The sequence below is a fragment of the Mesocricetus auratus genome, unplaced genomic scaffold (genome assembly GCF_017639785.1).
Source record: "Mesocricetus auratus isolate SY011 unplaced genomic scaffold, BCM_Maur_2.0 Super-Scaffold_100010, whole genome shotgun sequence".
Taxonomy (NCBI): domain Eukaryota; kingdom Metazoa; phylum Chordata; class Mammalia; order Rodentia; family Cricetidae; genus Mesocricetus; species Mesocricetus auratus.
Genome location: NW_024429194.1, coordinates 67191609 through 67263697, shown reverse-complemented (window position 1 = coordinate 67263697; position 72089 = coordinate 67191609). Strand labels below are relative to the sequence as shown.

General features: G+C 43.4%; 4 protein-coding genes across 4 annotated transcripts in view; 3 read left to right on the top strand and 1 right to left on the bottom strand.

Annotated features, from left to right (window-relative positions):
- Positions 1-3627: 3627 nt before the first annotated feature.
- On the bottom strand, positions 3628-4545 carry LOC101832693 (olfactory receptor 8S1-like). Its single transcript, XM_005066908.1, has one exon. The coding sequence runs from the start codon at positions 4543-4545 to the stop codon at positions 3628-3630; it is 918 nt and encodes a 305-aa protein (XP_005066965.1).
- A 17504-nt stretch (positions 4546-22049) lies between these two features.
- Positions 22050-40055, top strand: CUNH12orf54 (chromosome unknown C12orf54 homolog). The gene is made up of 9 exons (XM_040752795.1): positions 22050-22155; positions 22709-22792; positions 25981-26011; positions 26414-26452; positions 31803-31835; positions 34275-34299; positions 36501-36552; positions 37960-38134; positions 39885-40055. Exons 2-8 carry the CDS (start codon positions 22770-22772, stop codon positions 37997-37999), a joined length of 243 nt encoding a protein of 80 aa, XP_040608729.1. The 5' UTR covers positions 22050-22155; positions 22709-22769; the 3' UTR covers positions 38000-38134; positions 39885-40055.
- A 14091-nt stretch (positions 40056-54146) lies between these two features.
- On the top strand, positions 54147-55382 carry LOC101833987 (olfactory receptor 8S1-like). The gene has a single exon (XM_005067178.2). The coding sequence runs from the start codon at positions 54147-54149 to the stop codon at positions 55071-55073; it is 927 nt and encodes a 308-aa protein (XP_005067235.1). The 3' UTR covers positions 55074-55382.
- A 15964-nt stretch (positions 55383-71346) lies between these two features.
- Positions 71347-72089, top strand: part of LOC121142656 (olfactory receptor 8S1-like) — a 1099-nt gene continuing 356 nt past the window's right edge. The window contains exon 1 of the mRNA XM_040752794.1: positions 71347-72089. This exon is cut by the window's right edge and continues 356 nt beyond it. Within this exon, the coding sequence (XP_040608728.1) occupies positions 71347-72089 (743 nt within the window).

The following is a 72089-nucleotide window of genomic DNA, read 5'->3' as shown; positions in this document are numbered from 1 at the left end:
TTCCTGGGATGTGATGGCAGAAGGAAGGAACTGGCGAGACAGCTCAGCCAGTGAAGGCTCTTGCTAGCATGCCCAACAACTGGAGTTTGGTCCCAGGAGACCCATGTGGTAGAAAGAAAGAAGGAACTCTTGCAAGTGGTCCTCTGCCGTCTGTGCAAGCACACACATATCAAATAAGGAAATGGATGTAAGGATCTAAAGAGAGAGGGGGGGAGGGAGAGGGAGGGAGGGAAGGGAGGGAGGGAGGGAAAGGAGGAAGGGAGGGAGGAAGGGAGGCAGGGAGGGAGGGAGGGAAAAGAGGGAGGGAGGGAAGGAAAGGAGGGAGGGAGGGAGGGAAAGGAGGGAGGGAGGGAGGGAAAGGAGGGAGGAAGGGAGGGAGGGAGGGAAGGAGGGAAAGGAGGGAGGGAGGGAAGGAGGGAGGGGGGAGGGAAAGGAGGGAGGGAGGCAGGGAGGGAGGGAGGGAGGGAGGCAGGGAGGGAGGGAGGGAGGGAGGGAGGGGGGAGGGAGGGAGGGAGGGAGGGAGGGAGGAAGCTATTGGGAAGAAGAATGGGAGCATGGAAGCAAGGGGTGGCGGGAGCAGTGATGGGGAACAATTAAGAACAAACTGCAATGAAATGCAACGATGAAACACGTTACTACGTGTGCTAATTGAAGAACAATTAACAGGAAAATAAATGACACTTTTGATACTCTATGGAGGGCAAATGCAACAACGGAACAACAGAGCTCACGCCATATAATTTATTGTTCATAAGTAAAGAACTCATATGATCATTTCAATGAATTTATTTTATTGAGCACATACTTCATGTGTGTCTCCTCTACACAGCATGCAAAAAAGACAAATAGTCCTTGATCTCAGTAGAAGCAGAAAACATTTGATAAAGTCTCCTCCCAGTTCTTAACAAACTGATTAAAAAAGAATTCTCCTGACAAGGTGTTCATCCAAAAATAAAGCAAAGCCATTATCTATGATGCTACAGCATGAGCAACTTTCTAATCAGTCTCAAGTGCAAGAAAACAATTCTAAAGGTCTAGCCATTAGATTAATTTAAAAATGAGATGTTAAAAACTTACATAAAAATTCTTCCCCTTCAAGACAAAATAATTAAATGTACTTTAAAAATTCAATATTATTTATAAGTAAGACACAAGAACTAGGAATACCGTTCAACAACAGATATAAAAAAGAATATGCAAAATACCACAGCAGATTATATTCTGGAAATAATCAAGTGGTAAGTCTACTTGACACTTGCAGCAGCAGCCAACAGAGACCATGTGTGTTCCACTTAGGGCAAATGCATATGCCCTGGGGACAGCCCAGCCATGGCTGCAGTGTTACTGAGCTCATGACCTGAAACGGGGCTGACCAGGGAGACACTGACATTTGTACATCGGACATATTCATGTAGTCATGATTTGGAAGGGGTACGTGTGCTAAGAACAAATAGACTCTCAGCTTCTTGACCCATAACATCCACACTTACAATATATTTACTGGACAATAGAAAGGTAAGACGTTTTTAAATTTCATCTACGTCTGCTGCGTTTACAGCATTTCCCACCTCTCCTCCCTCCAGCTCCTCTCACATCCACCCTCTCAAACTCATGGCCTCTTTTCCTTTAAATATTATTGTCACACAAATGAATATGTAAATGCAACCTGCTCGGCTCCTTCAGTGGTGTGTGACTTGTGTGTATGCTTTTATGACTGACCACTTGGTATCAGGTAACCCTGAGGAGGGCTCATCCCTGGAGAAGACCGAGTCTCCCTTCTCTTGGCAGTCATTAATTAGCTCTTTGTTTACCATTCCAGTATTCTTTAATGGTGGTAAAGATACAAGAGAATGTCCTGGGGGATGTTTTGTAGTATTCTCTCTCTCTCTCTCTCTCTCTCTCTCTCTCTCTCTCTCTCTCTCTCTCTCTCTCTCTCTCTCCTCCTTCTTCTCTTTCTCCCTTTCCCTCTCCTCTCTCTCCTCTGTCTCTCTCTCCCCCTGTCTCTCCCTTTCCCTCTCCCTCTCTCTTACTCATTCCCTCCCTTTCTCTCCTCCCTCTCCTCTCCCTCTCTTCCTCTCACTTTCTCTCTTCTCCTCTTCCCCTTCCTCTCCCTGTCCTCTCTCTCTCTCCTCTCCCTCCCCTCTCTCTCCCTCTTCCTCTCTCTCTCCCTCCCTCTCTATCCCTCCCTTCCTCTCCTTCTCCTTTTCCCATATCTTCCTCTCCCTCCCTTCTCCTTTTGTGTTTGTGTATATGTGTTCTTTTCTTTTGTTCTGTTGGAACTTATGTTCTTTGCTGGCGAGGGATACAACATGAACAGAAAGGGGACAATTGACAGCTTGTAAATAAGTCAAAACAAAAAAAAAGCAATTTAACAATTTCAGAAAGAAATAATCTTTGACCACAATAATTTAATCTACATTCCTCTCAAAACTCTTACAGTTAATCCTACAATTACCTTTCACAATCTAAGGCATCTTTCCTGACATTCTGTCACTCTCTTCTGGGTATGTGCATCAGATTCTGTCTATTGCCTACTGAGTCATTGATAATATCACAGTGTGACTCTTCGACACCATGAAGGTTGAATGACAGAGCTGCTTGTCTAGCAATGTGAATAATTTCTTATCATCAGTCCCCTCATGGATAGGGTTGTTTGACCACTGGGCGACTAATCTAAAGCAGGCATGTTAACTGTAGTCTATGCACGTGGCTGGGTCCAATAAGCATCTTCAGATATCCCAACTGTCCTAGGATGTCTATGTGTATATGTCTATTGTGGCACCCAGGTATCTTTTAGATTCTTTTTTTTGAAAATGAAAAAGAAATCTAATCCCCAGTTAAAATCATAGAAAACAGTGGTAAACATTATGATTATAATCCATTAATTGAGTCCAAGATTGCAGGAGGGTCCTTTATCAATATGATAATGAAAACAGGCTTGGTCTAAGTCCATTTGGCTCAAAATTCCAAACCCATCACTTACCTCTCTGATACAGTTTTCTTTAGAGTAGGGATAGCTTAACTATTTACTCAGTTCATTAGTTGTGATGGTTTAAATGGGCTGGTGTATGCGAATGGTTTAGCATGAGACATAATGTGAGATTCATGCTTGTGTATCTGACCTTTAAAGAACAAAGTCTTGGGTAACTCCAGTGATCTGACAGCAGGGGCTCTTGCACATGCTGGCTGCTGGTAAAAGACAGATCTTAGAATCTCTCCTCGGGAGTTTCAAATTCCTCAGAGAGTCAATGATCTTCCATTGGCCCTGTGTTCTTTTCTCTACTGCATACCGGACCAAAGGAGTGAATACCAGGCGGAGTTGGGAAGGACTTTGAGATACCACGATGAACAAGTAGAGTTTAGTTTCTGGAAGAATGATGAAGACAGGCTGAGAAGAAAACCAGACTGTGTATAATGACTAGATGCCGTAGTTCACAAGTTTGTCTTATCCTTGTGGCCAAACTGGTATCATCCCAAGAAAGTAACTGTCCACCTGTTGAAGCGCCTTTAAGAAAAGAGGCAAGGATCTGTAGAAAGGCAGCTCTCCAAGCACGCTCAGCATCCCGGCACTGTTTCCCAGAGTTCTACCCACTTCCCCGTCATTCTGGGTTTTAGTCCGTTGATACACTAAAAATATTTTCTTAGCGTTCTTCTCACAGCCGCCTTCACCTCCTTGTTCTTCAGGCTGTAGATGAGGGGGTTCAGCATGGGGGTGATGATACTGTACTGCAAAGAGAAGATCAGCTCTTGAATGGATCCTGAATTTGGCATGAGATAGCGGAGTAACCCTGAACCATAGAAGAAGCTCACTGCGGTGAGGTGGGAAGAACAGGTAGAAAAGGCCTTGCTTCTCCCGGAGGCGGAGCTTATGCCCAGGATGGTGAGCAAGATGCGGATGTATGAGAAGAGTATGAAGAGGAAGTTCCCGAAGAAGTGGACGAAGCTGGAGCAGAGGAGGGTGGTGAAGCTTGCAGACACATCAGAGCAAGACAAAGGGTAGAGAGAGGGCAGCTCGCAGATGAAGTGGTGGATGTTCTGCGCCTCACAGAAATCTAAACTCAGAGCAACAAGGATATTGATGAGGGCATCCAGAAAAGCCAAACCCCAGGAGCCCCACACCAGCCCTACACACAGCTGTCTGTGCATCACTTGACCGTAGAGCAGAGGAGAACTGATGGCCACGTAGCGATCATAGGCCATCACTGCCAAGAGGCAGGACTCGGTGCCTCCAGTGGCGAACACGAAGAAGACCTGAGCCAGGCAGCCCTCCACGGAGATGCTCTTCTTCTCAGACAGGAGGTTCTCCAAGAGCTTAGGCACCGTGACAGACGAGTGGCAGAGGTCCAGGAAGGACAGTTGTCCCAGGAAGAAGTACATGGGAGTGTGAAGGTGGGAATCAGTCTTGACTACCAGCAGCAGCAGCAGATTCCCCATGAGGGTCAGAAGGTAAATCGCCAGGAAGAGCACAAAGAGCAGAGCCTGAATCTGGGCGTCACCAGACAGCCCGAGAAGGATGAACTCCAGCACGGTGCTATGGTTCCTCATTGCCCTCAACAGTACTTTTGAAACGTGAGAAATACATTGGTGGTACCTCTTCTTATGCCTAACAAACATGGACGTGTCTGTCCCTCTTTCTCAGTCAGTTTCACCGTACTTAAAAATCAGTGCTAAAAAAAAAAATCAAGTGATTAACTTGCTTAGGCCGCTGGCGTGGAGCCTCGACATCTCTAGAGATATCACCTTAAGGATGGGAAAGCTTCTCCCTCAGACACGAAGGCCAGAGTGAAAATCTTACAAGGACATTTTTCAGGTGGGACTACTTGAAAATTGTGCCCCGTCTGGAACCAGATGTGAGGGTTAGAGCTTTGTGAAATTAACAAGATTAAAGTAATCCCTTTTCTTTAACCTGGCTCTGCAATTTCACTACTCTCGGGACTTCACTTATCCCAAGGCCCGCTTTTCAGAGGAAACAAATCAGACTGTTGCCACTGTACACTTGGCGGTTGTCACAATTAGAGTCTGAGTGACTCTTTTCCCCAAAGGACCTGCCTGGATCAACCTTTTTCAGAAGGGGACACACAAAAGTATCTAGCTTTGTAAATGGCTCAAAGTTGCTCAAAAGGTATTATCTCTAAGTAAAAAAAAATGTATTGCTGAGTGAATGGGCATATGGATGACTCCGGGGAGAACAGCCTGCAGACAGCTCTGGTCTGGGTAGGGACCTACAAGGGATTTTGCACAAAGGTAATGGACAAAAGTCTGTCAACTGGAAATTTTTGTACATGTTCTGAGCTGCCACAAACCTCAGAGCTACAATGAACAGGCACACGGATAGTTCCATGTATGGCTACTTACTGCACCTCGTATGTTTGGAGTTCCGTATGAATCATAGGTTTCCCTAAGTCTACCACCAACATCCTCATCTGCCTCACCCCTGGTACATGCATGACTTTCTCCTACTAGCCTCCCTGAACCTGCAGATCTCAATCACTGCGTATGTGAAGAGGGAAGCTAAAACCTAGCTACTCTGGAAGGGTTTGCTGATTTTATGCTGGTGCTAAAAACAGAGAGGTGCTGAAGAGTTGCCCAGCTTTCTTCCCTCACCCCCAACTCATATTTAATTTTCTTTAAAGGAGCAAGAGAAATTATCCTGAGGAACAAACCAAAGCTTCTTACATAACAGAAGTGATTTTCTGTACCAGAGAGGAATCAAACTGTGGATAAAAGGGCTAGGAAGCAGGGAAAGTACCTGGTCAGAAAAAAACAGCAGCAGAGAAAAACATCAGGGGGAGGAGAAAGGGGTCAGAGGAGAAAGCGTTACCGTGCTCCATCTCCTCCCTGTGAAGATGTCTTCCATTTTCCTAAGGAGTTTGGCATGTCTCTGAATGCCAGAGAAAAGCATAAGGGACTCTGTAGAACCATCCCATCCCAGGGACTGACATTGCCATTTCTATTCAAGATCTTTCCTGCATGAAGACATGAGCTCAGCCCTCAGATAAGCCTTTCTGAACTTTGACAGCATGAATGGCCCCTTTGTAGGTTTAACTACAAAGAAAAGGAAAACCCTAAAATGTCAAGCTGCTAGTGAGTGCCACAGCAAAGTTTCCAGGCTCCCTCCAGCACAGTCACACAATCATCTCTCTCTGGCTACTAATATACTGATAAGAGTGCCATCCTAATGAGGCGGCTCAGGTCTAGCCACTAAGAAGAGCCACTGTGCTAAGGTGGCCAATGAGACAGACAAGCAATGACCTGAAGCCCAGGGGGACAGCCTGGTCTCCTGGTTGCTAGAAAGTGCCTCCTGAGGCGATTTGTACTGTTTGGCTAAAATGGTTACTAAGTGATTACCCTGGGAATTCTCACTGAGGTTAAGCAATTCACAGCTTATTTTAAACCATGTTCCTAATGCTATATATAATTAATACTATATATAATACATGTAAATAATACTGTACTAATACTATATAATACATGTAAATATTATATAACATAATTATTATGTAGCTGGTGATAATTTGCATTTATCAGTATACTCACTTTTTTACTCAACTCATCTGCATCCAGAATTGAAAAGCTCAGTAGCTAAACAAAGATTATAGCGGATGACACTGACACCAACTCCACACAGCTGGAGGTTCTAAGGAACCAGGAGTTGGGCATGAGGGGAACAACTCTCCCCACCCCATAAGCATCTCTCTTCTTGAAAAAGCCTCTTCAAGGTTCTGTTTCATGAAAGACTTCTTATGATGTTCACCTCCATGATTTAAGTCTCTATATGAGTCTGTTCTTGCAGTTTTTTACCATTTTAATCATCCATATTTATGGGTTATCATGCAGTAATCTTATGTGATTACATGTGTGCATGATGTGTAATGATCAATGGACACAAACTCCTAATGAATAATTTAGACCAGGTTGCACTATGTAGCCCTGGCTGAACTGGGACTCAGAGATTCATCTGCCTCTGCCTTCCAAGTACTGTGTGCCACCATGCCTGTCCTAATGGGTAACTTTAAAAAATATATTTCAAAGGTATCATCCTATTATTTCCTTGATTGACTGACATTTCTCTTAAGAAGTCAGTTTGGTAGTTTAATGTCACTTTCTCTGGAGTTAATTCTCCTGTTATATTCTCTCACTACTTTTTAAAATGTTTTCTGACTTGACTTCCAATACTGCATTCTATGGGATCAAATATGGGCACTTTCACTCATTGTAAACCTGCTGTGTTTGCTTCAGATTATTTGTCAAAACTGAGACATTTTGAGCTGGAAGGTTTCTTTATACCATTCCTAACCTCCCTCTCTATATCCACAATACTAAAGTCAAGATGCAGTTTCTGCAGCCAGTAGGGCAATGCCCACCCAAGAGATGGCTACGCCTTAATCTCTGAAACCTACAAACATGCAGGAAAAGGACCTACTATGGGAAAGGAACTTTGCAAATGGCATTAAGGCTACAGGTTGAGGAGGGGGAACAGCAGCTGCATATGGGCTCTGGCCAGCTGAGGGCAGCCAGAATTTGAAGTCAGTGGATTTGAAGCTATGGGGATCACGGGTTGTTAGTCAGATTGAGCACTCCTATCCCTGTCCTCCCTCTGGCTCCTGCCTCTGAGGCGTGAGGTGAGGCTGATCTCTGTGTCCTGAACCACTGCTGCTCTGAGAAACTGGATGGCACCTATAACAGTGGCCATGTAGGAATCAAGCTTCAAGATGCTATGAAGGCACCAATAGGATTTCTCCTATGTGGTGACTTCATCCGGATGCTTAAATAGGTTTTATTTCTAAAGATAATGAATGGCTGTGGGTAAACACTGACCCAGACCCAGATCTATTGAGTATTTTAGACATGTTTACATAGAGAAATGGGTTCGGACAAAGGTCACTCCTTTTTCTTCCTCAGTGAGTGCTTGCCTTCAGTCAGAAAGGTACTCACCAAGAAAAGTATCAACGAGGGTTTTGATGTTATAGAAAAGGAGACAACAGATGTAACTCAAAAAAAAATTGAGGGGTGGACAGAACACATGTACCAAAAGTACACATTGTGAAACGTGAGCTGATAAGAACTCCATTTTCTCTACAATACCGCTTCTGGTAATGAATTAACTTCTACATCAGACTGAGAACTTTAGAGAGTTCCCTTTGTATGTTTTGTGGCATTGTAAAGACTTTTCCCATGTGGCTTGTCACCGCAGACCTCGAAGGGCTGCTCCCTAACAGGCCCAAACATGGGAAACCTGGCACCCTCGGGTTCTGTCCACCTTCCTTTCCCTCTCCCTTGCTAAAACCATTAGATTACATTCCTAAAGCTAGCCCCCAAGGCCTGTTCCCTCATGTGTCCACTGACTCATTCCTGAGACTAAACACCAAGGCCCGGCAATCAAAGTTCACTGTCTACATTGACTGCCTGTCCAATCAGAACTTATCAACCCTTCATAGCACAGACTCCCCTTTCTCTCATTGTAAACCACTTCTGCAGAGACACTGCCTGCTGCCTTTGCCTGATCCAGAGCAGCCCCCCCCGCTTGTCCCTCTAAGGTAATAAACTTCCTTTGTGGTGAGAACTTGTGTCTGGATGACTTCTGTACCAATCCCCCCAGGAGGTGCCCCCTACTGATCTTGTGAGGATTTCTCACAATAATGCTGGAGTAACATTTTTGCACACTGTGTCTCCATCCTTCCTCACCTGCCTAAGGTGCCTTCTGATTGGTTTAATAAAGAGCTGAACAGCCAACAGCTAGGCAGGAGAGGATAGGCAGAGCTTCTGGGGGGAGAGATGGGGACTCTGGGAAAGGGGCACAGGAGATTTGCAGCCAGACACGGAGGAAGGTCAGACATGCATTCCTGAGGAGAGCTGATGAGCCACGTGGGAGAGTGGAAGAATGCAGATTAATGTGAATGGGTTAATTTAACTTTTAAGAACTAGTTTGGAACAAGCCTAAGCCGAGGCCAAGCTTTCATAATTAGTAAAAGTCTCTGTGTCATTACCAGAGAGTTGGCGATATAAAGAAAGGACAGTTATACAATAACGCCTAAAGACAGAATTCTCTGGAAGCAGTTAGCACTGTGTATTAGTTCCTTTTCTGTTGCTGTGGTCAGCACCAATGCCAAAAGGAATTTATAGATGGAAGAGTTTGTCTGGGCTTGTGGTTCCTGCAAGTTAAGAGTCTGTCGTGGCATGGAAGCATGGCAGCAGGTAGAAACTGAGAGTTCATATCTCAACCATGAATGTGAAGCAGAGAAAATTGAACTAGAATTAGCATAAGGCATTTACCGTCAAACCTTGTCCCAGTGGTTGTGAGTTGTATTGCCCGTGATTGAAATAAATCTCCAATTTATGCCATTTTAAGTCTACCAGGTGGTGCTCTAGGGGTGAGGGAAGAAATCTTGAAGTGGAAAGAAGAGAAAGCTGTGGCAGGCGGGACGCCCTGCTGGCACTCCTGTAGAGTCACTTTAGCAGTAGGCATCACTGTTCATGACATGATTATTGGCCTTCTTAGGAGTGGGCATAAAACTCATAGTTAATATGAAGGAAAGGATGTTTCAAAAGAGATACGTTCTGCAACTGTAGTAGTAATCTGTAACCCCCAGTAGTAGCTGCAGTGCCTGCAGGCATTGTGTCCTTATTCTGTTAGCTTATGTTTATGACATTGTTCCAATTTCTCTCTGCTCAAGGGGAGACTGTGGAGGTTTAGCTAGCAATGAGAAGAGTCACAACTAAATTTGATAATGAAAATGATATTGTATTTATCATAATGTTGCCATGATAAAACACCATGACCCAGTCGGGTGGTGGTGACACACACCTTTAACCCCAGCACTTAGGAGACAGAGGCAGGCAGATCTCTGTGATTTCAAGGCCAGCCTGGTCTACAGAGCGAGTTCCAGGACGGGCTCCAAAACTACACAGAGAAACCCTGTCTCAAACAACAACAACAAAACCCACCATGACCCAAAGCAACTTATTGGAAGAGTTTACTTTGACTTGTGGTTCCCGAGGGATGAGGGCTCATCCTGGTGGGGGAAGAATGACAGCAAATGGGCTTGCAGCTGTAGCAAGGATCTCAGACTGCACATCTTTAAACATACTCTCCAAGCAGAGAGCAGCTAAACAGGAAGTGGACTGAGGCTTTTGCTCTCAGTGATGCACTTCCTCCAGCAAGACTGAGCTTCTTAAACCTCCCCAAACAGCACCACCGACTGGGAACCAAGTGTCCAGATGCCTGAGATTATGGGAGGCATCTCATTCAAACCACCGTAGATAGAAATGTTGTGAAACGGATACAGCAGTAGACAAATCAGCAGCAGCAGCAGCAGAACAAAGCACGCCTTGGCACAGGAGAGGATAGGAAAGGGAAGTGCTGGTGTCTGGGTGTTTCATACACGTACATGAATATACATGTTCTGGGGTGCACAGAAACTAAGTGATTTGTCCAAAGTATCATAACAAGGAATGTACAGGCAATGAAAAATCGGGTTTATACTCAAATTTATTCATATGTAAAGTATTTTTGCATGGTAGCTGCTTCACACACACATTATACGTGGGAAAGACAGGTGCTGTGTCATATATCTGTATCTATAGACTTACATCTATATGCCAACCCATACACGTACACATGCAACTATCTGCAGCTAATCTGGGGGAAGCTATTTTATGCCTGGACTGAATTCTTCTTTTGATTTGGGTAAGCTAAACTTAAATGCTGTGAGGTCAGGGAATTCCTGTCTCTGTTGAAAAGTAAAACAGGGCTCTCTGAGCTATAGTAATCAAAATCAGTGTAGCCTCATTCAGATCATATCCATCAGTTAACGGAGCCATCCATGCCTGACACCGGAACAGGCTGGCAACCATCACAGAATGGGCAGGCCAGGAAGGCGTGGAGACATGAGGTTTGGCTGAGGACATCTGGAAGCCAAGAGTAAATATGCAGGCTACTTTCCCCTCTCTTCTTTACCTCTCTTTAACATTAGGTAGGATGAGAGTTAATTAGGAAAAGTTCAGGATTAAAAAAAGAACACAAGAATTATTTCTTGATTTCCCGTTTAACATTTAAATCCTTCTTTTAAACATCAAATCTGAGGCAGAAGATCAAGGAATTTACTGTGAGAGTATCTCCTAGGAACGTCAGAAGATGCACCCATAAAGTCTCACCAATGTGACTGCCCAAACGTGAGCTGAGCAGGCACAGGGACAATAGATTCGCTGCTGTGGATGGGGGAAAGCCCACAAGGCAACGCGGGAAAGCTGAGAATGGGAGGCACACTCTCCCCCGGGGAAGAACACACCAGTTGGTTATCCAGTAACAAGTGGTCAGCCCTGAAAACACACATACAAGTGACATCATACACATCTATGCATGCAACAGCAATGGATGACATAAGCCAGCAGGAGCTGCAGTGGAGGCCATGGGAGGGAGAAAGGGAAGGGGGAAATGCTGCAATTATGTTATAATCTCCAAAATTAAAAAATAAATACAGAGTTGTGTAGCCAGTGTCCCTTACTGATTAAACATTGCAAAGTGAACGCTATAACTGTGGCACAACAGGAAAATTAACATTCTGGCTCCTTCAGACCTCCTGCTAGGTCCCCACTGCCCCCTAGTGGTGCACATTTAGAATGACAAGTTCCCACTAGTGCGAGTTCCTTCTTCACAGTTTTGACAGGCAGTGAGTGTCACAGCTGTGTTAGCACATGGAAAAAAACTAAGATCTTAGAGAGAGACAGGTGAGGACACTAGCAGAGCATTGATGAGGGTTTTGCTTCAGGTCCCCCAGATCTGCGCACGGAGACACTAAGAAAATCACTTAAGTCCTGAGGAGCCCAGAAGATCGGTGACACAGTTCACACGTGACTGTACAGAAAGACCAGTGGACATTTACATCAAGTCTGGACAACAGGCTGTGCTCTTCATGTGTTATGTAAGATTCAGTGTGTGTGTGCGCGCGCTCGTGAAGTTACTGGACATTTTAGCACTGCTTTCCTTATTTATTGAATAGTTACAATCATAGAAAGAACCTCACTGAATTTTACATTTAAATGACATTGTTAAGTTCTTTTCCACTTTCCACATCTTCAATGTTTTGCTCTGACTTATTTCATCCCACGTCTATATATAAAGCCCACAAAACTCTGAGGTAGCAGCTGGTACTCATTAAGTCACAGTTTTTATTTATTATGTATACAGTGTTCTGCCTGCAGAACCAGAAGTGTATCCCTGCAGGCCAGAAGAGGGCACCGGATCTTCAGACCCTCTGCAAGAGCAGCCTGCTCTTAACCACTGAGCCACCCATCTCTCCAGCCCCTGAGACACAGTTTTTAAGCTTATAACGCTCCCTCTATATCTCAATCAAGGAAGACAAACACATTTACTTAAACATGCCAGACCACAGGGATCTTTTTTTCCAGGTTCTTGAGACATAAGGGTAAATGAGGCAGACCCTGCTTCTAACACGCCTATCACACAGTGATGCGGGAAAATACACAGACAGCTATAGTGCAGTGTAAGGGATGTGAAGGACTGTCATGTGGGCTCAGGGAAGGAGAGTTAGTCTGTGTCAGATGGTGAGGAAAGTCCCGTAGACCAATCCGTCTCGCCCGATGGACCAAGTGCAAGGCGGATGAATGGAAGAAAAATCGTCCAGGCAGAGACCACAGTTGAGTGTGCAGTGTTAAGGGTTGCCAATGTGGATACGGGGATCAAACTGGGTCAGATCTGAATCCCATCTCCACTCCTTAGCCTCTGTATGACTCTGGGCAGCCAGTTTCCCCATTTCTGGGTCTAAAACACAGCTCCTATTATTCTCTGCCAAAGGTTAGTTGTGAGGGCTGAGGGAAAGCATGTTTAGCACATTGGCTAACCTGTGTGATTATTTCCTTCTAAGTTGTCAGCGAGTGAAAAAGGTAAACTGCAGGAATTGTCAGTATTTGTTCTCTTTTGGAAAGCAGAACAAATCGTGTTCAAAGCAGACATCAATGGTTAGAGACATCTGAATCTCACAGACACGAAACTGAAAAACGTGTACCTTGGGACCAACAAAAGAATGCTGTCCTCATTAAGAGGACCAGCCTGCAAAGAGTTGTTAATGACTTGTTAGAGTTTTGGATTTGATCCTATTTTTAGAACCTGTGCTCTTTTGTGTTTGTTTGTTTGTTTGTAGCAAGGTTATCATGTGCCGGGCACACAACAAGCCTCCTATAAACTGAAATTAAATGGAATCTGATCAACCTGGGGGGGGGCAGTTTGGATGAGAGGTGATCATTAGGGCCACATACTAGAACTCAAAGGAACTTAGGCTTGGTGCTAAACTAGCGCCAACAAGAAGTTTTTGCCTGGGTCTTGAGGACACCACGCTTGCGTTTGACAACACAAAACAAAAGCAAAAGTAGCATCAGCACCATCCAACACAGCATCAGAAAGGCAAATTCTCAGGCTCCTCTTAGACCTACTCCAGAGCAAGGATGCGGCAATCAAGGTTTGACCACGTGATCTAAGACTCGGGTACTTCCTAATGATCTCCTGGGCTATGCTGGTGCTGCTGCTGGCCTGAGAGCCACCATCAGAAGCGTCGAGCTTTGGAAGTCAAGCTTCCATGCTGTCAGCCAGGGACTAACAGGTATTTGGCTTATGTGAGTCTCTCTCTCTCTGGTGAAATAGGCGAGTTTGCCTCAGAGCTCTGAGATTATGACCCTTCCAAGCCCTGTCTCCTCTGGCATTCGCCCATCTTTGTTTGGCACTCTCTCCAGCCACAATGGCACTAATACTTTGTCCTGGAGAGAAACAACTGTGGTCCCACTGAGCATCATTAAGTAAAGGGCAGGATGGGCGGGGAGGGTACAATTCTGTCCAGGTGCCTTGGGTCTTGTTATTGCAGATCCACATTTGTTTATCCAGGCCTCAGCAGCTTCTGCCTTTGCTGGCAGGTCTCAGGGAACCTAGCTTAAGGAGTTGTTAGAAGCACCTCCCCAGTGTCTCATCCCAGGGACAACTGCCAGGGACAAGAAGAGCCTGTGCATTCCCTCCCTCATCTAGAGACTTCCAAAGAAATTGGCCAGATGCCCACGTTGTCTTCAGTGTCCACTTATCAAAAGTTCTAGAAATGCAGAGGGGGTAGGAGATACCCTGGAAGCTGTGAGTGAGCTTCCATTTGGAAGGCCACATCCAATTATCTATGCAAATTGCCTTTCGCCTCACTCCGAAATTATTCATGCTAACTGAGAGAACATGCCGGGCTTAGAGACTATTTATTGAATGGTATAGGAGAGACATTAAAACAGAAAAGTTCGGAACTGCAGATGTCAAGATATTTGAATTAAACATATACAGGATTTTATCACTAGGGTGGTAGAGACATCAGGCTCATTTGGGTAAATGCTCATCTACTGTTGAGCTCCTGTAATGGCCAGCTGTGCCCACCCCCATCACCGCCTCATGCAAACATTCGCCACACAGCTCACCCAAACATCACTGGTGACCACGAAGCAGCTGGTCATGGTGGGTGCTTTCCCTCCAGCGGCCATTGTCTCAATCCAGTGCTATACAGCAGGCCCTTAGTAAATGCTAACGGAATGAAGCAACGTCAGCTCCCGCCTCAGAATAGCTGGTCCTGATTATCTTGCCCCCAACACTCTACATCTCCTTCACTGAGGCCACCTTAATTTGACATTTTTGTTGTTACAAAATACTATCCCTAATCTTTGAGATACTTCATACTTCATGTTAGGAAGGCTGAAATGGTTGAGCATGAGTGAGTTGTACTTCTTCAGGACTCTAATACAGACTGAAGACCAGATGAGACATCCAAATTCATGGACTGAACAACTATTGGATCCTTGGCTTTTCTGTCAGGAGGAAGCTATTGTTAGACCACAGCCTAATAACATAGAGTGTAAGTCATTATGACCACACACACACACACACACACACACACACACACACACACACACACCCATCAGTTCTAGCCCTCTAAAGAACCCTGGCTAATATACAGGAGTTTGGAGGAGAGAAGTGAGGGTGGGTATGATTAAAATATATTGTATAAAATTACTTTTAAAAACCTACTACTATGGAGGCTTCTTAAAATGTGTGCATATATTTAAAAGGATTTAAGGGAGCTAATAAATAATGGGGGAGGCAATATCCCAACTAGATATCATATGCCACCAAATAAAAGTCCCAGTAATCAGAATGCGTTATACTGTTTTAATTCATGGGCCAAAGGGATCCCAAATAGGCCCTCACTCCCCCAGCTCTACAGGATATTGCCACTGCTATTGGTTTCCAACCACAACTTGATAATAAGGCCTGATTGCTGAAGATACCACCTACTAATACCATAGAACATGGAGAAATTTAGCGGGTGCTCAACTGGAAGCACCCCCCTCCTGGCTAGTGTCTATAGTGCTAGATGGTACAATAAATACTGTTGGAGGAGAAAGGTGTCATCTATAGTCACACAGATGTTAAGAGTGTAACCCACCACTTTTTAAATTATTGCTTTAAGGCCCACTCCCTGAGACAGAACCGTACCTGACAATGTTTAGTAGCCAAGAATGGTCTCCAGGGGAAAACCTACCTGTATTGTTCTGCTAACTGAGCACAACAACAAAATTACTCCTGATGACATACAGAGCAGTGCCCCTCTCACCCTCCTCAAAGCAGCTCCCTGAAGAAAGTGGTAATCAATACAGAGACCCACATCTGGCCAATGTGCAGAGCTCGAGAGAGAGACTTCGGAGTGCTCAGCCCTAAATGGCATAGCTCTCCCTTCAGGACTCAGGAATCTTTGTGGAGGAGGGGGCATGGGTGGTGATAATGACAAGGAAACCACAAGTATACATATGAACTCACAGCACGCACAAGACCTGCACAAACTGAAACCAGACAAAGTCCCAGCACAGAGCAGGGGGAGTGGGCACAAAGTTCCGCCCTAGCCAAGCAGCCAAATAATAGCTATAATAGCTGCTGCGAGAGAAAGACAAACCAGCTTTCTTCAATGGAGTGATACTGGGTCTGTGGACCACACTCCAGGGCAGGACCCATCCTCATGAGCAGTTGGCGAGAATAAATCACACTTGTTTTTTAATGGGTTCTTCTTTTGTTTTTGAGTTTTCAGAGATAGAAAGAACATGAAATCGCATGGCTAGAGAAGAGGGGGAGGATCCCAGGTTGGTGTCCTAGAATAAATCTTCAATAGCATCGAAGGAGAAAATTTCCCCCAAACTGTAGTCAGAGTTTCCCGTGGGGACTGAAATCAGCTCCGTTCTGCCAGCTGCTACACAAATTACCACTCAGAGACTCATGATCAATTGTAAAGGCTTGGCCCATAGCTCAGCCTTGTTACTAGCTAACTCCTACATCTTAAATCTACCCATATTTCTTATCTACCCTCTGCCACGTGGTAGTACCTTCTTTCATCACAGGTAATTCATCTTGCTTCTCTCTGCCTCTCTCATGACTCTCCAGACTCTGCCCTTCTTCCCAGCATTTTCTATGCCCCAAAAATCTTGCCTAGCTACTGACCAAACAGCTTTTTATTAACAATGAGCAACACACTTTCACAGAGTACAAAAGGATTATTCTACAGCACCAAACTAAGGAAAGATGTGCCCATTCAGCTACAAGAGGCACAGAGAACACCAAAAGATGAGACTGAAGGGAAACTCCCTGTGCTATGTCACTTAAAAACTCTAAATATAGAAGATAGAAAAAGTAGTGAGCTTCTAGAGAAAAACCACAGTCATATATGAAGGAAACTCCATCAATAATAACAGTTGCCCACAGAAGCCCAGCCAGACTACTATGCCCAGCAAAACTACCTGTCCTCATTGACACAGAAAGAAAACCTTTCCATAATATAAAAAGGCTTAAAGAATCCATGCCCACCAAGACAGCCATACAGATTATACTGAAAGAGATCCTTTAGACTGAAGAGAGAGATCTGGAGAGATGGCTCAGGGGTTAAGAGCACTGGCTGATCTTCCAGAGGTCCTGGGTTCAATTCCCAGCAACCACATGGTGGCTCACAACCATCTATAATGAGATCTGATGCCCTCTTCTGATATGCAGACAGAACACTCATACCTAAACACACACACACACACACAAATAGACTGGAGAGGAATTGGCATAACGCAGAGACTATGCAAAGAAAACAACACACAAACAGCAAAAAAAGAGACAAATGATAGCAACCAACATGAACCATTTATTAATAACTTCAAACATTAATGCCCTAAACTCACCAATCAAAAGTTGAATCGATTGAGAAACAAAATCTGTTTGCTGCCTTCAAGAAACTTGACTTACCTTCAAGGATAGGCACTGTGATTGGAAGGATGGAAGAAGGTATTCCGAGCAAATGGGACCGTGAAACAAGCAGGCATTCTATCCCAATATCTAAAAAGATAGACTTCACAGCAAAATTAATCAGAAGAAACAAAGAAGGACACTTCATTCTGATAAAGGAAACAATCAGTCAAGAACACATCACAATCCTAAGTATATGTGCATCAAATTCAGATATATCCAATTCCATTGAAAACATACCATTTGGCCTTCAAGTCACAGATTAACCCCAAAAGAACGATAGTGATTTCAATACCCCACTTCCTCAAACTGACAGGCCATCCAGATATACACTAACCAGAGAAGCACTGGAGTTAAATGACATCATAAATCAAATTTCCCTAACAGATATCCACAGAATATTTCTCCTAAATATCACAGAATACATATTTTTCATAGGGCTCCACTCTGCCCCCCAGAAATTGAGGGACAGGACAGGAGGACAGGAAGTCATTGTCTTCGGTGGTGTAGCCCCTGGTGAGTTACCTGTGCTCTAGTAGACAATCTCCCTCCCATGCCCATGTGACTGACCCATGTGATTAAACACAACAGGTCACAAAGCAAAACCACAGTTGCACTAGCAAAGAGAGGCAGGAGTAGCTTCTCCCTTGGCATGTCTGGGAGAAACTGGCCCTACTTGGTACCCTAATTTCAGACATTAGACTTTTGTATCTGTACGAAAATACGTTCCCATTGTTTTAAGCCCTCAGGATTGTGGTAATTTCTTATCACATTCCTAGGAAACTAGTACATAGCAAATGGACTGCTACATAGTAATACAAAGGGATAAACCACTAACATACATGGCAACATGAGTAAATATAAAAATATCAATCCACAAAAGCACATATTATACAACATTATTAATGTAATATGCTAAAACTGCAGTTTGTAGAAACAGAGAGCATATCAGTAATTGCTTCAGGGTGGGAAAAATAACAAAGGCAAAGACGGTGAATTAATTAAAAAGAGGTACAGGACACTCTAGGTGTCATGGGTAAATTTATTGCTTTTGCTGATATTTTCATGTAGTCTACATATGTCCAGGCTTACCAGATATGTGTTCTATGTTGTATATCCATTGTATTTCAACAAAGTTCTCTCAACTGTAGTCTAAACAAACTCCTTGTTTGTTTATAGAACCGATAACAGATATTTTTCTTCTGTGGTTCTTCTTTCTACTGGTAAAAGGCTACAGGTGGGGCAATCCTTATACCCTTCTCACTGACCTAAGTAAGATAATGAAATAATAGCTTCCCACCCATGAGAACTGCCCATATGCACTGTCGATTGGCTTGTTGGTTCTATATACATTTGAGTTTCTTCTATTTGTGTGAGGTCATGGATTCAACTCCAATACTACCACCACCAAAACAAAAAAGTCTCTGGTTCTCCTATTTTCCAGGTATAGTTCTTAGCATTGAAGATATAATTGATTGTATAAGACAGAATCCTTATGATGATTACATTTTATGAGGTGAAACAACAAACAAGACTAATGAGGAAGCTGGGAATAGATCTACCTCAAGAGCCAGCTATACCAACCATTCTTGGGCATATAGCAACTACTCCATCCTACTACAGAGACATTTTCTCAGCCATGTTCATTGCTGCTCTATTCATAGTAGCCAGGAATTGGAAGCAGCCTAGATCAACAGATAAATGGATAATGAAAATGTGGTACATTTATACAATGGAACATTATTAGGCTGTTAGAAATCATAAAACTGCTGGCCGTTGGTGGTACACGCCTTAAATCCCAGCACTCGGGAAGTAGAGGCAGGTGGATCTCTATGAGTTCAAGACCAGCCTGGTCTATAGGCTCTGAAGCATTACAGAGAAACCCTGTCTGGGAAAAAATCATGAAATTTGCAGGTAAATGGATGAATCTAGAAAAAAAAATCATCCTGGGTGAGGTAACCCAGACTCATAATGACAAACATGGTATGTACTCTCTTCTATGTGGATGTTAGCTTTTAGCCTTTGACGGGCATGTTCAAACCTGAATAACCACAGAGGTTAGGTACAGAGTAAGGAACTAAGAGTTGAGAGGGAGTATCTACCAAGGCAGGAGAAATAGCACATATAGTTAGAGAGAAATAAGGAGGAATTATAATGGGGGCATTATACAGAGAGGGGAGAGAAGGTGAGTAAGGGAGGGATGCAGGGAGGAACAGTTAACACTAAGGGCCACTTAAGGGGTTTGGATTATTCTTGTTTGTGTGTTTTTATTTGCCTGTTTGTGTTCTTTAGAGAGAAAGAAGGTGTGGCCTTCAGAGGGTGAAAGGTAGAGAGGATCTTAAAGGAGATGAGAGAGGGGAACCATGATCAGAATATTCTATATGAAAATAGCTTTGTAGAATAAAGTTTCGATAAAATTAAATTTTAAAAAGAAAAATATAAATGAAAATAAAGACTTTTAAGTGATTGTGGCTGCAGCATTAGATAGAGGCTGTAGGAAATGTTATGTGAGAAGAGACCAAATGAATGTTTGGAGGAATGCTCTGGGAAGAAGAGAGAAGTACACTCTGGGCACTTAGAGGGAAGAAAGTCAGCGTAAGTGGAAAGTGGGCAGGATATGAAGAGGAGGAAAACCCCTCTGGAGCCAGCCTAGATGTGTCCTGAGCATGAAGCAAAGGAGACTCACGGTTTGGGGGTGGAAGTGGTGTGATCTGTGCATCTTACAGTGCCCATTCCTACTACTGACCGTGAGAAGTAACCAGATACACACACACTGAGGTAGAGCCAGTAGGGAGAGCTAATGCAAGACAGAAAAGGAGAGATGTGACAGGCCCAAGGCTTTTGCCCTGACCCGTCAGATGCACCATCTCATGTGGCCAGGAAGGTGGGTGGAATTAAGAGTTTAGTTTTTGATACAATGGAAGTTTCTGTTGGTTTGTGGGATATTTCTGGCCAAAGGGGATAAAAGTCTAAATGATGAGGGGACATGAAAGAGGAGCTTGGACTCTATGGAAACTGAAGTAAACAAGGAGGACTATCATGAAGGGAAGGGTCCTGGCACTCAGACGGGTGGTAGACTCTGGTTAGTCTCTTGCCACTAATCCCGTAAGCAATCACACTAGTGGGAAAGTAGTTTGCCAGACAGCCCATGGTGCTCTCACTAGTAACAGGAGAAGTCCTAAAATCAACCCAGCCTTTTCCACAAATCCTGGTGGAAGCAGCCATGAGGGTGACCAGATATCCAGACTTCTGTAGGCAGGGTCTGTCCTGCCATTATGTCACAGGTTAAATGCACTGTGACTCTTTAGATTCCAGATAGATCATTTTGGGCCCTGCCGAGGCATCGTTGAATTTTTCCCACCATCACCTGGGCAGATTGTGGGCTCTGGAATGTTCTTCTACCTCAGATCCTATCTTCCTGAATGCATTTCAAAGTTCCTGCTTTGGTGGGAACTTTCCACACTGACACAGGCTTTCTTTGAGGCTGCTCTTCCTGACAGTCACAGAAGTAGCAAGACCTTGGCCCTGGTGCTCCTTGGGATTTTTTTAGGCATTTGTATTTATTATCATGTTTGGCGATTTTTCCAAGTCAAAATTTTCTGGAATTCCAAACAAAAATGTTTATCTTCACAGAAATCTTGAAGTCAGATCTTTCATGCCGTCTTTTGAGACTCAAAACAGAGGAGAGATTCTGCTTTGGGTCTCACTCTGAGAACTGATGGATGTTTTATAAAATTAGTAGAAGAAAATTGCCATGGACCACCCGAGCCGGGTGTGGGGGTCCCTGTGATGAGGTTTCTCAAAGACTAGATGGTGACAAGCAGAAACAAACACAGAGGCAGTTTGAATCTGAGTGTATTTTACAGCTTTCAAGCAAGGCCTTTTTATAATAAAACAAATATATTCTCATAGTTTGTGTTCAGTGAAACAATACCCATGTGACGTCACTGTTGTTAGGCACAGTAACAGACAACTTATCCAAGGCTAAAACAATAAATCAAAAATCATTCAAGGCTAACCACAGCTAACTGCCTATTTCTAAGATCAGGTTAATAGATTTTTACGGTCAGTTATTGTTTGACATCTGTTACCTAGTTCCAATTGTTTGATTATCTGTTGCCTAGTTCTTCTGAGTCTTTGAAATAGAGCTATTTTGACCTTTTCTTATCAAAAAACTTTCTTATTAAAAAGCCTTTCTTACAAATCATTTAAACCCATTCTAGATTACACATGTATAGCCATATGAATTTTTATTGTTGGGAAAGTTTTTATCAATACTTATTTGTACTTACGTAAATGACGTAAATGATTTGAAAAGCACTGGTCTCCCTGGAGATGAGGTCATGGTCAATGACCACGTCTCAGGGGACGGTTTCTAATTTATATCTTTTGTTTAAAATGTCAGTATAGGCCTTTAGGAACATTTCATTAATATGAGAAAAGAATAAAAGAACAGAGATTGCCATGAGAACTATAGTTTAATATTTTTCTCCGACCGAGAGTTCCACAACCGTTTCAAGGAGACCTCCTTCTTTTGAAGTTATCACTTCAGTCAGTGGAACTTGTCACACAGAATCTGCTGGATTTGGTGTGGCAGAAAACAAAGGAACCAAAGTCTCCTTTGGCTTTAAAATTAAAATTAAAATTCTATATTATCTCTTCAGTTCACCATTGTCACATGGAGGCAAGAAAACCTGAGGTGAGTCTAGAAGAGAGCCTATTGCACCACATCTATGATGTCACAGCTGAAGTCACAAAGTGTTGGGAGGGGCAGGTTACCAGCAGGGTACAGCTGTGATATGGGACTCAAAAGGGAGAAAGCATAAGCTGGGAAGGGCTTTGGCCAGGTAAGTGTCTGGGCCAAGTAGCCTGGTGGTGGTCTGGAAGGTGAGGAAGGGTGTCCGTGAGAAAAGCATCTGTTCCTTATCTGTCTGGATCACTGTTTGGGTTTGCAGGCCCAAGTGTGTTGACCAAGGGTTTTCCTTCCCTTTTACAAAACACTTGAAGGCTAGAGCTGACTGACCCCCACTCACGTTTCCACCCTCAGTAGACGACTGACTATGAATTCTCTCTAAGCTGCTCTCCATCCTCACCTTAGAGCTCATCTCAGGCCCTGGCCAGCCCCCTTCCCAGTCTTCAATATGAGCTTCTCAGGTTATGAGGGGGAGTTATCCTAGGTCAAATGTCTCCTTCCTCTCACCTTTATTCCCACATACCACACACACACACACACACACACACACACACACACACACACACACACACACGCATCAACATGCTGACCCACTGAAAACAAGGCCATTTCCTGAACTACTTAAGCCACGACATAGCTTCCTGCTCAGAGAGTGAGTGCTTGCTTCCCGCCATACATCTAAGGGAGTCTCCTCTTATTTATCTCAGGGCCTAAGCTATCTCCATCTTCAGCTCCAGAGGCCTGGTCATATCAAAAACATAGGCAAGAATGACATCCGAACAGCAGAGAAGGTAGGTGGAGCCAACAACGTTGCTCATGGGCCCTTTGGTTAGATTTGTCTACGGCAGGAGAAGTGGCTGCCCTGCTTCCCATATCCATCTGGCTGCACCTAGGGAGGGTAAACGGGGTTTTTCACAGTCCCTTATCTCCTTGGTGGAAGCAGCAATCAATAGTCTTTGCATTCTATCCCAGAAGTTTTATACCATTCCCCCAAAGTTTGCCTGGGTACTGCAAGCTTAGGGCAATCATTCTAGGGCCAGTGTTCTCTGGGCCTTTTATGTCCTCTATAGTATGAATCAAAGTCAGACATTCAATACCATGCTTCCCTTAGAGTAGGATAAAATAAAACAAAAAAATTCATTGCTGTTAAATAAAAGAAGCTAAAAACACGACCCAGAAAACATTACCTAAAGTAAGGGGGGATGTTTGCTGTGAGCTTATATATTAAGAGAGCTTCAGAAAGAAACCGGAAATTGTCTCAGGTCCATGAAGCACATGGCAGATGTTCCAAGGTAAGAGTTTGCATGAATTATGAGAAAGAGAAAGAAAGTCTCTCACAGGCTTGTAACTGTCTGTCCTAAGTGCTCTAAGTGGTTAAATTTGCCTCAGCCCTGAGATGGAGCAAGGAACCAAGAGGCTGTCTCAGCAAATAGAACAGTTGTTTTCTGTACATTGGCTGACCCCAAGAATAAAACGGTGACTCTCTGGTGATTTCATATGAACAAGCACCCTAGGTGCAGCAGAGTCTTGAGTTCTCTACTGAAAAAGTTTTGTTCTGCTGTGAGCAGAAGTTAACGAGACACTGAAAGGCAGCACAGGTCACAGTGACCCTTGACACGAGCTTCCCGTTACAAAGACCGTCATTTTCCAAAGCCCAGAATTGAGGTCATTCCCCCTTGTTTCATAGATGTGGAATCAAACTCATCCAGGCAAAGGGACTTGACAGAAAGCCCAGAACTCTGGCCCTAAATTCCATTCTTCTAGCTGTAATGTCACCAGCTTTCCAGGCACTCAACTACAAAGCAAGGGGTGGCAATAACCAATGCAGTGTGCAATCAAAAGACAATTGAGTTGGAATCCAGGCTCTTCCCTGGATGTAAGCATGTGTCAGCCTGAATTTGCTCCTCAGCAGAGGAGACCACCCGCAATTACATCACGGGATGTCTGCAGACAGACAGAATGTGGGTCTGTGCCCAGTTTGTGGAGGCTCAATCTTTTCCTACCAGGCCATTCTTCCAGGAGAGTCTCTCTGTCTCTCCTGCTCCTGAGGCACCTCTCCTCTTTTCTCTCTTCCCATCTCTGCCGCTCTATCTTCCTGCCAACACCACACACAGACACACACACACACAGAGAGAGAGAGAGAGAGAGAGAGAGAGAGAGAGAGAGAGAGAGAGAGAGAGAGAGAATTTGTCCCATTGTCCTTGCAAAACAGCTTACAATCATGTAACTCCAGTTTCAGGGTGATCTGAGGCCCCTGACCTCCAAGGACACCCACACTCATATGAATAGACACACACACCTACACATAATTAAAAAAAATACCCCTAAAAAAAAGCCCCAAGTGGATCCTAGTTCTGTTCTCTTTATACCCCCTGGAACAAGATGTATAGAACCCGTGGGAAAGACTGGGGGTGTTTTAGAGTAAGGGGCATGGCTTGAACTAGAATGAGGAACAGCTGTCCTCAGGGTCCAGGGAGAAATAACACTCTAGCTAGCAGTAACCTACACATGAGTCACCCACTGATTCCCAGAGAGATTTCTACCCAGTTCCATCCCGAAAACATGTTCATTAAGAGTCCTCTCTTATAGTGTCAAGGTCGCCATGTACACACGAGCTAGACACCAGCTCAGCAACAATCCATTTAGAGTGTAAACCCAGGCAGAGGCAGAGAACAGAGAGGTGGGGTATGTGCAGCACCAATGGTTCAGCCAGCACAGCGTTTATCCCTATGCACGAATGCACTCTGGGAGCCCACTCCACATAGAGGGATGCTCTCCCAGCCTAGACACACAGGGGAGTCTAAGCCCCGTTCCAAATAATATAACAGTCTTTGAAAATCCCCCAAGGAAGGCCTCACCCTCCCTGGGAAGCAGAAAGGGAATGTGTTGGGGGTTTGTGGGGAGAAAGGGAGGAGGAGAAGGAGAGGGAACTGGGATTGATGTGTAAAATAAGATTGTTTCTAATTTAAATAAATAAAAAAGTGTCCTCTCTTACATAGGCTGAGAGAGTATCCCTCCATAGGGAATGGGCTCCCAAAGTCCATTGGTGCACTAGGGATAAATACTGGTTCCACTGTCAGTAGATAGCTTTTTAAAAAACTTAATCCATTTCTATTAATCTATGTGTTGCCCAAGTCTCCTTTACCTCATCCACATACTGTCCATCCTGCTTTCCTGCTTCCTTCCTCTGGGCCTGGCTGGCCGGCCCCCAACTGACTGGATGCCTTTTCTCTCTGCTCACCAGTCCCAGCTATCCCTCTGTCTAGCTATTGGCCATTCAGCTTTTTATTAGACCAATCAGGTGCCTTAGGCAGGCAAGGTAAGACATCTTTACATCATTAAACAAATGCGGCATAAACAAATGTAACATCTTTACACAGTTAAACAAATATTCTATTCCACAACATAATAGTTCTTAAGAGTAAGACCTTATTGAGCCATCAATGCGCTCTGCCTTTTTGCCTATAGCTCATTTTATTTTGACACACTTTGTCCCTGGCCGAAAGAGGTCTACGCACTGTAACACCCACTTCCCTTTGCAGTTCCTTTCCCCAGAATCGTATTTTCTAATAAATGACATTTGAGGAAAACAGTAAGACCTTCAGTTCTGCTTCCCAGAATTGTAAAGTTTTTCAAGTTCTTCCTCAGCTCCCACCCTACACCTATCAGAAGAATGCATTTGGGGACACAAAGACAAATTGCATGCACATCCTCCAAAGGGCCCTAGGCAAGAGTGGGGTGTGGCTGTGATGGGCTGGAGGATGGCAAGTCAGGTGCTGCCTTCAGTGCCGCTCTGTGCACTCTAAAAGTTCTGTAAAACAGCCCTGACACCAAGAAGATGGAGCCCTGAGGGGAATATAAGATGTAGGATCGTGACTATTCCTAAAATTCAATAATTCTCACTAGTAAAACGGAATTAAGAGAAACCTGTAAATATCTTCCCTGCTTCTCATCACAATTCCATCATCTTTCTTTCCAGCACATCCATTGAAGAGACAATAAAATCACAGGTGAGTAAGACAGCCTCACCTGTTGGTTTCTTAGGGGGGCTCCTGGATTCTGGGAAGAAAAGTGAAGAGGGGGCTGTGGTCATGAGGCAGAAAATCTGTGTGGTAAAGATTACATCTTTGTGTGTGGCACACAGCCTTTGTGGTTGGGGAGTTTGAAAGGCTGGCAGGTCACTAATACCAAGGCCACATCGTAGTTCCAATGCCATTTCTACACCTGCCAGTTCCAGGTCAGGTTACAGGGTGTTTATAAGGCTCTGAGCTACCTGGGAGAAAAATAAACTTTTAGAATTTCACTTTAGTTCCAAGAAATATCTTTTATTCCACCACTTCCATTTTACATCAGGTCAGAGTTTTGGAGAGTTTGGATAATATTGCCAAGATTTGTCTTGTTGTTTCCAACAGGAAAGGGAGTTAGCAATCACCGAAACCCTGTGGGACCAGGTAAGTACACAGGGTTGCTTGTGACAACGCGTGACATTTGGGAGGAAGGGGGTAATTTCTCTTCCTTTAGGCAGATTAGTGATGACGGTTTCCTGTCCCTCTTGCCTTTTTCTACCACTCTTTGAACCCCAAATCCTCAAAAGCCCCCATACCTGAACATCTTTGTGCAGCTTCCGACACCCACCAGTCCGGCTCTGACCAGAGTCCTGTTGGTGTTGTTTGGTTTTACAGCTGTCGGACCCTTCAGGGTTGGGTGGCAGCCACAGACTTGTAAGTGCAGGTTTGGCTGCTCCCATGGGCTCAGTGTGATTGCAGCGCTGCGCTGATTCCACACGGTAAAACGAACGTGCCTGCACCTCCACGCTGGTTTAGATAACTTAGATGGTACTTACTACCTCCATCTACAAGTGTTTAGATGAAAACCCAAGGTGGAAAAGAACACTATAGATGAGCCCCATTTCTGTCCTCTCTCCCTGCAGAGTACCAGGTTGATGGAACCCTATGGAAAAGAATCTCCAAAGTGTTTTAGAATAAGGGTCAGGATATAAACTGAAGGTGGACCATCTGCTCCTGGGTTCATAGATAGAAAACACTCCAGGTAGCCATGTTCTGCATAGCCATGTATTTGTGAACCACTGTGTGGATGTTGATGGAAACCAATGTAGTTTTCATTTTGCTGAAGGCTAAAAATGTTAATGCTGTTTGAACTGTTCATTGAACATTTCATTCCTCCTTTTGAGAATCATCTGTTCAGTTTACTAACCAATTATTGATTGGAAGATTTGGGGAGGTGTGGTTCTTTCTACATATTAGCCCCTTCTGGTATACAGTTGGCAAAGACTTTTTCCATTTTGTAGCTGTCTCCACTCTACAGTCGTTTCCTTTGCCATGCAGATTTTGATGTATGTAACACCTCCCAATTCTTGGAGTTATCTTCTGTACTGTTGGAATCTTTCCTTTGCCATGCAGATTTTGATGTATGTAATACCTTCCAATTCTTGGAGTTATCTTCTGTACTGTTGGAATCTTTTCAGAAAGTTTTTGCCTTTGTCTATATATTATTTTTGTTTGTTTTCAGACAGGCAACTTTATGTAGCCTGGGCTATTCTCAAATACCTAACTTCCCATTAGCAATGACAAGAAAATGTGGAATGATACATTTAAAGTCCTAAAAGTAAATAACTGCCAACAAACGTCACTATATACATCAGTGCTATCTTTTGAAATTCACAGAGAAAGAAAACAGATCAAAACTACTTTTATATTCATACTGAATTTGTTTTATATTTATATAAAAGAAGGGATGATCTTTTTAAGGCAGGTTCTCTCTATTATGCAGCCCTGGCTGTCCTAGAACTCTCTATGTAGACAAGACTGGCCTCAAACAAAGAGACTCACCTGCCTTAGCCTTCAGAGTGCCATGATTAAAAGTTTGCAACACCACTACTGATTTGAATAAAAGAATTTAGTTGGGGCTGTCTTACACAAGGGATAAGTCTTTTCCCAAAGGCCATAGGTATCAGATTAAAAACCAAAGGCCAGGTGTGATGTAATAGCTCCCAAGCTGTTGATCAGAGATGTCCCAGGAGCCCAAAATACAATAAAAACTACCACTATTGCTTTTGAATTACCACCAGAAGCTGGTGATAAACCCTATTGCTAAAGACCACATATTTTGACCACATGACATGGAGGTATCAAGTTGATTCTGACCAGGTTACTTCCTGACTGGCTGGCTTTTGTAGTATTGGAAAGTGTATACAAGGCTGCTAAGGAGGAAAGCATCAACAATCTTACCGAACTGTGAACCCTGTAAACTACAATACAACAAATGTAGCATGATGTGCTTATAGGTGCAATAGTGGCAGGAACTTTATGTAGGTAACAAACTACTTTCTGATTTGACTTAAGACACACTCCATAGGAGGAAATATATACCTGCTACTGTAAATCCAGCCAAGAACCCATGGCTGGAAGTTTATAGGTCCCAGGGGTGGAGCTACTACTATTTTGCTAAGTGGACATAGTGTCAAGTTTCTTTGTTCAATAGACGATGGTTCACCCAGAAACTCACAACTGATCATCATGCTGTGAATAAATGTCTACAGAGCATTCAGCCATAATTAGGAAACCCCATATCATATTCTCTCCTTCAAATTCTCAAGGATCATCATGGAAAAGAGGCAAAAAAGACTGTGTAAGAGTCAGAAATTGGTGAGGACAGGGTGAAACAGTATCTTCTAGACATGGCAGGATCTCTGCACTCATGAAATCACAATAGCCATGGTTGTCTGTATAAGACGTGCACAAGAGTAAGCCAGTTGGCATTCATGTAGAGAGGGAAGTTCCCATGAGCCCACATACCTAACTGAGGGGCTATTGGCATCTTAAGGCTTCTTGGGGAAGAGTCAATTTTCTTTAAAGCCATAGTCCCTGCCATATTAACAACACCCAGTGGATAGCTCCACACACACAAGTGTACAGGCAGCACAAATTGGACTTGGTGCTTTGCTGGGGGAAAAAAGACAACCTGAAGATGGGAGTAGGTGGGAGTTGATCTATGAGCTAGGGGGAGCAGGGAGATGGCTATTTGGTCAAAATACTTTGTATACACATATGAAATTCTCAGAGTTAATAAAATATTTTTTAAATAGACCTCTCTTGGCTTGAGAAATAGCTCTGTAGTTAAGAGCACTTTTTGCTCTTGCAGAAGGTCCAAGTTTGGTTCTCAACACCAACTCCGTAGCTCACAACCATCTGTAACTCCAGTTCCAAGAGATACGATGCCCTCTTCTGACCTCCACAGGCATCAGGCATATACATGGTACACTTACATTCAGGCAAAACATTCAGATATCTTTTTTTTAAGTGGGACTCTGAAAACTTTAAAGTTTCAGCTACCTTATTCTTTTACTAAAATTGTTCTTTTGACAGTTCCACACATGCATATAGTACATTCTGATAACTGCCACTGTCTCATTTCCCTCCTACCTTCCTGACACACACCCTCCTCACAAATCCCTTTCCTACATTCATTTTCTTTTTTTGTGATCCACTGAGCTTAGCCAGGGGCCTGTAAGACCATGGGTTTGCTACTCTTCCTCTGGAGCATGGTAAGTGCCTCAGTGGGTACGCAGCTGAATGCAATGTCTGCCTCCCCTCAAAATGACAGTCTAATCAGTCGTCATTTGTATCAGACACTGCCTGCCTGGGGGCATAGTACTAGTCTCCATTATTCAAACAAGTTATGTTAGTTGTGTTCTCCCTGCTGAGAGGTGTTCCTTTGTGGGACTCCAACTTTTGCAGGAATTCCCCAGCCACTACCGTCACCATGATGGCCAGCCAGCTACAGATTTGCCTCTGCTGTGCTGGGGATGATGCTTTTGATACAGGACACACTGTGACCAAGACTCTGTGGGATGCAGGAGGCCCACTCAAACTCATTTTTACCTTTTCTCTGGGTCCTCTCAGCCAGACGGCAACTGGTTTTTGTCACTAGGGACACCCATCGTGCCTGTTGTGAGGACTGCAACAGGTCCCGCATATGTCTCACACCCCGTGCTCTGGCCCGGCCAGGTGGAGTGTGGGTGCTGGTTTCTGTGTGATTCTTGGGTTAGACACTCCAGGGTACTCTTAGCTTCAGGCCGTTGTGTCACACTGCTGCCAGTGCCTTAAGCCCAGAGTTGTCCTAGCTGCCTTGCCACCTCAGTCTACCCAGCTCAGTGTCATGTTCCCACACCCGCTCAGCCTCTCTCCAGCTTGATGTCGGTGGTGGTTTGGATGAGGATGCCTCTATAGGCTCATCTGTTTGAATACTTGGTCCTCAGCTGGGGAAACTTTTGGGGAAAGATTAGGAGGTGTGGCCTTGCTGGAGGAGGTGTGCCACTGTCAGTGGGCTTTGAGGTTTCAAAAGTCCATGCTAATCCTAGTTATCCCTGCCCCCCCCTCTGTGTGTGTGTGTGTGTGTATCAAGATGTAAGCTCTGAGACATGGCTGCCAGTCTCCCTAACATAGACTCTAAATTTCTAAAAACCTTAAGCACCATACAAAGGATTTCTTCTATAACCTTGGTCATGGTGTCTTATCATACCAATAGAAAAGTAACTAAGACATTGTTCTAACAGTGCTCATGTCTGGGGATGCAGGTGTAGGGTACTGCACCTTCCAGGTACCCACCACTGACCTCATACATGGTTTGAATGAGAATGTCCCTCGCAGGCTCATTTGTTTGAATGCTTGGTCCTCAGTTGGTGGATTGTTTAGGAAGGATTAGGAGGTGTGGCCTTGTTGAAGAGGTGTGTCACTATGAATGGACTTTGAAGTTTCAAAAGCCCATGCCAGGCCCAGGCCCAGGCCCAGTCTCTCCCTGTCCCTCTCCCTGTCCCTGTCCCTGTCCCTCTCCCTGTCCCTGTCCCTCTCCCTCTCCCCCTCTCTCTCCCCCTTTCTCTTCCCCTCTCCCTCTCCCTCTCTGCCTCCTCCTTGATGTAAGCTCTCAGCTACTGCTCCCATGCCATGCCTGTCTGCCTGCTGCTACTCTCCCCACAATGATGGTCATGGGCTCACCTTCCAAGACTGTAAGCAAGGCCAATTAAATGATTCCTTTCAGAAGTAGCCTTGATCATGCTTTCTCTTCACAGCAATAGAAAAATAACTTCTACCCCATCCCAGTGTGTCAGGTGCCATTTGCTGGCTGGTGCTGGCTTCTTCTCTGCAGGAGATTCGACAGAACCTGTCATGTCTGTTTCCCACACTTTCCACTGACCTGTCTATCCCTTTGTGTGTTTCTGGTCACCAAGTTCTCTCACCAGAACAATCTGTTCTTATTTGCCTTGATCCTTCTCCCTCACATGTCATGGAGAAGCAACTTCTAACTTCCATCTTACTTAGAAGTCCTTAAAGGTATAGCTCAGACTGACCCCAAATTCAAGATTCCCTTCAGCACTGGCCTAGTAGCTGGCACCAGCATGGCCAACAGTATTCGTTTTCAATAGCTGTGCTCAGTTTCAACAAAAGAAGGGCTGGTTAAACAGGAATGAAATACAATAGTGAGTTTCACTAACGTTCTCTTCAGAGCCTAGGCCTCCTTAGATATATTACTAACATTCACTTACCACATGGAGAAATGGCCTGGAGACCTATGTAGAGCTGAAGTCATTGCGGGTTATTACTGGGGCTAAAAAGTCTGTTGGAACTCACACTGCATACACTGGAGGAATTGAGTTATGATATAAACATGATATGTACTATAAGCAAGGAGGTTAGATCACTTGATTTTATGTATAAGTTCCCTCTGTGATAAGGTGATAGTTCGTAATACTAATCTTCTGTGTGTTTTTTTTTCTTCTGCCAGGTGCTAACAGCCTTTAAAGGCATCCAAAAGGAGGTGAGGTTAAATTTTGATTCTCTTTCCTGCCTTTTAACATCACTTTTCTTCCACACCCTGTTGGGATGGGAACACTTACCCAAGGTGTTCGCTTCAAAGACTATGACTGATCTGTCACTCCAGGAAACTGAAATACCTAACAATTCCCTCTGAGGAACTATAGCACAATACCAGAGGGAGCAGGATTGAATTTACCAGAAACTCTCCCAAAAGAATTATTGATGTGAACATATGAAACGCTGACCAGGGAGTACACTGAGGGGAACCCTCGGGATAGCATGATAAACAGCCTTGGGAGAGGACATGCCTCTGAACTGTGGGGAAGTGTGAACTATAACCCAGATCTAAACTTTTGACCTCTATGCAGAGTTCAATTTCTTTTCTAAACACTGGTCGAATGTTTAAACATTATATTGAAGCAGGCTGAGCTTGTTCAAAATGCTGAAGCTCCTCAGACCCACCAAGTGCCCTGCTGCATGCACATTCTTCTCCCCCTTTCTCCCCTCCTCCCTCTATTCTTACTCCTACCCCTCTTCTTTATGTATATAGTAATATATGTTCACAATTACCTATTCACTTACACAGGCTATAATCAGAAGAAAAGCTAATTTTGAATATGTATCATATCATAAAACAAAGGCAAGCAAGCAACTTCCTTACACACTTCTTTTATCCCTCAAAGAAAGGTATAATGTCATTAAAAGTTTAGACTCTGAGCATGCCGGGGGCCCCCTGTCGTCTTAGGAACAACCGTCCTCTCTTCCTAGGTGGAGAGGAATAATGAACAAGGGAGCTGAGGAGGCACTGGAAGCACTTCCAGTCTCTCACCACCAAGATCACTTTGGTCCCTGGAACTGGGTCCCATTCTGTGATCCAAGTAGTCACACCATGTGTCCTGCTAGAGCTTCCTCTTATGAAAGTCACAGCAGACTTTGCTTCTGGCTAGATCAAGTGGGCTCTGGACGAGATCAAAAATGTCATAGTCCCACCCATTTCTACCTCTGCAGTCAGGGCGCTTTCTCTGTACCTAGAATTTTAGTCTCTTGAGATCATAGTCTCCTGCAGACAGAAACTGAGCTGCGGGGGGCAGGGGGGACACTTTTTGTGTTGACTTGGGATGTGTATGACGTTAACAGCCCATCTGCTCCCAGCCCCTCACGGAAGGCCTCTCTGGTGCCTTCTCTTAGAGTAATTCAGATACAATACTGTCCCTTCCCTACCAACCTTTGTGTTGGTTCAGACCAGATCCCCTAGTTATGGTTAAAGGGAAAATTTTTAAATCAAATAATAAGATAAGACAAGCAAGGTGCTGGAGAGAGTTAATGCTCTCAGAGAGGGTTCCCTCACCCCCAAGGTAGCTAACAAAACCAGGTCCAGGGACATGATGTCCTCTTCTGGCCTCCACAGGTACTGCAAGCATGGAACACAGCTCAACACTCAATATACATGAAATAAGTAGTCTTTTTTGTTTGTTTGTTTTGTTTTTAGAAACAGAGTTTCTCTGTGGCTTTGGAGGCTATCCTGGCACTTGTTCTGTAGACCAGGCTGGCCTTTAAATCACAGAGATCCACCTGCCTCTGCCTCCCAAGTGCTGGCATTAAAAGTGTGCAGTGCACCACCACCACCAAGAACTCTTTTGTAGTTTTTCTTTCTTTAAGAAAGAAGTCAAGCAAAAGAGAGTATAAAATGTGGTGATTAAGACAAGTCTTATTTCTGATTAGCCCCACATTAGAGCAATCAGCAGCTGTGTATACCAAGTACAAATGACCTTCCCAAGTCTATAGGGCATCCCTAGAGACACCATGAGGAAAGCACAGCATACAAGCTAGAAGCAAATAAGCAAACTTTTTCTATGTGCATTCAGGCTGTGGGTAACAAGCTGTGTGCCCCGTCTCTACTCACTTTATTATCCAGTGTCTGAAGCAGCCAGCTCTGAAATATACAAAACCAATATAAACTCTTTTAGGGAATGTAGAGTTCCATCCCACATGTCCCACCTTTGGTTTCTGTTACTGTGAAGACACACGATGACCACAGCAACTCTCATAAAGAAAAACATTTAACTGGGTGGCTTGCAGTTTCAGAGGTTTAGTCCATTATCATCATGGCAGGACATGGTGGCATGCAGGCAGACATGGTGCTGGAGAAGGAGCTGAGAGTTCTACATCTTGAGCTGTAGGCAACAGGAAGTGAACTGACTCACTGACATGGCTTGAGCATATGAGACCTCAAAGCCCACCTCCACAGTGACACACTTCCTCCAACAAAACCACACCTACTCCAACAAGGACACACCTCCTAATAGTGCCACTCCCTTTGGGGGCCGTTTTCTTTCAAACCACCACACCACATGCCTGTGCTCCACAATTAGACACCTCTGGAGACTCAGGAGTACCAGCCTTCTAAGTCTCTCACCACTGAATCCCCATTCTCTTTCAGCTTCAGGAAGACGCTCGGATTCGAGGTAAAAAGAAAGATACCAAGGTTTGGATATGGGAATAAGGGGAGGAATTTGAGAAGAAAGGGTTTATCCTGAAGTCTCATCTGACGATCCACTATCTGGATTACAACTGGACTCTGGCTTCCTTGCCATTGAGCTGAACATTGGCTTTCCTTGAAGCCGCCATAGTTCTCTCCATCCAGCCCAGTTACCTGAAGTCTTGGTCTGTTAACACTGTTGTCACAGAATGCCATAGATTAGTGACTTATAAACAACAGAAATGTATTTCTTATGGCTGGTTGGCAGATTTGATTGTTGATGAGGGCTACTCCTCTGTGTTAGCTGCCTCTCTGCTACTGACCAGAACCAGGCTACCTCCTGAATCATGGCTTCTCCTTTTCATTGTATTTTTTCACAGTGGAGGTGGTACAAGGAGTTGTTTTTAACAAGGATATTAATCCAAGACAGAAAGATAGCTCAGAGATTAAGAGCACTGACTTCTTTTCCAGAGGTCCTGAGTTCAATTCCTACCATACATGCAGGCAGAATACTATATATACATAATAAATAAATCAATCTTTTAAAAAACAAGGCTATTAATCCAATTTGTGAGAACTCTGGCTTCCAAAGCTCTGCTTCCAAAAACCATCACATTGGTGATTTGGTTTTAATGTGTGGTTGTGGAGGGGCCACAGCATTCCATCTGTAGCACCTGGGCTGTAATGGAAGGATCTGGAGACAGAAGTGGCTCTTGAGAAACTGAGAACTCCTAGCATTCAGTCAGACGTGGCTCTTTCCAATAGAGACAACTGACCTCTCTCTCTCTCTCTCTCTCTCTCTCTCTCTCTCTCTCTCTCTCTCTCTCTCTCTCTCTGTCTGTGTGTGTGTGTTTGCATGCCTTCAGAGACCAGAAGAGGTCATCAGATCCAGTACAACTGGAGTTAGAGGTGGCCATGAACAACCCACTGTGGGTACTGGGAACTGAACTCAGGTCCTCTGAAAGAGCAGCAATTGCTTTTAGCCACTGAGCTGTCTCTCCAGAACAAATTTTAGTTCCCAAAATATTCAAGACTCTGGAATTGCCATCAAAGCCATGCTTGGGGTTCCTTCCTCTACTCTTCTCAGAATAGAACCCATCAGTCATGGTTCATTTGGGTTTTGTACTTACTCAAATTATCCATATCTCTTGTTAAGAAGCAGGAGTCCTAGGGTGTGCTTGAGTTCCTGGGATGCCAAAAAGTTCTATGATGCCAAAGCCACTTAGCCATCCATCAGGTGAAATGGGATTAGTTCAAAGACCTCTAAATGCCATTAAAGGGTTGAAGGTACTTTATCTGTGGGTACAGTAGGCAAAAGGGCACTATCTGAATTGGGGGGATATCTCCAGAAAACAGAATTCATAGAAGTAAAAATCTTGGGAATATTTAAATATAGGCAGTTCAGAAAAGATTCCCTCTGATCTTTCAGTTGGCAAGAGTTTTCATCTTGCATATTCAAAGCCCTTGGTTCAATACTTAGCATCATATAATGCCTATAATTCAAGCACTCAGAATAGAGACAGGACGATCAAGAGTTCAAGGTTATCCTTGGCTGCATAGTGAGTTTTAGACCATCCTAGGATACATCATATCCCATCCCAAATAATATAAAATCCACAGGCTTGGGAGAATTCTGTTAGTAAAAGACTGGTCATGCAAGCATGAGGACCTGAATTCAAGCCTGAAATCCACATTTTAAAAGCTGAGTATGGTTGCATGTGCTTGTAACCTCAGCAATGGAGTAGTGAAGGTCAGTGGATCCTTGAGGCTTGCTGGTCTACTCTTACTTAGTGAGTTCTAGGCCAGTAAGATATCCTGTCTCAAAAAGCAGTGCAGACAGCATCTAAGGGGCAACATGTGAGGTTGACTTCTGGTCTACATACAAACACCACTTTCCCACAGTGCCCCTCCCCAAAAACTGCTATAAAAAGTAAGAAAGTGGGAAATGGCTCCTCCAGGGCAGTGTCTGAGCCTGAGGCAGTTGACTCACCAGCCTGGTTGAGCAGAGATTTCTAGTGCCACAACTGATTATGCTTCACAGCTATCTGGTGCCACATCCTACACTCTTCCAATAGACTCTATGTTACCATGAGTCTGGCCGCCCCCCACTCTGACTGACTGGATATGTGAGCTTGGCAGCTGGGGAGGCATTTCCAGACCCCTGTAACAGAATGTCTCCTTCCTTAGGCATGAGCAACCGTTATATGACATCCATGCCATCTGTAGCCCCCAGGACTGGGTAAGTGGCCCTATTCTGATGGACTGGAAAAAGGGATAACATCCACTTGGATGTGGCTATGATGGCCAGAAATGTAGCTAGCTATGAGTGGCCAGAAACATAGCTATGAGCCTGCCTTCAGAAGCCTATAGCTGTGGCACATGCCATCCTGAAAGAGCATGAGATGGTCTTCCCTCACTCTCAACTGATGGTAAGAGGCAAAGCCAAGGCTTCTTTCTCCATTCAGAATTCCCATCAGAAATTCCCAAAATCCCACAATCAGACCTGGACCTCACCTGGAGATTTTGAGACATTCTCCTCTTTGAACTGGGGAGTGGGCTTGAGTTCTGAGGTTCTGTTCCCCTGCCTCTCATATGATGTCACAGCTAATAAAGGCACTTAGAAAGACAGTGAGTTGGATAGAAAAGTCATTAAGAATGATAAAGAATCAATGGCTTCCTTAGGTTATTGAATCAACTAATGGAAGCTTAAGAGCCCTGTGCCACAACACTGGGCACAGACGAGGGTGAAAGATCCAGCCACTATCTAGAGATTTAATTTAAGCATCAAGAATGACTTCCAACAGTGACACCTGAAAGTTCTTAGTGAGTAGTGAAAAAAGACTACAGCATTATACTTCAGGTGGATTTAGAGATATTTTTAAAGTATCTCTTTGACATGTTTCAGGTATGGCCCTGCCTAAACCAAGAACTGGAAAAGGTGAGCTCGCTAGACCCCACCTGAACAACTTATCCTTCTCAGAGCACTGGCCTTACAAAGCAAATCCATTCCAATTTTCAGTTATTCGTGTTTTATAGCGTGGAGGCTTGAACCCAGACTTGCCAGGCAAATGCTCTACTACTGAGCTATATCTACAGCTCCCTTTTTTCACTTTTCATTCTGAATCATTGTCTAAGTTGCCTCATTCTCATTCAGTAGCCTGGACATGCCTTAAACTCGAGACCTTCCTGCCTCAGCCTCCTTCATAGCTAGAATATAGGTCTGCGCCACCATGACCAGCACAAGCTTGCCTTTTAAACAGATTGGTAATTATTCTTTAACTTGATCAGTGCTGAACATGTAAGGAACACTGACAGGCAATAGGTTTTTACAGAAATTCTAAATTTAATTATCACAAACCTTCGCCAGGAGGAACAATAATGACTGGCCAAAACTCCTCTAAATCTATCATCTAATCTTAATACTCTAAAGCCAGGGGCATTTTCCTGATGAGATTCAACTCTGATGAGTTATGACTCTTAATCCAAGTGCCTAACCAGGGCTTTTTTTCCTCGTGGAACTGGAAGCCCAGAATCAGTAATGCCCATTTCTGCTGGTGTAAATGCTCAAAGACAGCAGAGAATGTGAAGGTTGGAAAGACTGGGATGTTGTTCCTTCATGATCTACCATTCCTCTTATTTGGTACAGAAGTGTCAAGCCTCCAGATTTCTCTACAGCCCCAAAGTAGGATCACAACTCAACTCTGGAGAGCAGCCATCAGAAACCATCCCTACAACCTAAGAACATTAACTCGATGACCAGCCAGCCTTCTACCCTAGACTCTAACTCTGTCATCAAGAAGGGACGCCTGTGTTTCTTCCAGGTATTTCCTCAAATACCCTTCTCTGCCTACTCTTCCTTGACTACCCTCTAATAAATTGCAGGGACCCAGACTTCCTAGGTACTCTTGACAACATGGCAGAATAATGCCCCAGCAAGCAGGGTAGTCCAGAGCAAAGGTGCTGAGGTTGAAAAAGCAGACAGGTGAAGGCATGACCAGCCTGTGTTCTTTTGATCTCTCTGGTCAAGACAAAGAACCAAACAGACTGTGCCAGCCATAGGTGGTTCTGTATAGGAAAGAGTGTTGATGAATCAGAGAAAAACAACAGGTGAAGAGATGGAACAGTGGAGAGGTTAAAATACTGATGAACGTGAAGCCCATAGTTTCTTTATAGAAAGTATTTTAGAAACTAGCATTACTTTGGGGACTTAATTCAGCACCAAGAGTCAAACACTAGGTAGACACGCATAATGTCTTGTATCAAGTTTGTTCTTTGACAGTTTCATACAACATAGAGCCCCCTCTCTAGTACCCCTCCACCTGATAATCTGGCCCTCGCTACAGTCTCCCTCCCCATAGTCATGACTTTTAGTCATTGCAGTTGTTCTGTTGAGACCAAGTGAGTTTATCCTGATTTGTTTGTGTGATCATGGGTTTGGAATTATCCACTGGAGCCTGGTGAGCTTTTTAGTGGGTACACAACTGGGGGAAGAAAATGATCGCCTCTCCCCCAGAATCCGTCGGTAGTTCAAGAGGGAGAGGTAGGGGTCCCATCTTCCCTAACCCATGATTGACTCTTGATAGGCCAAGTCTTGTGTAGGTTTACTGTAGGATCCATAACTGCTATGAAGTCATGGTCATATTGACTATGTCAGAAGGGCCCATAAGACAGTGTTTCACAGCCATTTTCCCTGACCTCCAGCTCCTACATTCTTTCTTTCTCCTTTTCTTCAGGGTTTCCTGGGCCTTAGCGGGGGGGGGGGGGTTATGACGAGCCTATTTAGAGCCAAACACTCATCTCTCACATTCTCTTTGAGCACCTTGAGCACCATGCATCTTTTCATTACCATCATTTATCTCAGAAAGACTTCTCTGATTCAAGGTGAGAGTAGCATTTGTCTGTGGGTAAAACCATAAATATGCAAAGGTGCTCAACTGCCTTCAGATTCTTGTTAATAATGCACTTGAATATGGTGCCACCCATGGACACTATTTAACCAACAGGTCATTTCCTCAACCCTGTTAACGCTCCTTTACCTTAGGCTCGTGTGACTCCAACCCCGTAATGCAGGAGACTGCCTGAAATGCTTGCCTCTCCATGGCCTCCTCCAGGGCTTACAGAGACTCCTTCTCAAGACACAACCTGAGTTATGGGTGATGAAAAAGTTGATTTCATCTGCCTAAGTCTTAGTACAGTGATTATGTATTTTCTTAAGTGTCCCCTCTGAAATAGGTTATCCCATTCCCCCAATAAATAATCAAAATACAAAGAGATTCTAATATTCAAAATAAGATTGCATCCTTCTAAAAGATTAGTCAGAAACTTTGTTATCTCCCAAAAGCCCACTTTTGATTCAGATGGGGAAGCATAAATCTTCCCCGTTAGTGCAGCCGGTGCACAGTGACAAGGATGCTGAGTTGGGCCTGCTCGGCCACACAGTCCACAGTAATTGCCCTCTATTACATTGGTTTATGCTGGATGCCTAGATGGGAGCCTGAAGCTGATCACATGACCACAGGTATACCTTCCATGTCACCTGACATGTCACCTGACCAGTGCATTATCTTCCAGGGCTCAGCTCAGTTGCCTGATAAGCAAAGGCTATAAGACAGACATCCTCATTGCCAGAGTCTATGGCAGCAACTGGGAACTTGGAAACCAACTGAGAACCAGGCACATCCGAACTGCCAAGCAAAGAACCCAGCAGATAAACAATGGAGAAATAAATGTGATGTAAACAAATGTCATCTTGGTTCTTCCTGGGTTGTGGGATATGATGACAGAGCTGGTAAGCCACAGCTCTGAGCAATGGGAGAAAACCATTGTACACTCATTCTGTCTCTTGTTCTTCTTTGTGGGGTTCAGTGAACTTTTGTGTGAAATAAAAAGACATCAGGACTGAAGGTTCCTTTCATGTCTAACACACTGTGTCCCTACTAGCCTCAAGGTACCATTCCACCAATCACCCCCAGCTATGGGAGGACCACCTAATCCAACAATTTCTTATACTATTTAGAATTTTGTAAATATAAATACATATGTTACATGACAAGAAAGACAGATTTTACTTCTTTTCTAAACACTATCTGAATAAATGAACACAACATATTGAATAGCTTTACAGCATAGAATGTAATCCCAGGAGAGTCACTGTACTGGCTGGTTTTGTCAGCTTGACACAAGCTAGAATCATCAGGAAGAAGACTCAGTTAAGGAAATGCCACTATGAGACCTAGACGTAAGGCATTTTCTCAATTAGTGATCAACGGGGGAGGGTCCAGCCCATGGTGAGTGGTGCCATCCCTGGACTGCTGGCCCTGGATTCTGTAAGAAAGCAGGCTGAGCAAACCATGAGGAGCAAGTCAGTGAGCAGCTCCCTTCCATGGTCTCTGCATCAGCTCCTGCCTCCAGGTTCCTGCCCTGTTTGAGTTCCTGTCCTGACTTCCTTCAGTGATGGACTTATGATCTGGAAGTATAAGCCAATAAATCCTCTCTTCCCCAGCTTGCTTTCACCTCAGCAATAGAAACCCCAAGACACAGCCAGTAAGGCAATAAGTATAACACTAAAATGATCTAGTTAAGTTCCTAAATAGTTCACCTCCTTATATACTGACTTGGCATTAGTTAAAATTCAAATTTTAACTCATTAACATAGAACTACTAGGGGGCATTGCATAATAGTCGACAGGAATTGCTGGTTAAAAACAGAAACCAGATGCAGTTCTCTATTTTCATGTCAGTTTTAACAGCAGTTAAAATATACTGTGGTTCTTCTACTTCTAAAAGTAGGGTCAGAGGGCAAACTCTGAAGAAGAATAAGGGAAGCAGCGGAGGGTGGGAGAGAGGCTGATAGGCTGGCTGTGATGAAAGTACCCAATGTGCATATACAAATGCCACAGGGAAACTATCCAGTGTGTGCACGTGCTGTCCCGATTGTAAAGGTTACCTGACTCCGATGTGATACAAAACCAAAGTCTTTCAGCGGTAAGAGAACATAGTGTTTCAGACACATTTAAAAAATATGCCAAATATTCCTGAAAATAGAATCAAATAACCAAAAAAGAAAAAATTACAGAAGCATATTTACAAGTGACTCATATCAGAGTTAGACTTTGAATTTGTTTACGAGAGGAGAGAGCAAAATAGAGTTTCTCTAGGGATCTGGAAATGTGAAAATATAATAGCCAAAAGGAAGCAGATTAGGAGCAAAAAGACATGAAGCTGAGAAAAATGTCAAAATTGAAACATAAGAAAAATGTTAAGAAAATACAACCTACAGTAATGAAAACCTTATAGACAACAACAAAGTCTAATGTGTAGTTAGAGGCTCAGAATAGACTACGGAGCAGAAAATGCAATAGTGTATTAAAGCCAAGGTAAATGGGAGAGGAGATGGATGGATGGGTGGGTAGGTGGGTGGATGGGTGGGTAGGTGGGTAGATGGGTGGGTAGGTGGGTGGATGGGATAGACAGACACACACAGACAGACAGACAGACAGACAGACAGACAGACAGACAGACAGACAGACAGACAGACAGACAGACATGGTTGATAAAGCTGGAGAGATGGCTCAGTGGTTAAGAGCATTGGCTGGTCTTCCAGAAGTCCTGAGCACTATTCCCAGGAACAGAATTGTAACTCATTACCATCTGTAATGAGATCTGGTGCCCTCTTCTGGCCTGCAGGCATACATGCAGACACAACTCTGTATACATAATAAATAAATATTCTTTAAAAAGGGAGATGGTTGATTAAAAAAATAAGGAATCTTTGTGGTGATATAGAGGTCATGGGAAATGGCTACTGTCTATTGCCTTTAGGGGTGGGGAACCAGACTGACAGACACCTGACACTCATTTTTAAAATGATTCCATTTTGATTGCTCTCTTTCCCTCCCTCCCCTCCCTCCCTCCCTCCTTCCCTCGCTCTCCCTCTCCTTCACACTCTCTCTCCCCCCTCCCCCTCTCTGTGTGCACGCATCTAGGTGTGACTGTACATGTGAGTAGTGGTGGCCCCAGTAACAAGAAGGAGCCAGATAACCCTGGTGCTGGCTGGTGCTGGCACTGGCGTTACAGGAAGCTGTGAGCTCCCTAGTGTGGGTTCTGGGAGCTGAGCTCCCGTCCTCTGAAAGAGCAGCACACTCTTAACTGCTTGAGCTGTCTCTGGGGCTGAACACTCAGATAGTGATCTGTGCAGCTATCCCTAATGTGCAGAGTGTTGTGGAGCTGGAAAGGGACTCCGCTGCAGCTGTTATTTCCGAGAGATCCGAGGCAACTGGTGATGGCTGTGCTGAGAAAGACGCGCAGGCTAAGGAGTGTACACGGGGAGCTTGCCGTAAAGAATGACGTAGTTAAGCTGCAAATCTAACACATGAGAGAGCCAGGGGTGGGTGGGAAAATACATCGGGTCCTCATTTGTAGTTTATACAGGAGAATTAAATAGCCACAGGCCTGCTTGGAAGGAATAACTGCAAGACTGAAAATCTGTTTCCTAAAAATAGGTTGACATTTTTTAAACTAACGAAAGTAAATGCCAAGTTAATTCTCAAAATTCAACTGTAATTCTTACCTTAAAATGGAAGAAAACATACTTCAAGTGTTTTGTGGGGCATGTGTGGGGGACTCCTTGGCCTCCACCAGAGCCACTAAAGACCTGGTTAGGAAAAACATCTCTCCCAATTCCCGGGTGTGCTATTCACTGTGGTAGGTTACAGGAGGTGTCACAATGGCTCTTTGGGCCTCATGGTCAGCGACTGGATAGGATGGAATAGCCCAGAGGACAGGATATCTTGGCTGTAAAAAGCATTCCGTTCTGAAGGAAAAAAAATCAATAATTTTACCAAACTTTGAAGTGAGTTAACTGTAACAAGTGACGAGGCAGGAAGCACCGTGGAGGAAATAGTGCGTGGTGGTTACGGCAGATACTAGCTGCTTTCTAATTAGGTCTAAAGCCCGCTGCACACAGAGAAACACATACATGGCACCACAAATCTGGCCAAGACCCCAAGGTTGGGGACCTCAAAGGTCTCAAAACTTAATCTACTGCTATTAGGTAAATGGCCTACTATCAAGCTTCTCTCTTTAACTGTAGACTCATGCAGCTCTTAGGCCTCAGAGAAGTTTCTTTGTGTGCTGCCTGATGGTTAACACAAACTCACAAATGGTTAAAGTACAGAGAGTAAGTACCTGTGGAGTACTAAGTCATAAATGGGACATCCATCACACCCCTTCCCTGAAGTTAAGGTAACATCTCTAGGGCACAAAACTGCAAGAGTCTGATGCTGGGGAAGACAAAAGATAACTGTTTTCTAGACATTATAGGACCACTACACACTCAAACTCTCAGCAGCTGTGGTTGCTTGCACAAGATGTAGATAAAGCCAGTCAATATTCTAGCATCGAAGAGAAAGGGGCTTAGATGCCCCCACCCATATCTAAGGACCTATGAACGGTTGGTAGCTTCTGGGGAAGAAAGAGTCAGTTTTCTCTAAGGGTGTAGCTCTAGAAGTTAACCAAATTCCAGTGGTTGGCCCTGGAGTATATGGGCATCATAAATGGATGGGTTATTTTTTAAAGGATATAAAATTGGGGGGTCAGGGTTTCAGAGGTAGATCTAGAAGGAGTTTTGAGGGAATGGTTAGGGATGGAAATGATCAAAATGCGTTGTGTGAAAATCTCAAAAGAATCAATGGTTTTTAAGCATCCTGCTATGTTCTTTCTCTTTCCTGGACTCCAAGTTATCCACTCTGCACCTGTGCACTGCCTTCTGGGTTTCCTTGGTCTCTGCAGTGGTGGACTGAGCAAAGCTGGCAGGAAGAACCCATAGAAAGACCATAGCTACCGCCATCAGCCAGTGCCTGTGGGTACCACCCCCCTGACCTGGCACACTACATCAAGGCTGCAGCTGACAATTCAGACAACCCCAACTTTTTTTCTCAATATGTTTTTATTTAAATTAGAAATATGCATGTATCACATGTCAATCCCAGTTCCCTCTCCTACCCCTCCTCCCTTGTCCCTACACCAGCCCTCCCCCAACCCCCCCAGTCCCCACACCATTCCCCATGGAGGGTGAGGCACTCCATGCAGGGATCTCCAGAGATTGTCATTTCATTCAGGGCAGGACCTAGACCCTTCCCCATGTGTCCAGGCTGACAGAGCATCCCTCCATGTGGAGTGGACTCCCAAAGTTCATTCGTACACCATGGTAAACACTGATCTACTACCCAAGGCCCCAGAGATTGCTGAGGCCTCCTCCCTGGCGCTACATTCAGGGAGTCTGGATCAGTCCCCTGCTGGCCTCTCAGCCATCAGTCTTGGGTTCAAGAGCTCCCCCTTGTCCGGTCAGCTGTCTTTGTGGGTTTCACCAGTACGGTCTTGACCACTTTGCTCATCACTCCTCCATCTTTGTTACTGGGTTCCAGGAGGTCAGTTCAGTGTTTAGCTGTGGGTGTCTGCCTCTGCTTCCATCAGTCACTGGATGAAGGTTCTAGGATGGCATATAAGTCAGCCAACAATCTTATCATCAGGGAGGGGCTATTAAGATAGTCTCTGCTATTACTTAGTTTGCCAGTTGATGTTATCCTTGTAGATCTCTGGAAATTTCACTAATGACAGATCTCTCCTCAAAGCTAGAATGACTCCCTCTATTATGGTATCTCTCATCGTGCTCTGCTCTATTCTAACCCCGACTCAACTCTCCTGCTCCCCAATGTCCTCTTCTCCCCTCCTCTTATCCCCCTCTCTTTTTCCTGGTTCCCTCTCCCCTCCCCCCATGTTCCTACTCTGCTCAGGAAATCTTGCCTCGTTCCTCTTCTCTGGGGACCACAACTTCTTAAACATGGTGGACTGCCTCTTCAGTCATGGTGCCAAGCATCATGGGAGACAAATTGGGAGTGGTCATTGAGACTCAGAAGAGCATGGAGCATAAGTGACACAAGATGTGTGGCATCTTGCAGATCACTAAGCCCAGCAGTCATGTGCTAGGCCTCCCCTTACCCAACTCTTGATAAAAGTTCTTCAGAGAGGATTGAGATTCATCAGGCCCAACACAACCAGTGCCTTGCCCTACAAGGTGGGCATCTAGTATACCAGAGATGTGGGTACGTTTGAAGTCAAAGCCTTTGCTTCTCTAAGGATATGTGAATATGTTTATTGTACCAGTTGTGAGAGCCAATGTTGGAGTTAAGATCAATCCCCCCAAATTATTTGATGATAAATTGGAAAAGATCACGGGGTTCACTATAGAACTAGCAAAGAAGGACTTTGTTGTCCTATGGTTTGAGTGCCTTCCCCAGACAGTGGCACCAATTAAATATCCTGGATCACTGACACCTATGCCAGCACCACAGGGTACCTTGATATCACTGCACATGGCTTTTACTTACAGACACCTCAATTTCGGTTTTGTTTAATGGACCTTTCTATGTGAGCATTACAAGAATGCTACCAGGGTTTAGAGAGAACACATTTGTTGTTCTGTAGCATAGGCCTGGATATTATGGGGTATTGGCATAGCTCTAGTGATAAATGTTGGGGAATCCCATGGGAATAGGTGGAATCCTGATGACATTGACCTAAAGGAATTGGAAGACAATGTTCACAGCATGGACCAGTACCCGGCTTCCCCAATGCTAAACTGCTGCCACTGGGAAGCAGTTGACCAAGTCAGTGAACCCAGAGCCAGAGCTGCCCATGGACATGCAGCCCCAGAAGCTGAATCATTTCTAAGGAGAATCATTATGGCTCTTCCTGATCCCTACCTTTTATGTTGGAGGAGTGACAATACCTTGATTTGAGGAGCTGAAGAATGTAAGCCACATCAGTTAGGGCTGTCTGGCCTACAAATGTCAAAAGAGACTCTAACCACCACATGCTGTGGGATATCCACCAGAGAAAACCATTTACACTCAGGTTTAGGCCAATAAAATGCATTATTATCCAGCTGGTGACTACTCTGGGTATTCAGGATCCCAGTATAGCCCCAAATCTTTCTCAGGGGGGAGTTTTGAAGAATAAAATCTACATCCTAGGTTGACATACTTCAGTGAGCAAGGACAATTAGCCAGAAGCAGAAATACAGAAGCCAAGAAGCAAAGTTAGTTCATTTAGGGACCTTTCCTGAACTATGGACTTTGATGGATGAAATCTTTGTTCTTGTTTTGGCAGGTGGTGTTGTCTACGTGCTGAGACCCAAGGCCTGAAGGGCACTTCCACTATGGTGCCTGTTGTGCTAAGGTCTGAGGGCCTGTTATACACCTGCTTGTGTCTATTCAAGAGTTTAGAGGGAAAAATTGGAAGATGCCCTGAAACTATTCACATTATACCCACAACAGTGTTCCAAAACAAAGCACCAGATGCATCTGAAGGAGACACTGCATTCTTCTTTAGCTCATACCATGGCAAACTCTCCCAGGCAAGTCATGTGCACAGACATGAAGGACAACCATGAGAAAACTGCCTACATCGATGTATTCAGAAGAGCCTCCAGGGTTCACCTGGAGGCTGCTTTGATCTGCAACTAGATCTCACTGATTTCGTTACCCCACTTCACCTGTAAATTCTGAAACCTACCACAAGTTTATATGCCACTACATAAATATCTTTCCGTCATAGGACTCCTAACAATGAGAGTGGGGGGTGTCTCTGACTCTTTTGCCTAATCATGGGACCCTTTTCCTCCTACTGGGGTTGCATCATCTAGCCCCGATAGGAGGATTTGTGCCTAGTTTTGTTGTAAGTTGTTATGTCATGTTCAGTTGATAGCCTGCTCTTTTTTTTAAGGAGGAAGGAGAAAGGAAGTAGAGCATTGGGGGTTAATGGGAGGAGTGGAGGGATGAGAAACTATGGTCAGGATGTATTATATGAGAGAATAATAAAAAATTGCCTTAAATGGCAAAAAGGATAGAAAGGAGAAAGGACCTAGATAGTTCTCCCATACATTTAGTAAGGCATTAGATTGATCCCATCACATGCAATCACTTGACAAAAGCCCCGCCTATTGAAACCACTGCATTTGGACTTGTGTCAATACAAATTTTGGAGAAGACACAAATATTTAAGCCAGTCAGCAACAAGAAGCCAGGACTTACCTTCAACATCTTTCCTGAACTTGTCTTAGTTAAGTATATAAGTTCATTATTTCAAAGTTAGAGTTTTTCTAACAACTATAGAACACAATTCATCTAAATGTTATGAGACTACATAGGAAGATTTTCTTTTTTCCAGTGTCCAAGGAAGAAAAAGTATGTCTGATCCAGCAACTTTAGCATTTGTATTCCTACCAACTACCTTCATAATGAAACATAAATTCTCCAGCACAATGGAAGCTGTTTCTTACTGAGCCCCTCATTTCAGACTGACCCTCTTTAGAATAGCACTGAGCATCTATACTTCAGATTATTTAAGAAGATTCTAATCTTGTCTGCCTTGTGTTTCACAATTCTACTAGTATTTTAACTATTACTCAATTCTAATGCTACTAATAGAGTTTCCATTAGCACCCTACTTCTGATACCAAAATCATCTGCATTAGTTTCTGTAGCTACTATAACTAATTAACAGACCTTAGTCACTTAAAACAATGGAATTGTATTCTCTTGTGGTTCTGGAGTCCAAAAGCAAAGTGTCAGCGGATTTTCACTCCCACTGGAGACTCCTAGTTGTTGTATGTTCTATGCCCCCCCCAGCTTCTGGTAGCCGTCACTATTCCATAACTGGCTACGTCCCTCTGCTCTCTGCTTTCATTCTCTCATTGCCTTCCTCTTCCCTTCCTTGGGTCTTCTCTCTTCTATTTCAAATGTCCCTCTGACTTTCCTATTTAGGACTTACAGGGTAATCCAAGGCGATCTCATCACAACATCTTCAATAAAATTTCCCATGACTTTGCCTAATAAGATAACATTTACCAATTCTGAGGATTGGGACTTGGATGTACTGTTTGGAAGCCATCACTTACCCAAGGCATAATAAGATGTAATAACATAACTATTAAAATAGATAGGAAAATAGTATCTCATGTTAAAGAGATAGATTAGTATAATTTGAATCCATATTTTCCAATATTCATAACGTGGCTTCTTTATATGGGCCAAACTATGGATACACTGAAATAAAACAGGAAGAGTTTTAGTTTCAGAAACCTCGAATTGCTTTCATATAATAAGAGGAATCAGATAATAAGACCGTAACAGTCAAATAAATAAGAAAAGTCTACACAGTGGTTATTGCATATGAAAATGATACTGGAGCTCAGTAATATGTCACAGTTAAGCTTATGTTGGAATCCCTGAAGAGCATTTCAGCCCCCGTGTGGTCATGAATAAAGTAAACTTAACTGAGAATAAATTTTTCTAAAAAGATACCTTCTTACTCCTCCCTAATCTCTATCAACCTAGTAAAAGTTCTCTTCTAGGATTTAAATTGTCTTAATTTAGAAAGTCCAAATACCACTGTTCTTCCCATTGCTTTCCCTCCTGGTTAATGAGGAATTGTGCAATTAGTGAGTCCAGAGATTGGCTTCAGTCTGAGACTTCAGGGGATATCGGCCCAGCATCCCCTGGGTGCCAAACACAGCCTATTGATACTTGAGCACAGGTAACCTTCTGATTGGTTCTGTTAGAGAGTTCCTTGGCTAATAGTCTTAATAGCATTCAGAATACCACAAAGGAGACAGATATTCAGACTATCAGACAGATGGCAGCTCACTTGGTCTGATATCCTGAGATGATGTCTTAATGAAATGGATGCTTGTGTGAAATGTGAGCTTCTTCAGAGGAAATAATTGTGGTTTTCCTTAGTGTTTTGCACTACAGAATAACACCATTCTGGGATTCACTTCAGAAGAGCCTCAATGTTGTAGCAATTCTACTGTTTCCAGAGTCATTATAACCCAACATTTGTTGACATAGAATACTCTGTCTTCTCTCAGAGTATTACTCTTGTGACAAGGTGAGCTCTCTCTCTCTCTCTCTCTCTCTCTCTCTCTCTCTCTCAAGCTCTGAAGACTTAACCTGTGGTGTATCAATTTCTACAGGAGATCCAGAGTGTGAGAAAGCTGCCTCTTTCAAGAGATTCCAGAAGCACTGTAATATATGCCAAGGTAGCTGATGTTCCTCCTAATTTTTATTTCTGAAAGATAACAATTGTGTTTTAATTTTGCTAACCACTCCTTCCTCCATCCCTGATTCATCCCAACAGTGCTAGATACAGACTCTCCTGTTCTGTTCATCCCATTTCCTTCCTCTAGAGATGGAGACACCCCTGTCCTCTGAAAGCCCTCTCCTTCCCTGAGTTAGCCCCTGTTGTCTGATTCTAAATGTGTCACATTTGTTCTAAGTGCTTTGGAGAGCTTCTCTCCCTTCGATGCATGACATGGGGAAGGACATCTTAGAGACTGTGCATAAATCTCTCCATGCTTTAGGACTCCAAGAGATTGCAGTCTCTTGTTGGAGTGCAAGAATGTCAAAAACTATTAGAGATACTTCTACCCTGGCTTCACATAACCACGTTAGCAAGCTACCATACTATGAGACAGTATCAATCGTATGCATGAACACAGGAGACAACTGGAAATGCTCCCAGCTCTAAAGATGCACTAAGCTACATGGTCCAGACTGGCCTTCTAAACATACACTTCACTCACTTTCCTATTCCAAATACATCTCCAAACAACCAGCGGGTGAGAAACTATCTGGGACCCTTCTAAAATCGTTTTTTGCTAATTTTTACTCTTAATCATCTCTCCTTAGACATCGGCCTTTTGTTCTCACTCCTTTATGTATAAATTCAGCATAATCTAATTGTCAGTATGAAATAAGTCAAAGTATTTCATTCAAAACAGTGAGTGAAAGCTGAGATATGTAGCTTGCTTAGAACTATTTACCTAGAATTTAGAAGACTTTGTATATTGTCATTTTTAGAATGACCTGGGCTCATTCATCCCTTATTAGGCAACCTGGTGCCCCGCCCCATAACCAACACAAAGTGAACTCAATAACACATTTGGAGATGTTTTGTCTCATAATGCTTTGTTGGGGCATTTTTTAGCCTTATTGGTCTTGGATTTATAAATCTTTATATGTTATGGTTTCCAATTAAGTGGCTTTATGGGTTTTTATGATGTGTGTCTCTGCATATGTGTATGTTTCTTGTGCTTTTTATTTAGTTTTTTTCCTCTGTTTGTTTGCACTGTTTTATTATGGTTTGATTGTTTATTTAACTGCTTGTTTTCCAGATAGAGACAGAAAGAAGGCATGGAGATTGTCCGGGGAGAGGGTAAGAGGATCTGGGAGGAGATGAGGGAGGGGAAACCATATCAGAATACATTGTATGGAAAATTTTTATTTTAATTTTAAAACTCTCTAGAATCAAGGTGCTAGGTAAATGACTACATTGGTAAAGTTCTTGCTGTGTGAGCACCATGTTTGATCCCAAGCACCCACACAAGAAGCCCAGGCCAGCATTGCATGCCCACAATACGAGTATTGGGGAGATGGAGACAGGATACCTGGTCTTGCTTGCCAGCCACTATAGTTGAATCAGAGAATTCAGGTTTCAGTGAGAGACCCTGTCTCAAAAAACAGAAAGCAATTGAGGAAGACTCCTCACAATAACCTTTGACCTTCAAATGAACACACACACACACAATAAAACAAAACAACTCTAAAATTCATTTGAAAAGACCTTTAACATGATGAGGAAGGCTGTTTAATTTCTTTATGATGCTTCTAAAATCATCTGATGTAAGAAAATGTATTCGTTCATGCATACAAAACATGGATGTTATAAGGAAAAATATTCTTCAGAAATACTGCATTATTCTTGGGTGAAACTTCAAGATCCCCAAAGACACTGTTGGTGTCTCCTTGTAACTAAAAGTAAAAGAACAAAGTCAATCATCAGGAATACTCTGCCCACAAATGATCTTAAAATATCCAAATCCCTGAAAACAATAGAACAAATGTATTACCTCACATTGCTTATGTAAACCTTCAACAATGTTTACAAACTTATTCATGCAGGGTCATCCAAAGTTGTGGCTATCAAAATATGAGCTTCAACATCCCTGAATCCAGCTGAAATTACACACACACAGGTACCTGTTTGTCCACACTCACAGGTAACCTTAACTGGGGTCTAAGATGCTCTTTAATTTGACTGATTGGTCTGCCTTTCAGAGCAGAATTTAAGGTCTAGCTGAGGAAGAAATAGCAAAGTGTGCATTGAGGTTAAAAGGGAAATATGAGTTCAGACCACTAGAATAAGAGATGATATGGAAATGAAAGGCAGTATGAGCAAAAACACAAGAGAAAAACATTCTGTTCTTAAAGAAAATAAATGAGCCCAGGCATGCTGGTGCATGCCACCAACTCCAACATTAAAGGCAGCAGGAGAATCAGGAAGTCAGGGACACCCTCAGATAAGTAATGAGCTCAAAACCTGCCTGCAGTATATAAATGTTGTCTTTTAAAAAAAAAGGAAAATTCCGCCCTCCATGCAGTCAGTCCAGGGCCACCATGCATGTCTGTCTGTCTGTCTATCTGTCCACCTGCCCTGCCTTTCAGAATCCTGAGTCAGGAAAGTGTGACCTGTCCTTTTTCGTTTCTTCTTTTCCTTTCTGGTGCTGGCCAGGGACTAAGCAGCCTTCCTCTAGTATGTGGGGTTTTCACCTTCTCTACAACTCCTGTCCCTGACTCGTGACTTCTTGTCCACCAAGTGGCTGACCTCCACACATGACTCAAACGGTATGGCTGTCTTCATCTCTCTCCTCCAGGGAGCTGTGGAGATTTGTAGCTTGCTGTCCTATAGGTGTTTGCTTGTTTTAATTCAAATAAAATCTTCCTCAAGTTTAAAAAACAGAGGAGGAACTGGGCAGTGGGGGTGCACACCTTTAAACCAGCACTTGGGAGGCAGAGGCAAGAGGTTCTCTGTGAGTTTAAGGCCAATCTGGTCTACAGGGTGAGTTCCAGAACAGCTGGGGCTACACAGAGAAACCCTGTTTCAGAAGAGAGAGAGAGAGAGAGAGAGAGAGAGAGAGAGAGAGAGAGAAATAGAGAGAGAGAGAGAGAGAGAGAGAGAGAGAGAGAGAGAGAGAGAGGAGGAGGAGGAGGAGGAAGAAGAAGAAGAAGAAGAAGAAGAAGAAGAAGAAGAAGAAGAAGAAGAAGAAGAAGAAGAAGAAGAAGAAGAAGAAGAAAAAGAAGAAGAAGAAGAAGAAGAAGGACGAGGAGGAGGAGGAGGAAGAGGAAATGACTGAAATCAAGTAAAAATTTCAGAATATTGTGGCAAGAAAATTGGTGCTTATTCATTTGGAACCCACATAAAATACTGGACTAAGAATTAAAAACAAGAGGATTTTTTCCTGTATCTTCTACTTGACATCATCACCACTCACTGTCACACTTCACACGGGTAGAAGGAAAATCACTCTCAGAAACCTGAAATACTTTCTATAATTGCTGTGAAAACACACAAGAAGAGTAAGAAAGTCCTCTGAAGTCTGGGAAACAGAACCTTCATCCAGCAACTGACAGAAGCAGAGACAGACACCCACAGCTAAACACTGAACTGAACTCCAGGAATCCAGTGACAGGGAGAAATGATGAGCCAAGGAGTTAAGACTGGGGTTAAGAAACAGTTGACCTGAACAAGGGGGAGCTCTTGGACCCCAGATTGATGGCTGTGTGGACAGCATGGGACTGACCCAGACCCCCTGAATGTGGGTGTCAGTGAGGAGGCCTACGTAATCTTTGGGTCTTGGGTAGTATTGATGCCTGGCGTACAAATAAACTTTGAATGCCCATCCCACATTGAGGGATGCTCTATCAGCCTGGACTCTTGTAGGAGGGCCTAGGCCCTGCCCTGGATGAAATGACAGACTTTGGAGATCCATCATGGAGAGCCTCACCCTTCCTGAGGATCCGAGTGGAGATTGGATGGGTGCCTGGGGGACCTGGTGGGGAGGGCAGGAGAGGTGGGGAGAGAGAGGAAGCTGGGATTGACATGTGAAGCAAGCTTGTTTCTAACTTAAATTTTTCAAAACAAAGAGGAAAAAATTTATATAAGTAGTCATATTTTCTTTGTACCATACCCAGCATAGTCAAATTGCCTTGGTACCTTTGAAAAAAGCCAGTCGACCAAAACTAAGATTTAATTTTCTGGACTCTCAATTTTATCCCCTTGTTCTAACTTCTGGTATCATTCTCCCCTTTACTGTACTTTGAATAGTAAACTATAAGATAAGATAGTAAAAAAAAAAAAAAAAAGAGGTCCTCTGAATACAATTTTTTTTGGTTTGGTTTTTTGAGACAGGGTTTCTCTGTAGCTTTGGAGTCTATCCTGGAACTCCCTCTGTAGACCAGGCTGACCATGAACTCACAGAGATCCGCCTGCCTCTGACTCCCAGTTGTTGGGATTAAAGGCGTGAGCTGGTAAGTATATTTGGCTTATCCTGAGTAGAGGAATGTAGTGAATAGGAAATTTGGAAAAACCACTGTATAACGTTCTTTAGGACACAATGGGAATGAGGATTTGTGAGCTACCGTAGATAGAACAAAGAAACTACATGTGTAAGTAACCCAGCAATATTACGCGCATAGCAAACACTGTAGAGCAGGAATGGAATTCTCTGAACTGTGTAAACACTGTGAGTCAAGAGTGATGATGGCGAATAAGGATAAAACCCATCCCAAGGTGTAGGGAAAGCAGCCTGAGATGCCATTGCGGAAGTTCAAAGCAGGGGAAAAGGTAGGAGGAGGCAAGATGATGCTTTAGATAACATGAAACCCACAGGAAATCTCACCCCTTTTCCACTTTATTCCAAGGAAATAATCACAAATGGCCTGGAGGAACCACAGCGCCATCACAGAGTTCATTCTCACTGGGCTCTCTGACGACCCCCTGATCCAGGCTCTACTGTTCGTGTTGTTCCTGGGGATTTACCTCCTTACCATGACAGGAAACCTGATGATGCTGCTGGTGATCAGGGCTGACTCCCACCTCCACACACCTATGTACTTCTTCTTAAGCAACCTGTCATTTATAGACCTGTGCTTCTCGTCCGTCACGGTACCGAAGCTGCTGAAGGACCTCCTGTCTGAGAAGAAAAGCATCTCCATTGAGGGCTGCCTGGCTCAGGTCTTCTTTGTGTTTTTTTCCTCTGGGACTGAAGCCTGCCTGCTCTCTGTCATGGCTTATGACCGCTATGCGGCCATCTGCCATCCACTACTCTATGGCCAGGTGATGAGAACTGAGTTGTGTGTGAGGCTTGTTTTGGTCTCATGGGGCGTGGCCTCTCTCAATGCAACCATCATTGTGCTCTTGGCTGTCAACCTGGACTTCTGTGAGTCTCAAACTATTCACCACTACACCTGTGAGCTGCCTGCCCTTTTCCCCCTGTCCTGTTCCGATATCTCCATCACCATTAACATCCTGCTTTGTGCCAGCTTACTGCATGGCTTGGGAACCTTTATCCCAATCTTCTTCTCCTATGCCCGCATTGTCTCCACCATCTTGAGCATCAGCTCCAACACGGGGAGAAGCAAAGCCTTCTCCACCTGCTCCTCCCACCTGGCTGCAGTGACCTTGTTCTTTGGGTCAGGCTTTCTTTGCTACCTCATGCCTCCTTCTGGCTCTTCCCTGGATTTGCTCTTGTCTTTGCAATACAGCGCTGTCACACCCATGCTGAATCCCCTCATCTATAGCCTGAAAAACAAGGAGGTAAAGGCAGCTGTGAATAGGACACTGAGAAGGTATCTGCTTTAAGTAATGAACTATGTGAAATGGCATAATTGTATTCTTTCATCCCACATCCTTCAAACACACAGTGTCACACATTTTGGGGGAATAGGCTCTTGATTTTGGACTTTTACTTGGAAAGTCTACACTCTGTTGGTTGGAACAGACTATGAAGATAGTGTTCCACAGAGGAGAATAATATGACAACAAGATAGCTAAAGCAGACAGATACATGTTGAGAACACAGCACAGTGATAGAATACTTGAGAATACTTAACTAGCAAGTACACAGCTCTAGGTTCAAAGTTCCATTGCTCTCACCAAAAGCAGTGGGTGGCGTCCACTTTAGGAGACTCTGAATCTAATCCTGAATACTTGGTGAATTTTCTGAAATCTTTACTAAAATGAAAAGAAAATCTTAGGCCAACAAAAACTCAAACCTGCATGAAGACTATGTAGAATGTTGCATGCTAAAGCTATGAAGAACCACAACGAGTCTTCAGGGAAGATAAAAATCTATCATCAAATGACTATTAATAAACAAAAGTTAAAATGTCTACATGTTCATATCCAGACCTTGGAAGATAACAAAGCCTGAGCGGAGGGGTTAACTCAGTTAGTGGAGTACCTTCCGAGCCTTGGATTTGATCACCAGCACCTCACAAACTGGTCGTGGTGGCAGACATAATAAGGACCTTTCATAGATAAAATTCTAAAAAGAGCAGAAGCACTGATAATTTTTCATGCTAGTCTTACTAAACATTAATGTTATTTACATTTTTCTAGAATAGGATAGTAAAATTATACATTTTCAGGGCTAAAGTAATCATGATTCAAAAACTGAAAGAATCAATATTCTCAAATAACTATTAAACAGTAATTATAACTAAAATATTAATTCATTGAATCCAAAAGTGTACTGGACAATTACTAATCTATATTGTAGTTCATGACCAAGTGAAACTTATTATTGGTCTGATTCTTCAGATATGTAGGTTAAATGAAATAGTCTTATATTTACCAGATAAATTCCTTTTTAAATACTTTTTAATTTTGTGTGTGCATGTGTATTTGGAGAAGGGATATGCACATGAATTCAGTTCCATAGAGTAGGCCATATGGATTAGGATCTCCTAGAGTTGAAGGTTGAGACACCTGATATGAATGCTGGAATAGAAATCAGGCCCTTGGCAAAAACAGTGTGAGTGTGTTTTGTTACCTGCTAAGTCATGTTTCCAAAACTCCTGATTCTTAGTAGGCATAAAGTCAACAATTATTTTGACCTTAACTAGTTAATATAAATTCAAGCCATTTTTCTTTCACAAATGTATTTACCTTTAGACAACAAAGTGGACAGGGGAGGCCTCAACTCTGTACAAAGAGCAACAGGCAACTAAGGAATTTTGAGATACAGAGAAATAGTCTTCCTCAGGGAAGAGCACATCAACTGGTTATCGAACACCAAATGATCAGTCCTGAAAAATTATGTATAAGTAACATTATACATGTGAAGAAGTCATATGTATATGAATATGTATGTAGTAAGAATTAATGAAAAAGTAAACTTGAAAGAGCAAGGAGAGATATATGAGAAGGTTTGGACAGAGGAAATGGAATTGGAATGGGAAATGATGTATTAATAATATAAAATCAAAAAAGAAATAATTTAAAATTTTACCTGTAAACATATAAATAAATCCATAAGCTGTATGATATAAAAACCACACTAAAGCCAAATCACACTGTGAAGAACAAGGTGTTTTTTTTAAGTTTATTGGTTTAAATCTCAACCACATTTATAAAAACAGATTCAGGCAGATTGATGCTCAACAGAACAACTATATTAAAACCAAACTGATGCATTAAAAAAAATCAACACAGTACCAAGTAAAGATGGTTCAAGGGATTTAAGGTTTTCACATGCTTCTGTCTAAATATTTCTCACCCCATGTCTGGAGGTTCATCCATTTCCTCTTAGGACCCCCAATTTAGCACAGGGTATTGGTGAATGTAAATTGAGCTCTGTAGCTCAGCCACTCACACACCATATAATAATCTAGCAACCATCTAAAGAAAAAGTGTCTTCCAATGCTTCACTAAGGTTCTTCCTGACCCTATACCTATGGAGATCAGAGCCATCAGACACCCTGTGGCTAGATTTACAGGCTATTGTAAGCCACCTAATATGGTTGCTGAGACACAAACTCAGCTTCTCTACAATAACGCTGTGTGCTCTTAACCAGTGAACCATCTCTCCAATCCATCCCCAAACTGCTGGATAACAGTGGCATCATTCTAACCTAATCAAATGTTTCTAGTTTTGGGTTTTTCTTTCTCAAAATTTCTTTGGGGGGGTTAAGCTACATCCTACACCCATCAGAATGGCTAAGATCAATAAAACTAGTGACAGTTCAGGCTGGTGAGGATGTGGAGTAAGGGGAACACTCAACCAATGTTGGTGGGAAAGCAAACTTGTAGAATCAGAACCTTCTTTATAAAGGGGGACCATGATGGTAAGATCACCAAACAGTTGGGGAGCTGTGCAGTAGTTGCTCATGATAGACTAGGGGTGCTTATCAAAGAATGAAGCTGCTGGAGAGGTAGGAAGTCTCCAGCCTTGCCTTGACATCATAACTACATGAACATGACACCACTAATCAATGATCCACATGAGTAGCCTAACCAAAAAAATCAGGTCTTCGTTTGAAAAACCCATCATTCAGAAGAAGAATAAAACAGAAGAGAGAAAAAAGGCCAAGATTTTAGTGGTATCATTCTAACCTAACCAAATGTTTCTAGTTTTGGGTTTTTCTTTCTCAAAGTTTCTTTTTTGTGGGGGAGGTGGTTAAGCTACATCTTATACCCATCAGAATGGCTAAGATCAATAAAACTAGTGACAGTTCAGGCTGGTGAGGATGTGGAGTAAGCGGAACACTCAACCAATGTTGGTGAGAGAGCAAACTTGTAGAGGCACTCTGGAAATCAGTGTGGCAGTTCCTCAGGAATATGGAAATCTATCTGGCTCAAGATCCAGGTATACCACTCTTGGGTATACACCCAAAGGATGCTTCATCCTACCACAAAGATACCTGCTCAAACACACTCATAGCTTTCGTCTTCATAATAGCCAGGAATCAGAAACAACCTAGATGTCCCTCAACAGGAGAATGGATAAAGAAAATGTGGTACATTTAAACAATGGAATATTACTCAGCCACAAAAGAAATGAAATCATGAAATTCACAGGTAAGTAGGTGGAACCAGCTGGGCAGTGGTCATGCACGCCTTTAATCCCAGAACTCAGAGACAGACCTCTATGAGTTCAAGGCGATCCTGGTCTACAGAATGACTTCCAGGATAGCCACGGCTACACAGAGAAATCCTGTCTTGAAACCCCAGAAAAAAATATAATAAATTGAACTAGAAAAAAAAATCATCCTGAGTGAGGTAAGTCAGACCCAGAAAGACAAGTATGGTATGTATTTGCTTGTATGTAGAATTGTTAAATTGATGATACCCAAGCTACAATCCATAGAGCCACAGAGGTTAGGTATAAAGTAAGGGACTAGTGGGGACACAGAGATCTTGTTAGGAACACGAAATAAAATAACTACTTATGGTTGGGTGGTGGACCGGATAAGAGGATCAAGTTGGGGGGGTTGAGGGAAGAGGGGTACAAGGGTGGGAATGTGAGGAGAAATGCTAGAATTAGGGGGCATTTGACGGATAGTAGATACAATACAGTAGAAGCTTCCTAAAATACATACACATATGAAGGTGATCTAAATGAAATTGTCGAGTAATGAGAGAGACAGAATTTCAACTGGCCATCTCTTGTAACCAAATGAAGCCTTCAGTACCAAGATTAGTTACATTTAATTGAGTTATTGGTCAAAGGAGTCCCAGGGGAGTCCTTGAATAAACCAGGCTGTTAGCAAGACTGTAAGTTGCTCTCCATAGCTGACAGCAAGGCCCCATTGCTGAAGACAACAGCTACACAATAAACATGGAGATATCGAGCTGATGCCTACATGGAGCCTGCATCCCTACAATAAAATGACTCCTAATAATGTTCTGCTATACTCATAGGTCAGTGCCTTGCTCAGCCATCATCAGGAAAGCTTCCTCCTGCAAGAGATGGGAAAAGAGACCCACAGCCAGACATTATGCAGAGAGTGGGAGACCTTCAACACTCAGCCATAAAGGGGGTATCTCCATGAAATCCCTCCTCTCAAAGCTCCAGGAACCCTATAAAAGAGGAAGAATGTGTGTAAGAGCCAGAAGGCATGGAGGACACAAAGAAAGCAAAGACATGTGATGCAGAAAATGCTGTATGCACAAAATGCATACACCTATATGTGGCAAAACATTCATATACATAAAATAAAAACAAATACTTAAAAAACAAAATACAGGGATAATGTAATCCAAGGACCACACACACACACACACACACACACACACACACACACACACACACACTCTTCTGGTTACCTATTGAAAAGAATTAATATAAATATCTTAGAAATACACCCATATGTTCATTGCAGCACTGTTCTCAACAGCCAAAACATAAGAACAACCTAAATATTGACAAGTGAATAGTGAGGTGGGGGGGTTGGATGTGTGCCAGCTACAAAGTTGGCTCTATCAGTAAAGTAACCTCCTAGGACCCACATACGATCTAGGAGCTGCATCGTGTGGCTGTAAGCCCAGCCCTGGAGGATGGCATGGCAACAGGTAGATCCTCAGCGTTTACCAGAACTAGTCTAGAAGAGATCAGTATGATTCATGTTGAGACTCTATCTCAACTTCTGGCCTCCACACACATTCATAGTCATGAACATGTACACACACATACATATAAACTAAAACTTACATACATACACACAATAATGAAATATATTCAGCCTTCATAAAGAAGGGAATTCTGATATTTGCAACAACACGGATATGCCTCAGGGACACTATGCTAGGTGAAGTAAGGTGGGCTCAGAAAAACAACTACTGCATTAGGAAGAGAAACAGAGAGAAGACTGGTAGGTGCAAGAACTTTGGTCAAAGGTAAGAAAAATGTGGAGTTGCTGTTAAAGTATACAAAGCTTTTGATATGTGATATGAGTAAGTTCTGTCTGTCTACCTTACAGCATGTCTTATATACATACAGCATGCCTATATGGAATTGTGTAATCATGCTGTGTTTTGGAGGCAAAGGACAGATTGATGTACCATTAACAGTATCAACTATAGTGATAGTTTTATGAGTTTATACTTATCTCCAAACTGATCATGTGCTGAATTTTACATGTTAAACTTACCTTAATGTTTTGTTAATTGGACCATGCTTGAGACCCTAGGAGAGATAGCTTAGCTGTTAAAGGGTAGGCTCACAACCAAAATATAAGAACTCTAAGTTTAAATCACACAGAGCATAGGGAGAGAAGAAGGGAGGGAGAGAGGGAGGGAGGGAAGAAGAGAAGAAGGGAGGGAGGGAGGGAAAAAGGGAAGGAGGGAGGGAAGGAGGGAGGGAGGGGAGAGTCAATTCAGCAGTCTCTAAAAGGACTGTGACAACATCATCATCATTTGTGAAATCTAAATTTGGTTGTAAAGATTTTTAAGCAATAAGCGAAACTCCAGTGATCCATTTTCAAGAGAATGTGTTTGAGCCAGTTTTGCCCTATTATGTTCACATCCACAGCTGGTTCCTCCAGCTCTGAAACAATCTTTTCCCAACATGTGTAAATGTAAGACAAATGGCAGTGTCAGTGAAGTAGAAGCCAGACTTCAGGATGTTCAATAAATACAGAGATACAAAAAGTATCAGTAAGTGGTGCAAAGGTTGAGGGATTCATTTTTAATAAGAAAGTGGTTGGTCATGCTAATGGATAAAGAAAAATGGCTTAAATGGTGACAGAATCAAGTTAATGAAGTTCAAGTGGGAAAACTGCCAAAGGTTGGGCTGAGGAAGTCCAGTGCCCATGTCAAGCAAGTGGCTGAGACCTGTGACTGCTGTGGGTCATGGACCCCTAACAGCATGGAGACTGAGTTTTCAGATCCCAGTACATGTGCGCCCAAAGATCAAAAGGGTATTCCTAAAATTGTACTGAACCACAGGTGTATACGTGGCTATGACACTACCATACTTCACAACATTCTGAGGCTCAGGGCTAAGGATGTAAAATGAAGGCAAAGACAGTGGCTCATTCTTACAAGGAGAATGGCATTTATTGTTACCAGGGTAGAGCCTTAGATACCAAAGGCAGGCATGGTGGAATATCCCCAAGGTAGAAGCCTAGGTTCCCAGGGCCCTCGGGCAAAGGGTGGGCCAAAAACAGGAATTAGCATTTAGGCAAAGGATGGACTGATACAGGAACTTGCATGCAGGCCTACTTGGAGGAGGGGATGAGAAGTGTTTAGTACAAAGCTCCTAGAAACAAGCAGTCAGCAGACAGACCCCCATGGGGGAAGGGTGCAACATGAAATGTGTCCTTTTTTGCCTTCATTGATTTAATCTGCCACTGTGCATTCTCCTATTTGCCCTGCACTCTTGTGTTAGGTTCACAGTGGCCCTGCCTGTCTCAGTTCCTAGTGACACAGCAGCCAGCTCCAGCGTCAATGGTGCTGGATCATGCAGATTGGCTGTCATGTCAAGTCCTCCAACATTGAACTCCATCCACTCTCATTCAACTTGACTTGGACATTGTATGGTGTCCCTCAAGATCTAATCATTTATTGTGCATGAATGGTGCCAGCATGGTCATTCTAATGTCCTCTGCATTCTTCTATCATTTTTGACCATCTCACTTTTTGCTTGCACTGTAACTCTCAAATCCCAAGCTCTACGTCCCATCCTTTTCATCACCACCACTCCACTACAGCTTCATTTTCTTTCTTTCTGTCCTGAGCCCCTGGTGCATCAGTGTGGAAGCCCGTGTCTATGACTCCAATGTCTTCAGTACCCAGAACACAAGTCTCTGCAATGGTTTGACCAGTGGAACTTGTGGTGGTTTGGAGGATGTATCTGACATAGTCTCAAGCATTTTAATGTTTGGTCCCTAGTTGGTGCTACTGTTTGGGGGGTGTGTGTTGGGTTGTGTGGCTCTTTACCATCCCCTCCTAGACCTTGACACGTAAGTGTTCACAAGTTTCCCCTTGGTTCTATATGTACTTTCTAGATACGTAAACATACTGTTTTGCCCTGTCGTAAAAACTGCCCCAGCATTGTGGCACACATCTGTAATTCAGCACTTGAGAGGCTGAGGCAGGAGGGTCATGCATTCAAGAGCTCTATAGTGAGAACCTATCTCCAAAACTATAAATAAATAGTATCTCCCTTCACTTCCGTTTCTCAGTCTCACCTCCTGTCTTCAGGGTCACACTCGTGTGTTCACAAACGATTGATTCGAGGCCAGATAGAAAGGTGATGATCAAGATGAACTGTCTGACTTTAGGGAAACTGTCAGGGTAAATGATAGTCATAAACAGGTAACTGTACCATACAGTGTCATTTCAACTCCGGCCATATTCAGACCTTCGTCAGTGTTTACCATCTTGTCCTAACTCCTTACCTGTGCTCAGATGAATGCCAACATGGCCAGGTGGGTGAACACCAGCATGGTGTGAATGTCAGAGAAGACTTACTCAAACAAGTGACACATTCATAAGTGGGCCCTTGTGGGGGTGCTTCCAGATCCTTGACTGCCTGAGCCATGGAGCTCTTAACAATTTCCTTCCTCCTCACATTATGTTTTTGTACTTCCTGGGGGTCACTCCCAGCCAGAAAGACAAGCCCACCCAAGTCTCTTTGAGATTACTCCTTCTACCACCCCTGAATATGAAATTCACCTACAATTCTGTCCTTGGGAGTCTTTGCTTTCCTCTTGACATGCTTTCCTGGAATTATCCTGTTTACCTCCATGGGATCAATGACCACCAGTTTGGTACTGAGTCTATACTTTATAAACTTGGATACTGCATTATCTCAAAGGAAACATATGTAAAATTGATCATATTTTTCATACATTCACAAAACAAACATTGGTAAGACTAACAATCAAACACTGAACACATGCACAGCTGTCATCCCCATGCACGTTTCTCATTAACAAATTAAATTCTTATAGTCTTGATGTTTGCTGGACCTAAATCAGAAGAAACTTACAGTGTGGAAATCATGATGTCACCACCTGCCTCATTTTAAATACCTTTGTTTCCTAACTTAGAATCAATGAAGAGTTAAACTAGATCAAATGTTTTCAAATGTGTTTTAGCCCAGATTACATTATATTTTTAAATCTCCCATAAGAACATGAAAGATGGAAATAACTAAAATGAACCTGTTCTGGATTAACTGGCAACTTTGAGAAGATATGACCCCTACTTACACCCTTTTCCTGGCTGTCCCCAACAAAGTCCCTAGCAGCTCTGATCTTCACAGAGAAACATCGAGTCCTAACCTACCAGAAGCGCCAAAGGCACTGACTCTGTTTACCCTCATGCTTGTCTCTACATGCAAGTTGGCTTAGGTAGGGTTTACTTTGTTTATACTTCCACAGCACTGCTCATCATTGAAGGAAGTCAGGACAGGACCTCAAACAGGGCAGGATCCTGGAGGCAGGAGCTGATGCAGAGGCCATGGAGGAGAGCTGTTTTCAGGCTTACTCCCCCTGGTTTGCTCAGCCTGTTTTCTGATAGAACCCAGGAGTGGCACCACCCACAGAGGACTGGGCCCTCCCTCATAAATCCCTAAATTTAAAAATGCCTTATAGCTGGATCTTATGGAGGCATTTTCTCAATTGAGTTTCCCTTCTTTCTGATAACTTTAGCTTGTGCATCAAGCTGACATAAGACTAGCCAGCACAGCTGATTGTCTGCCTGACACACAAGTACATCACTACTAAGCCACAGCTTTCTCTCTCTCTCTCTCTCTCTCTCTCTCTCTCTCTCTCTCTCTCTCTCTCTCTCTCTCTCTCTCTCTGTCTCTCTGTGTGTGTCTCTCTCTCTCTCTTGGATGTTTTTGGTTTTTTGAGACGGGGGAGGGGGGGTCTCTGTATTGTCCTGGAAACTTGCTCCGTAGACCAGGCTGGCTTCAAACTCACAGAGATCTGCCTGCCTGGGATTAAAAACATGTGCCACCAACGCCTGGCCCAGCTTTCTTCTCTTATCCATCCCCACCATATCACATTAAAAACATAAATAATGGGGACAGAGGGATGACTCAGCAGTTAAGAGCATTATTGCTTCTTCCAGAGGACCCTGATTCAATTCCCAGCACCCACGTGTAAGCTCACACAGCTCACACCTGTCTAACTCTAGCTGCAGGGATTTGACACATCACACAAACATACATGCAGGCATAACACCACTGAACATAAAATAAAAATGATAAATTTCTATTGAAAATTAAATAACTTTAAAAGTCCCAGTCTAAACTCATTGAAATTTCTGTGTCTTTAAAATATTTAATCTCACAGGGTGGCGGTGGTAGCACACATCTTAAAGCCCAGCACTCAGAAGGCAGAGGCAAGCAGATCTCTGTGAGTTCACGTTCAGCCTGGTCTACAGAGCTAGAAAAATAATAATAATAAAATAAATAAATGAAATATCTACACTAAAAATCCAAAATCTCTTTTAGAAGTTCAAAGTCTTTCATTGTGAGTTCCTATAGAGTCAAAAGTAAATTGAATAACTTATTAGAGGAGGAAAACACAGGGCACAGTCACAATCTGCACAAAGCAAAACCAAACTCCAGATAGTGCTAATAACTCAATGTCCAATTATCTGGGATTCACTCAGCATCTCCTGGACTCCTATCCTACAAGGAGCTTGAGGCACTTCTCCGGCTCCGCCCTCTGCAGCACACACACACACACACACACACACACACACACACACACACACAGCTCCACTGCTGCTGTTCTTGGTGGTCACGCAGGGTGCTGGCATCTCCAAGACACTAGGGTCTTCTGCTGCAACTGGGCTGCACTTTCACCCATACCCTCTCATAGGCTCTCCTCATGGTGCCAAGCCTCAACTCCTCTGCATGACCCCTTCAGTCCTGGGCTTCAACTAATCCTGAGGCTGCACCTCCACTAATGACCTGGCCTGGTCTCTCACAGTGCCAAGCCTCATCAGCTCTCCATGACCCTTTTGTGCCTTCAAAACCAGTGCTACCTGGGTGAATCTTTTTTTTTCTCTTCCATTTTTTTAAATTAAATTAGAAACAAGCTACCTTCACATGTCAATCCCAGCTCCCTCTCCCTCCACTCCTCCCCTGCCCCCCACCAAGCCCTCTCCCCAACCCCCCATTCCAACCCACCTCAGCTCCCCAGGGAGGGTGAAGCCCTCCATGGAGATCTCCAAAGTCTGTCACTTCAGCACTTGGGTGAATATTACATATTCCCAAGTCTTGCTGCCAGCAGGAGGTACAACCATGGCTGCTTCTGGAACACAGCTTCTCTGTGCTGACTCTCAGGAAACATTTCTCAGAAGATTTCACCTCAGTAATGCTGGTCTCTTCTTAATGGCCACTAATTTCTTTCTCCAGGTGACCAGTATCAAGTATCCTAGCATAACAAAGCTTTCACTGTTAAGTACTGATATCTTGTTAATCACAGCTGATTAACCATAGGATCTGAATTCAAAATAACAAATGACCCTGAGAGTCTTTAAACTTCCCTCTGAAACTTCCCAATGCAGGCCTCCACATTCTGCCCTGCTCTCAACATTCTTCCAAGTTCCCACAGAACATCCCACTGAGCTCTCAACACTCAATGGCTTTTCTTTGCCAAAGTTCCAAAGTCCTTCCACAATCCTCGCAAAAATGTTATCATTGAAGAAACGATGAGTAACAGAACCTTTTCTGGAATTCTGCATCACTTGAGTTAAACACAGAATAATGTGGTGTCTGTGTGTGTTATTTATATATTAACTCCATTAAAATAAGGCTGAATCTCCCATGATCAAATAACAAAATGTTTATTTTAGATTTCTTTTAGCCCAAGGAGTCTTTATGCCAGAAGTACTTCTGCTTTGGAAAACTGTAAAAAATATGTTATATGTGGGGATGCAGAGACAGCTCAGTGGTTAAAAACACCAGTTGTTCCTCTAAAAAACTTGGGTTCAATTCACAGCACCCACACTCAAGAAAAACTGTAGCCTCAGTCCACCACTCAGTCCATTACTCAGTCCCATCACTCTCTTCTGGACTCCTTGGGCACCAAGCATGGAAGTAGGGAAAACACTCATACCCATTGAGTAAAAATTAAAAGTAAGTTTAAAACTTAGAAATATGAATCCTGTGAGGACTATCTTTTTTTTTAATACATCATATACTTGGAAATGACATTCAAGACTCAGTGATTTTATTTTAGGGAAAAAAATAAAGAAAACGTAGGGCTAAGGTTCAGTTGGTACAGTGCTTGCCTAGCACTCAACAAAGCCCTGGGCACTATCTCCTGCACCACAGAAAACCAGGCATGGTGGCAGCTGCCTGTAATCCCAGCACTCGACAGTTTAGGACAACAGGATCAGAAGTTCAAGGTTATCTTCAGATAGATAGTGAGTTCATCCTGGAACACTTGAAACACTAACTTAAAAATAAATAAGTAAATTTAAAAAACACAAAGTACACTAGAAAATGGCATGGTATTTGTAATGTATCACAGCTCTGCCCCCTTGAGAGCAGCCCCATGCTGCTATGAAAAAAATAATAATGAAGGCCTGTTTTCTACTTTTTATTTAAGCCCTTTCCCTTGTTTCTCCCTTTCTCCATCACTCCCAGTCTAATAAAAGATGACTTCTAGGCTTTAAACAATTGTTATACGTCATATGTTCAAATATTACCCTGAAGGTCATCTCCTGTGCCTCCAAACTCAACTTCTGAGCAAAATGGAAGCCAAGCTAAGATTCAGGATGCGATTTCAGGGAACCTGGCACTGGCCCAGTTTCCCTTGGGTCCCAGCATAAGCACACAGAGCCTTCTCATTGGTTCTGTTAGGGGAATCTGTTTCCTTAAATAGTACTTCTCAAGAATATTCAAAGTCACAGAAGAAATAAATGAAGCCGGGTGCTGCACCTTAAACTGCTGGAGAAGGTTTGAAAGCAGCGCATGACTATTGTTCCAAATAACGGTTTGGCAGAAGATGCCCTCCTCTCTCCCTCCAGGGTCCTGCTTTGCACAATGGTCAGAATAACTGTGGTTCTGTGAGGTAGCCATCAGTTCTGGAGTTTATATTATTCTGGCATCTTGTGCTCATTGAGATCAAAGAGAAAACATGTGTTTTATGTAGAATCAGACCCCTAAGCTTGGGATTGCTTCCTATGAAGTTGTTTTTTCTTTTTCCTGTGAAATGTCTGTCATGATGAGAAAGACAGGACACATACAGCTACTTCCTCCAAGAAAAGCCAAGGGAATGGTAAGGTGACACTCTCTGATCTTACTCTGTCCCCCGGTTTCTATGCTTTAATTCTGCTAAGCCCCCCTTTCTGCAAGCCTCTCTTACTACTTTCTGATTGATTCTTTCCATCCTGATCCTTCCAGCCTTCATCCCTAAGCTAGAGATGGCCACGTTCTAACTCCTGGCAGACCATGCCTTCCTCTCAAGACCCAAATGTCCCTGTGTCTCCAAAAGGTCTATTTGTACCTGCTGTCTTAGATACCTTACCAGAAAAATCTTTATTCGCTCCCTGATTACCACTGGCGACAGAACACCTTAAAGACTGAGCATAGTCCCTTTCAGGATGAGGGTGTGCAGAGGATAAAGCAAGCAGACGCCTAGAATGAATAAGTGCATAGGAATAGACTCAGGACTGTTGAGGTCACGGAAAGCCCAGCTTTCCCCGACCTCCAGTGATGGGAACTGCACTACAGCTTTGCTGCTATTGAAACTATCATCAAGTCCGCTCATCACAGCTGCAGTGTGAGTGTGGACAGGAGAGGACAGTTCAAAAAGTAACCCTTCCTGCTGCCAGCCCCGCCGTCCACCCCCACACTGATTCCCCTGTAGGACAGCCTGAGGGGCAGTGCTCCATCCCCAGGACCCTCACCTTCCACACCCACCCCTCACTCCTTTATTCCAATAACAGCTGCAAGCAACTAGTGTGAGAAAGCAACTGTTTGTCTCACAGCCTTGTAATGACTTGAAAAGCAAATGTCCTCTCATACAAAACGTGAATTTGAGAAGGATTTAAAAAGAACACAAACAGGCTGTGAAACTGTCACTGAGATGCAAGGGAGGGCAGCTCTGAGACACCTGAGCAGAGGCCAGGTGAAGTGCAGGGATGACACCCCGAAGGAAAAGGTCCTCCAGAGGACCCAGTGTTCTTTTGTGGCACTTTTTTATTAATTTATTATTTACATTCCAACCCCAGCCCCCACCTCTCCCTGCTCCCCCCACTTTCCCCTCCACCCCCCACTGCCCTTCTGAGAGGATAAGGCCTCCCCTAGGAAGACTACTAAGTCTGTCCCATCCTCTCATTGAGGCAGGACCAAGGCACCTCCCCACCCCACACCCCTGTGTCTAGGCTGGGCATGGTATCTCTCCATATCGAATGGACTCCACTAAGTCACTTTGTGCATTAGAGTTAGATCTTGGACCCACTGCCAGTGGCCTCATATATTGTCCCAGTCACACCATTGTCATATATATTCAGGGAGTCTAGTTTGGTCTTATGCAGGTTCCCCATTTGTCAGACTGGAGTCAGTGATCTCTCACTAGCTCAGGTCAGCTGATTCTGTGGGTTTCCCAAGCACGGTCTTAACTCCTTTGTTCCTATTATCGATCCTCCCTCACTTTGACTGTACTGCAGGAGCTTGGACCATTGGTTAGTTGTGGATCTCTGCAACTGCTTCCATGTGTTTATGGAAGAGGGTTCTAGCTTCTCTGAGGTTTGGATTGTAGGCTGAGTATCTTTTGCTTTATGTCTGGTATCCACTTACAAGTGAGTACAAACTATATTTGTCTTTCTGGGACCCAGTGTTCTTATCACCAAAGCCTGCAGATGCTATCCTACACTGAGACCCCTTTTAAAAAGAAACAGAATGGAAGAGATTTTTAGGATAGCTTTATGTACAGACACCCTGAAGTATCAGAGTCTTTACAGAAAATGTCTCCCGCTTGAATAGCTTACATGAATTTCAAAGCATTTGCTTTCAGCAGTGTTTGCTATTTCATCTGTGCAGAATCCTCAGAAGTAATTTCTCCGGCCGCCTCTGTTTCCCATCATTGGCTCTATCTCCCAGCACACAAAGGTAGGTGTTTTTCCAGGCATGTGGGTGGCCTAGTCTTGGATCTAAGATGAGCTGAAGCTCAAGTTGGTAGATTTGTTAATAATCAAAATTTACATTTTTCTTAATGGTTTATCACCTGCCTAAAGGTTTCTGGTGAGGATGTAAGGGTTGGAATCACAGCTACCTAAATAAGCAAGATGAAACATTTTTTAAAAAATACAGAAGCCTCCCGTAGAGGTTGATTTCAGAAACCAAACAGAAGCAGAATATTGGTAAATAGATCACAAGGGGCAAGTGAACAGGATATTTACTCAGGATGATGACTTACTTACACAGCCCATAATCAGGTTTCAATATTTTCAGTATCACCATTACCATGAGCATTATTCTCTTGGCCCTCTTGGACACAGAGTTTAAGTAAATTTTTAAAAATTGTAATGAATATTATGATGACAGCAGATGATAAGAGAATAATACAATAACAACAGCAGTGCAAACAGTATTCTGAACGAATGCAGCACTGTTTTCAGCCTCTCCAAAACTGAGGACATCAGAGGATGTTGTAGCAATTCGAAGGATGCACTCTGTTGTTGGCAGCAGTCTTGAAATTCAGCAACAGTCACCTTGGACAAGATCAGCAATACATCCTCTGGGTACTAATGCTGTTGAAGGAGTAAAGGACGCAATTACAGCTACAGTAGTCAAAGGCTCTTGTCCAAACATGCTGTAGATTGGGGACTTGCAGGACAGTAGAAGAAGTGTGGTCTGGAACTTGTATGGAATGAGTGCTGATGGTATCCAAAGAGAGTCATGTTTTAAGGCAACCATTATATCATGGTCTGTACCACAGTCTGGAGAAAGAAACTGAAATACGTGTTTGACATGGGAAGGAACGTAATTCAGACTATGACTAAAGCAAGACAAAGTGTGGGCGGAAGAAGGAAGTAACCAACATAGGCCATTTTTTATGTTGTCTTTAGGTGATGCTGGAAAACCCATGGAAGGTTAGACTTCTAAAATTAAAAGTAGGATATGTTTAAAGTGCTAAAAAGGCAAACAATGACACAGAAAGAAGCAAATCTTTTTATACCAAAAATAAGTAAAATGGTTGAAAGATTAAAGGCCCATGGTAGATATCAAAGTAAGAAATTGTAACTTGTCACTGTGATCCCAGCTAGACAGAGTTGACAGCCAAAGGAAACTGTGTCATCAATTTTTTACGATGTTGCCAAACTGACATTGCAAAGTATCCTTGAGTACCAAAATTCTCACAGGAAAAGTAAGGACAAAACTCTGTATCCTAGGGATCAGAATTTTCCTACCTGTTCTTACAGATTTTCTTTGAAAGCAGCTGAGAGTAAAAGGGATTGAGAAAGTGTTCTGTGTGTAGAGTTACTGAAGTGTGCTGTCTGCGGGGTCCCCATGACTTCTGTGCATGCCAGCTGCTTTGTTTCTGTGGCTCCCTCTTCCCATAAAATTTAATTTATATTTTATGATTACATTGTTATAAAGATAACCAAAATTAGTCTCTTTACATCCATTGTTTCCTTTTTTGGTAACATTTCATTTGTACCTGAGATTATTTAGCCCAGTAACCATCTGTAGCCCAAGGCGTGGGACTATTAGGAGTCCTCCTCCTGCCTTAGCTTCTAAAGAGCTGAGACTGTAAGTCTTCACCACCACACCCAGATTGCTGTAATCTTGCAGAAAAATATTTTCACTCTGCCACTGAAAGGTTGTGTTTAAATTTCTGAACTGAATGAAGTAGAAGCTAAGACTATGATATGAGTAAAAGGAGGGTCCAAAGACACACACTTTTCCTGCAAAGGCCTTTGAGAAATGGACAGAATTCTCTTGAAGTATGTGAACACTGGGACTTGAAATCAATGATAACAAAACAGGATTTGAAACTCTCACCAAGATACAAGAGAGGGCACCTCTGAAATTCCTGATGAGAGTCCAGGCAAAGTGAAGGGATAGGCTAGATTGGATGTCACCCCAAAGAACATAGTCACTTTCGTTAGAGACATAACCTCTTTCTACTTTATTTCAAGGAAGTACCATCCGCAAATGGCCTGGAGGAACCACAGTGCCATCACAGAGTTCATTCTCACTGGGCTCTCTGACGACCCCCTGACCCAGGCTCTACTTTTCATGCTGTTCCTGGGGATTTACCTCCTCACCATGTCAGGAAACCTGATGATGCTGCTGGTGATCGGGGCTGACTCCCACCTCCACACACCTATGTACTTCTTCTTAAGCAACCTGTCCTTCCTGGACCTCTGCTTCTCGTCCGTCACGGTACCCAAGCTGCTGAAGGACCTCCTGTCTGAGAAGAAGAGCATCTCCGTAGAGGGCTGCCTGGCTCAGGTCTTCTTCCTATTCATCACTGCGGTGACTGAAGCCTTTCTTCTCTCAATGATGGCCTATGACCGCTATGCTGCTGTCTGCCACCCGCTGCTCTATGGACAGATAATGAGCAACGAACTCTGTTGGAAGCTGGTCCTGCTCTCCTGGTCTCTGGCCGCTCTCAGCTCACTAGTCATTGTTCTCTTGGCTGTCAGCCTGGACTTCTGTGAAGCCTACACCATACACCACTATACGTGTGAGCTGCCCTCTCTCTTTCCTCTGTCCTGCTCTGACATCTCCATCAATGTTGACATCTTGATCTGCTCCACCTTGCTTCTTGGGCTGGGAACCTTCCTCCCAATCTTCTTCTCTTATGCCTTCATTGTCTCCAACATCCTGAGCATGAAATCCACCACGGGGCGGAGCAAGGCATTTAATACTTGTTCTTCCCACCTCATAGCTGT

Bases quoted from the DNA above. Each gene is read 5' to 3' on its own strand.
- LOC101832693 (XM_005066908.1), bottom strand. From the start codon at position 4,545: ATGAGGAACCATAGCACCGTGCTGGAGTTCATCCTTCTCGGGCTGTCT.
- CUNH12orf54 (XM_040752795.1), top strand. From the start codon at position 22,770: ATGACATCCGAACAGCAGAGAAG. The intron at 31,836-34,274 runs GTGAGGTTAAAT...ATTCTCTTTCAG, and splicing joins TTAAAGGCATCCAAAAGGAG to CTTCAGGAAGACGCTCGGAT. The intron at 36,553-37,959 runs GTAAGTGGCCCT...TATTTGGTACAG, and splicing joins TCTGTAGCCCCCAGGACTGG to AAGTGTCAAGCCTCCAGATT.
- LOC101833987 (XM_005067178.2), top strand. From the start codon at position 54,147: ATGGCCTGGAGGAACCACAGCGCCATCACAGAGTTCATTCTCACTGGG.